The 65,379-nt window shown below is 47.6% G+C and overlaps 4 protein-coding genes across 4 annotated transcripts; 1 reads left to right on the plus strand and 3 right to left on the minus strand.

The window, feature by feature from the left end:
• Window positions 1-7,847: 7,847 nt before the first annotated feature.
• On the minus strand, window positions 7,848-9,686 carry LOC118508416. The gene is made up of 2 exons (XM_036048186.1): window positions 8,568-9,686; window positions 7,848-8,357 (listed from the first exon to the last, which is right to left on the minus strand). Exons 1-2 carry the CDS (start codon window positions 9,623-9,625, stop codon window positions 7,886-7,888), a joined length of 1,530 nt encoding a protein of 509 aa, XP_035904079.1. The 5' UTR covers window positions 9,626-9,686; the 3' UTR covers window positions 7,848-7,885.
• Window positions 9,687-28,389: 18,703 nt separating this feature from the next.
• Window positions 28,390-34,886, plus strand: LOC118507924. Its single transcript, XM_036047227.1, has 4 exons — window positions 28,390-28,884; window positions 29,110-29,666; window positions 29,754-30,768; window positions 34,779-34,886. The coding sequence occupies exons 1-4, from the start codon at window positions 28,390-28,392 to the stop codon at window positions 34,884-34,886; spliced, it is 2,175 nt and encodes a 724-aa protein (XP_035903120.1).
• Window positions 34,887-38,809: 3,923 nt separating this feature from the next.
• LOC118508417 lies at window positions 38,810-40,959 on the minus strand. The gene is made up of 2 exons (XM_036048187.1): window positions 39,543-40,959; window positions 38,810-39,332 (listed from the first exon to the last, which is right to left on the minus strand). The coding sequence occupies exons 1-2, from the start codon at window positions 40,844-40,846 to the stop codon at window positions 39,233-39,235; spliced, it is 1,404 nt and encodes a 467-aa protein (XP_035904080.1). The 5' UTR covers window positions 40,847-40,959; the 3' UTR covers window positions 38,810-39,232.
• Window positions 40,960-54,302: 13,343 nt separating this feature from the next.
• LOC118508419 (myb-like protein K) lies at window positions 54,303-55,464 on the minus strand. The gene is made up of 2 exons (XM_036048190.1): window positions 54,673-55,464; window positions 54,303-54,462 (listed from the first exon to the last, which is right to left on the minus strand). Exons 1-2 carry the CDS (start codon window positions 55,302-55,304, stop codon window positions 54,363-54,365), a joined length of 732 nt encoding a protein of 243 aa, XP_035904083.1. The 5' UTR covers window positions 55,305-55,464; the 3' UTR covers window positions 54,303-54,362.
• Window positions 55,465-65,379: the final 9,915 nt, after the last annotated feature.

Genomic DNA, 65,379 nt, shown 5'->3' on the forward strand with positions numbered 1-65,379 from the left:
TCGGTGTTACCTTTCCTTGACGTGCCCGGTAGTTCAATGTGGTCTCGATTTCGCTGATAATTCACTCCGGAGTCGTACTAAAAAACCATCTGCACCGATAGTCAACTGACTTACTCCGTTAAGATACGCCTTACGAGAACTTTTTCCCACGTGCTTATTGCTGATAAGCACTGGTAATTTAATGTCCTCAATTTGTTTAAACTCGAGCACTTTAATGTGATCGCAACGTCATTCACTCGGTTAACTTATTGTTCCGCGGTTATCCACGTACTGATTGTTTAACACGATTTCTTTCGTAAGCATAGACGTCTTCACTAAAGAGTTTTTCTTTCTCAAACATTTAAAGTTACTTTCGAGTTTGTTTCGGATGTGAACTTTTTTCGTTCACTCCGGAGCCGTATTGTAACACTATTGTTCTCGGATAGTAAAATAACAAAATAACGTTTAGTTCTACCTTTTTGGAAGAACTTTATTACCCTTTGGTATGGGTTAGTTCGGAGCCGTGTTTATTGCTTGTATAAAGCTTATATCACGCACTGGCACTCACTGATGCTCCCCGATTTTGTTCTGTTCTGCACTTGTGCACATTGATATGATCGCAACGGCACTCGATCGGTTCACTTATAGCACTGTAGTTCTTACGTGTATTAATTGTAAATCGTTTCACTCGCTGCAATTCACTTTATTTTTCACGAGCGCAGAATTTGAATCTGAACCTTTTTGAAGCACTGCTTAGTGCGGGTTCAGTTAGAGGCTGTTCTTTTGGCGACAGCACACCACGAACGTAAGTTCGCTCGAATGAGTTGTTAACGCGCGCAGATATTAACAACTCCTCTCTGGAGCCACCATTTGTTAGTTCGATAACGAACCGTTGTTGAACCGACCACGCGAAGGAGTGATCGATTCGGAGATCGCCGCGCAGATTCCTGGCCTTGTCAGAGTTGCTTGAATCAGGCGGCTAACCTTTTTTCCTGGAAAACCAGGAGAAGTTTTTAACGGCGGACTCGCACTACACTAACTCGGCGTGGACAACGGGAATGCCGTAACTCGATCAGACGATTAGCCTTTTTTCCTGGATAACCAGGAGAAGTTTCTAACCGTGATTCTTGCTTGGCTTAATTTCACCTAATTCTTCCGACGGAGTGGGGAGGCACCGAAATGCGTAACCAATTTCCGGAGGGAAGGCAAAGGTGAAACTTTCCCGATTCTGTATGGATACCCAAACAATGAAACACAAGCTTCTTCGTTGAGGTTTGGATTACAAGTCAATTTTTATTCTCAAAAATCCTGTCTTATATACTAAAATTCCGTGGGAAAAAGAACATGAAACAGCATTACATCGATCTCCTTTTTCCTAATTCGGTATGCTGATGCGTTGACCCCTGCCAGGCGTCGGCTAGTGTAGGAGGTCTGTAATGTTACAATATCTGGCAATTGTTACCCTATCGTTTTATGACCATGGGTAATGCATCGTGCATCTGTGGTTCAAATGCGTATGCCTATTTTCGTATTGCCTATTGCCTGCGCGTCGTTTATTCTATTCGTCAAGTTGGTCTTTCCTTCATTGCCCTACGACCGTGCCTTGATCTTCGAGATGGTCGTTTTTTCATGAAACTAATCGCGCAAAGACAATGTATGCATTGTGTTCTAGTGTTAACCCTTTTCGGGCCATGTTCTTCACTTTCGTTTTTATTACATGGCTTGAGTTTATTTATAATTTTCATATGTCTGGATATTGTCCCCTTTCTGATATTTCCAATAACGCACCATATTTTAGTTTTCCTCACGGTATGAGGCCTCTCTGTGACTTAAGGTTTTTTTCCTAAGATAATATTTTCCGGTGAGAATTTATCCTAAACGAAAGATATTTAGTTATTTAAAATTGTTCTTCTAACTCTTTCATGCCAGTCAGTTTAGCTCAATTTTATTTTGTCGCGTTCGCAACAGAAAGGGTGGTTTGTATTAAAAAAAAATAGAAAGGAAGTGAGAGCAAAAGAGAGAGAGAGAGAGTAGAGTTCCCTCAAGTAAAAAAGAAAAATTCGGGAAGGCGAGGGATGCGTCGTTATGATTGAGTAATATCGGAAAGGGCTTGTGTTCGGAGTATTTTAACCGTGATCAATTAAGTAATAGTAATGATAATGAAGGGGGGATCTATGGTGTGGAAAGCCTGCTATAGATAGGGGGGATAATTTAAGTGATATTTTGATTGGCACAATTATAAAGTCTTATGCTGGGAACACTTATATGTTTGTTAGGTGGAAAACGGGCTTGTTGAGAGGGTTAGGTGGACTTTAGCGGGTTTTGTTTGCTCTTTATCAAACAACTATTTTTATTTTGCTAATTTGTTAAGTAAGGGTTTTGGATATGGATTTATGGGGAAAAGCAATGTTGAGAGAATTGGCGCTAGTTTGAGGATTTAATAGATTTTGTTAAATTTGTTCAGATTTGAATTCAACGGGACAGTTATTTTAACAGAAAGTGGACTTTCCAAGACGAGAGTGGGAAGGAAGATGGTATTACGGGTGATCTACGGAGCTTGAGATAATATTTCGCTAAGGATGGTGGGGGAGGTAGAAAGCGAAAATATATGTGGTCTACGTTGTCCGGTACGGGGGAAATTTGTAACGCTAACGGGTTTTTTCCAGACAGGTACACGGGTAGAAATTTGCGCATGCGTAGATGGTGCACGGGAAAAAATCCACCTGCTGGTGTGCTGGTGGTGTGCACGGAAGAAAAAGTTGTGCCTGTTGGTGTGCAGATGGTGTGTTGTGAATGAACACAGGTACAGGGGTAGCAAAAATAAGTTTAACGGACACAGAAAAATATTGTTTACGCAGGGTGGGACAGGAATTGGGAAAAGTGGGTTTAACTCCTGTACGGACGTTGGAAATTAAATTGTCAGGTTTAAAAAACGGGGTTTAACCCTGGTTGGGACATGGAAAATATTTTAAAGGTAAGAAGGGGTTTTAACGCTACTGGGTACGTTGGGTTTTTTTAAAATGTGATTTCTGAATGCGTATACGGTACGAGAAAAAAAAAAGGCAACGAACTTTACGGGAAAGGGTCTGATAATTCTACACAGGTGAACTATTATATGCGTTCGGCTACTTTTGGTGATACAAATAAATCTCTACTCTTATATGCCTAGACTTGCCGGTTTGATGAAATGCTATCGCTGGAGGAGTGCTTCGCTTTTCATCCAGCACGTTGTCCGATGAAACCGCAAATCCCAGCAAACACACAAGAAACACGACACTATTTAACACTCTGGCAGGACTGGATTGGCAGAAGGCCGCTCCAAATTGGGCTTCTACGCAAGACTGTCGAAATACCGGAAGTTTAATTGTAGAAGACAATTAATCAAGATTCCCTCTGGTAATCGACAGACACGGAGGCCTCCCACTTCACTACACAAATGACACTGCACCGTAACGCCACTGATTCAATTAACGCAAGCCGTGGTTCGCAGAAGGCGATTAAAAGAAAGAATTTAATTAATAATCAAATAAGAGAAAGCACTTCCGACGGGAATTTAAAAAGATAAGTCTGGCTCAAAAGCCGTCGGAAGAATGTCGCAGAAGGCAACTTAATAAAAATCACAATTAAAAAACCTGTTCCGACGGGCGAATTAAGAAACTATCGAAAACTAATCAAATGCAAAAAGCCGTCGGAACTTTGTCGCAGTAGGCAACTCAATAAAAAACCACCGCATAAAATTTTGCCGTCGGGGGATTTTAATAGACACTTCAAAATTATTTTAACACAAAACCCGACGGCAATTGTCGCAGAAGACAACTTAAATAAAAGCACGGCAATCAAATCACTATCAAAATTATCACGGCGGCAAAACACACGGCACTGAATCAACACTAGCGGGACTGGATTGGTAGAAGGCCGTTCCAAATTTGGCCTCTACGCAAGACTGTCGTAAAACCGGAAGTTTAATTGTAGAAGACAATTAATCAAAATTCCCTGAGGTAATCAACAGACACGGAGGCCTCCCACTTCACTACACTAATGACACTGCACTGTAAAGCCACTGATTCAATAAACGCAAGCCGTGGTTCGCAGAAGGCGATTAAAAGAAAAGTATAATTTATTTATCAAACAGGAGAAAGCACTTCCGGTGGGAATGAATAAAAGAAAAATCTAACTCAAAAGCCGTCGGAAGAATGTCGCAGAAGGCAACTTAATAAAAATCACAATTAAAAAACCTATTCCAACGGGTGAATAAAGAAAACAATCGAAAACTAATCAAATGCAAAAGCCGTCGGAACTTTGTCGCAGAAGGCAACTTAATAAAAACCACCACATAAAATTTTGCCGTCGGGGGAATTTAATAGACACTTCGGCATTTGGCTACATTTTTTTTTTTTTTTGTTTACGGGGAGGGAACCTTCAAAAGGTACACCGTCACGGGGGCATGTCACGGCATGACAGTGCTCCCCGATCTGGGTTATGTGGGATTCACCGTGACACCAGGCCCGAGAAGCGGACTTGGCAACCGGTGGGACCTCACTAAACCACTCCTCGACCTGATCCGACCCCTGCCGATGCGCTGAAGTGCGAAGTACTCCATGTAGGGACGTGTGTGCTGTGCACCCTTGCTGTTGTTGTCGTCCTAGTTGTCTGTGCTGCTGCTGCTGCTTCGCGTCTTCCTTCTGCCAGTGCTGCTCCAATCCGCTCGTCCGTTGCCGTAACTACCGGGTGGGTTTTTGCTCAAGCAAAGGCCCTGGTTACTCGTCGCTGCCGCTGCTGCATCCAAATTTGGTGTCCTATGTTGTGGAAAAGAGGAAGTTATTAGTGCCCAGCTTGCTCTCTCGTCCGCTGTCGATGTTGTCGCCGTCGTCTTGCCGTTGGCGGACTCTCCTCATTCCACCTCAGTTGAAGTGTTTTGAAGATCGTCCGAGCGGCAGTTCGAACCGCCTCCCATGTACTGCTGCTTGCACACATTTCCGCCGCTAGATTGTTCATCGTGAGGCGGGTGTGGCACTGCTGTTGCATCTCCTGCTGTGCCCGAGCGAACCGTGGACAGTGAAACATGACATGCTCGACATCCTCCACGGTGTTTTCACACACCGGGCAGTTTGGCGAGCCGTCCAGGATGCCTTTGTCGACGAAGTAGCTCCGGAGAAATCCATGACCTGTAAATAGTTGGGAAACGTAAAAGTCAACTTCTCCGTGCTTGCGATTCACCCAGGACATAATGTCTGGGATCATTCTCCTCGTCTTCAAACCCGGCGCTCTCTGTTGTTCTGCTCCAGCTGTCCACTGTTGCTGCCAGCGTCTCAGCGTCTCCTCACGCTGCCGTTCTCGTATTCCCGGTGCTGGACCGCCCCGCGCTGCCTTCTCGTCGTGGCAGCGTATGTCCTCCTCTAGGAGAAGAACTAACGGGATGGTACTAGCAACCACACAGGCGGCGTCGTATGAGGTCGTCTGAAAGGCGCTGGCAACTCGAAGCACCCCTGTCCGATGCGTTCTCTGGATCGTGGTGCGATGGATCTCCTTTTGAAGAAGTGATCGTCCCCACGCCGGTGCCGCATAGCGTACGATGCTGTTCCCCACGTTGACCAGCGGTCTCCTTCTGCTGCTCTTCGGTCCACATTTGTTCGGCATCAAGGCGGTCAGGGCATTCGTTATTCGAGATGCCTTGGTGCACACCTTCTCCAGATGCCGGCCGTGGTGCTGTTTGCGGCAGAGTTCGACCCCTAGGTACTTGAGCGATTCCTCCGAGTTAATCGTGTGCCCACCCGCAGTCAGTTGGCCTATCTGCGGGTTGTGATGGGTGCAGAAGATCATGTAGCCGGTCTTTTGGTGGGCCACCTGTAGACCAACTCCGCTCATCCAGCGCTCGATCGTCTCAAGTTTCCTCGTAGCATGGTCGCTGACTTCCTGCGTATCTCTACCGATGAGGGTGAAGGCCACGTCGTCAGCAAATCCGATGATGTCCGCCCGCTTCCCGGACAACTCCACACGGAGAAGATCGTCATACACGACGTTCCAGAGTGTTGGTCCTAAAACCGAACCCTGCGGAACACCAGCCGACACTGGTTGCGAAACCAGCCCTTCATCCGTCTCGTAGTGGAGTGTGCGATTGACGAAGTAGTTCCGCAGCATCGCCTGAAGGTACGGTGGCGTGTTTCTTCTCTGCAGAGCTTCTCCAATCGCTGTCCAGTTGGCCATGTTGAAGGCGTTCTTCACGTCGATTGTCACCATCGCACACAGTCGGTCGCCTTTGCGCTTCTTGTCCAGCGCAACTCTTCCGTTGGCGAGCACCCTGTTGATGGCGTCCATAGTGGAGCGTCCTTTCCGGAATCCATACTGAGCATCAGCCAGTCCTCCCGTGGCATCGAGATGATCCGTGAGCCTGCGCTGTATGAGTCGCTCAAGCACTTTACCAAGGACGCTCAGCAGACAGATTGGCCGGTACGACGACGACTCCCCGGGTGGTTTCCCTGCCTTGGAGAACAGCACCAATCGTTGCCTTTTCCATTCCTCCGGGAAGTGGCCGCAGTTAATGTAGTGCTGGAACGTTCTCCTGAAGACGCCGGGAAAAGCCTTCATCGCTGTTATCAGGGCCACGTTTGGGATGTTATCATCACCGGGGGCGCGCTGTGGGTTGAGCGATTTTGCAATGCTCACCAACTCGTCCTCAGTAACTGGATCCCGCTCCGAGTCCTGTTCCGTCCATTCTGCCAATGTTGGCCACTCCATAGGTGGCCGCTCTGGAAAGAGCTCCCCGACGATGTGGCGCAGTTTAGTGGGATCCCGTTCCATAGGCACGCGAGCTCCTTCCCATTGCTGCTTCTTGATTTTGTAGCCGGGCCCGAATCCGTGAGGCCCCAGCTGTTCGGGCAACTCGTCGCTGCTGGCCTTCTTGCTGGCCTTGACCGCTCGATCCAGTGCTGCCCTCGCTGCAGTATAGGCCGGCCGCCTTTCGTCTCGTTGTTCGTCCGTTCGGGCTCTCCGTAGTCTTCTGCGCATTCCGATGTAGGTCCGTCGTAACTGGGCAATCTCGTCATTCCACCAGTACACTGATCGTCTTCCCCCTCTGGCTGCCTGCAGTCGCGGCATTGTGGCGTCGCACGCTGTGGACATTGCTTGCGTCAGCTCATCTGCCATTAGAGTACGGTCATGGATGTCTAGCGACCCCATGATCTCGACGAACAGGTCCTCGTTGAAGAACCGAGTTGCCCATCTGCCCTCCGTTGCCTGTTGCTGTCCTCGACCAGTGCTTGTCTGTGCCGTCGTCCTCCCAACCGTAAACTTGATGGTGTTATGGTCGCTCGGATTTTCGTCGCAGACTCGCCAGTTGTTGTCGCCCACGAGAGACCTGCTACAAAAGGTTACGTCGACAATGGAGCTGCGGCCACTGTGGCTGACCCATGTTGGCCGGTTACCCCGGTTCAACAGGACCAGTTCGAGCGAAGCCGCTGCGTCCATCACGATTGCTCCCCTGTGCACCCGCTCTCCATCGTTGCTCCTACGCTCCATTCCCCACGTTCCTGACCAGGCGTTGACGTCTCCGCCGATCACGGTGTCCCGGTTGCGTGGAATCACAGACGCTATTTCAGTCCACTTACGTCTGTAGTCTTCTATCGTCGCATTGGGACCCACAGGAGGTAGATATACAGAGCAGAACACAATGCCGCGCATCTCCACCACGACGAAGCTGTCCCGCCGGTTCTCGATGATGCGCTGGATGGGGTATCTTCCTGTTGAAACCGCTGCGACTCTGCCCGTCGGGTCCACCACCCAGTTGCTATTGTTCTCTGGGATCCGGTATGGATCTGAGAGCAGCAAGAGGTCGTGGCCCTCCGTTCGGGCCGTCTGCAGCAGCATGTCCTGGGCCAGCTGGCTGTGGTTCAGGTTCTGTTGGAGGACCTTAGGCGCGCCGGTTGGGCCGTGAAGGTACTACGTCTCCTACTTGGCGGCACTGGCGCTGTCCAAACGAGTGCCCGATTGCTTCCGGGCCCTTGCAGACTAGGCACTTCCGCTCCTTAACACACTGTCCCGTGTGTTTTGGTTCTGCGCAGCGATGGCATTTGCTCGACCGGTCCTTTCCACGGCAGTGGGACGCAATGTGGCCGTACTCGTAGCAGCGGTAGCACTGGCGCTTCGCCTCCACCTTCTTCAGCCGACAGCACCGACTGAACCCGATGACGTGCTGATTTTGCAGAACCGCATCTGTAACCGCCGCTTCCGGACAGCCGAAGAACGCTACTAGCGTTCCGTAGCTGGACTTGGCGGTGCTGATCTGTTCCGCGTACAGCGTCACTCCCAGGGCGGCGCTCAGGTCCGTGGCGATCTCCTCGTTTGAGCAGCTTGGGGGGATGTTGGTGCAGATCAGCCTGGTGGTGGGGGTCCTTGGTCGGACTTTTGCCTTGTCCTCCAGCGCAGCTGATACCCTCTTCCACATTTCCAGGGTTTCCGCGTGGTCTGTGCAGGAGAGTTCCAGAAGAATATTCCCCTGGAAGTTCGTCCTCGTGCGCACGACCTTCTGGCGGTCATCCCCGAGCTTTTCCTTCAGAATACGCATGATGTCCTTCTGGGTGGTGGAGTTGATGGTTTCCACCTCCAGCGCGTCCGGCTGCCTACTGCTGCGTTTTGGTGACTGTTGCTCCCTCGGTGGCTGCTGCTGCTCCGGCTGCGGCTTTTGTAACTGTGCTGCTGCAATGACCGCGGCCTCCTGCTTGCGTTGCTGTTTCCGAGCCCGTCGCTTCGCCTGCTTGCTCATGACCTTTGTCCATTCGGCCTCGGGTTCGTGAGACTTGTCCTTGATCTGGGTTTGTCCGTTTGCGTTTTTGTTGTCCTTTTTCCTTTCCGTGTCGGTCCCGTTTTGCTGGGTGGAGGTCTTGGTGTTCTTTTTCTTATTTTTCTTGCTGCGTTTAGTTTCCAGTCCGGTTTTTGCAGATGTTGTGGCGTCGTCTGTCATCTGAGGGATGTCCGTTGTGGTTGGAGGGATGTCTGGTGTTTGTTCTTGTTCGCTAGCCAAGTCGGTCGTTGTGCCTATGTCATGTGGTTGTTGTCCTGTTGCTATTGCTTTTGCCAATTTTGTTAGGCTGTCCATTTTCCTCAAGAGTTCCGTGTTAGCCTCACTGATTATCTCCGCCATGTGCAGAGTGAGTGCAAGCTCGTTCATCGAGATTCCCGGGGGCAGCGGAACCGCTGGAGGTGGAATGGGCGGCATGGCCTCCATGTTTGGGGGCTCGGCCACCACCTCCTTATCTCCCTCGGCTCCCCGCTCCTCGGGTCCCCCGACAAGGTCTAGCTCGCTCTCCTCCACACATGTCAGAGGCTCGGCTGGGTCAGTCGATGTCGAAGTGTTTTTTGTCGTGGTCATTGTTTTGTTATCGTCGATTACCTCGGCCAGTACTACGAGGACGGACCTGATGGCGGCCTCCCAGTCCCTCGGCAGCGCAGAGAAGCCCCTAGTTTTCTGGCCGTCGCGTATAGTACGCACGAAACCAGTCAACATAGCACTTGCCCGCTCCACCGGATTGACCCGTCGGCCGCCAGTAGGGTATCGCTCGAGGAAAGTCTCTATCGTTTGTCCAGTCGGTGTTTTGTCGGTTGCGTCTGTGTCCACCTCGATAACCGGCTGCAATGTCGACCGGCGTACCATGCTCACCCCAACTAGGGTTCTTCTCGCAGATGCAGAAGTTCCAGCTGTCGTGGGGGCAGTCCCGGTCGGCATTGGGCCTCGCGTCATCCGTCGGGTGTACAGGGTTTCCTGTCTGGTGGTTATCGGGAGTGGTGATACACCTCCATTCGTCGATTGTCGTCGGGTGGCTATGCGGCGTGGTGCCGACAGCCGACCCGGGGATGCCGTTAGTCTTGTCTTGGAGGCGCTTCTGGTGATAGTCGGCATGATGGGAGAAAAAGAAAAAGGAGAGAGAGAGAGAGAAAGAAAAGAAAGAAAAGGAATTTCCTACCGGACGAGAAAGAGAGAGATCGCAGACTGGAAAGAAAGAAGGTCACAAAAAGAAAGAGAAAATTGCTAAAAAGAGGGAAAAAAGCAGAAGAAAAGAAAGAAAGAACGCTAAAAAGAAAGAAGACGCTAAAAGAAAGAAAATCAAAGGCAAGAAGGAAGCAAACGCTAAGAAGAAAGAAAACTGCTAAAGAGAAAGAAATCGCAGATGAGATGAATGCAGAGCACTGAAAGAAAGGAAAAAAAATCGCTAAACCGGAAGAAAATCGTATGCAAGAAGAAAAATCGCAGAAACAGAAAATTGCTAAAAGAAGGAAAATCGGTGTTTGATGCCAGTTGAAGCTGAATAAATGGCCCGAATTATTCGGAGAACGAGAGAGAGTGAGAAAAAAGAAGAGAGAGAAAGAGAGAGAGAGAATAATTCCCTACACGACACGAAATGGAGAAGATTGCAGAAAAGGAAAGGAAAATCGCTTGAATGAAATTTAAATGTAGACAAGAAGGGAGAAAATTGCCGAAGAGATAGAAAAGATCGCTGGAAATAAAAAAAAATCGCACGAAAGAAAGAACAAAAGTAAAAGGCTGAAAATGATGGAGAAATCTTTAACAGAAAGAAAATCGCAGGCAAGAAGGAATAAAATCGCTGAAAAGAAAAGAAATTCGCTAAGAGAGGGAAAATTGCTATTTATATGTCAGTTAATGCAGAAAAATTGCCTGTTTAACTGTATGAGAATAAGAAGAATTGATTTTCCCACCACAAGAAGGAGTAAAAATTCGAAAAAGGGGAAAGGAAAATCGCGAAAGAAAGTATATCGCTATTAGAAAGACGGTTGACGCATAATAAATTGCTTGAATAAATAGGAAAGAAAGAGGCAAGGAGTAAAAATATAATTCTCTACAAGACAAGAAAAGGAAATCACGTTGGAAGAGGGATAATCGCTATTTTATGTGTCAGTTGGAACTGAGTGGGTGACCTGGGTTAATGGGGGGGAGAGAGAGAGAGATAGAGAGAGAAGAATTCCCTAAAGTGGTGAAGGAAGATATTTGCTTTTTGGATGTCGGTGGATAACGAAAGTGTTAGTTCGATAACGAACCGTTGTTGAACCGACCACGCGAAGGAGTGATCGATTCGGAGATCTCCGCGCAGATTCCTGGCCTTGTCAGAGTTGCTTGAATCAGGCGGCTAACCTTTTTTCCTGGAAAACCAGGAGAAGTTTTTAACGGCGGACTCGCACTACACTAACTCGGCGTGGACAACGGGAATGCCGTAGCTCGATCAGACGATTAGCCTTTTTTCCTGGATAACCAGGAGAAGTTTCTAACCGTGATTCTTGCTTGGCTTAATTTCACCTAATTCTTCCGACGGAGTGGGGAGGCACCGAAATGCGTAACCAATTTCCGGAGGGAAGGCAAAGGTGAAACTTTCCCGATTCTGTATGGATACCCAAACAATGAAACACAAGCTTCTACGTTGAGGTTTGGATTACAAGTCAATTTTTATTCTCAAAAATCCTGTCTTATATACTAAAATTCCGTGGGAAAAAGAACATGAAACAGCATTACATCGATCTCCTTTTTCCTAATTCGGTATGCTGATGCGTTGACCCCTGCCAGGCGTCGGCTAGTGTAGGAGGTCTGTAATGTTACAATATCTGGCAATTGTTACCCTATCGTTTTATGACCATGGGTAATGCATCGTGCATCTGTGGTTCAAATGTGTATGCCTATTTTCGTATTGCCTATTGCCTGCGCGTCGTTTATTCTATTCGTCAAGTTGGTCTTTCCTTCATTGCCCTACGACCGTGCCTTGATCTTCGAGATGGTCGTTTTTTCATGAAACTAATCGCGCAAAGACAATGTATGCATTGTGTTCTAGTGTTAACCCTTTTCGGGCCATGTTCTTCACTTTCGTTTTTATTACATGGCTTGAGTTTATTTATAATTTTCATATGTCTGGATATTGTCCCCTTTCTGATATTTCCAATAACGCACCATATTTTAGTTTTCCTCACGGTATGAGGCCTCTCTGTGACTTAAGGTTTTTTTCCTAAGATAATATTTTCCGGTGAGAATTTATCCTAAACGAAAGATATTTAGTTATTTAAAATTGTTCTTCTAACTCTTGCATGCCAGTCAGTTTAGCTCAATTTTATTTTGTCGCGTTCGCAACATTCCGGCCCTCGTAAAACTATAAGTTTTACCAAATAAACGCGACGTATTACTGCCGAGATAAAATTTAACTTCTCCTGTTGAGTTAATTTTCCTAATATTTTAATCAATTGAATTGTCTCGCGCTCTCATTATACGACACCTGATTGTAATTGCACGCATTCTGCCGTTGACGGTTCATCGATGCTTGCAGTCGGTTGAAGAAACCATTTACAGATGTCTAGCCGGTGAGGATGCGTTGGTGCTTGTAGGTTGTCGAGGCGATGACGAAGCACGAAGGAGATGATAGTAGTGAGGCATAATTCACTGTTGGTTGCACATTGGACTACTCGTAGGGCTGCGCGTTGGGCGTTGAAGCTCAGATACGATTTTGATTGACACGATTTTAAAAAATCTCTACAGGATAAGAGATGTTGTAATTTCTCGTTGATTTCACACGTCGTCGTCTTAAACACGATGGCTTCAGTTGGGCGATTTCTCAAGTGGCTACGATTTGAAGAATAGTCGTCATTTTGGTGCTGGATTTTAAGATTTAGATATCGATAGTTGAAGATGCATTGTAATCAGCTGGTCGACCAAGATTATAGTTTAGACCGCAGTAAGGCGTTATGCGGAAACTATTGTAGACTTGGGTGTTGTTCAGCTCTGATTTAGTTGCACAGAAGAAGTGATTCTCTCATCACTTTGTATAACAGGTTTTTCATCTTCTGGAGATCTCAGCATCTTGACCTTGCTTTCCATCAGACTCGGCCCATATGACCAAACAGTAGTCTCTCGATGGTGTTAGCAAGACATACAGCATTTGTTCGACCTTGAACGTTTGATAGTTGAACATTAGCTAGCTTTCTTCGTAGATTTTAGTTGTGACTTTGCACACCCTTTGAAGTTCCACTTTTTTGTTGAGATAGCCAATTTCGTATCTAAGCACTAGCCAACCGCATATTACCGCTTCGTAGTTCCCTTCGACGTTGACCGTTGTCATCTAATTGTTGATAGCAGACCAACTGTTTCTGCCGGATGAAGAATGACGCTCTGAAGACTTCTCTGATTCTGGTTGAACTCAGATGTTACTGATGAAATGCGTTGCTCTTGCGCGGGTGCGTTGCAATTACAAGACTTTTGATATAGAGAGTCATAGTTGATTTTTCTTACGTTTGAGCTAATCTCTTCACTTCTAATCTTTTAGAAAACTATTGTGTATTTTTTCTCGCAATGTCCATTTGACGATCGTTTTTTACTTTGAATTTTTGAAAGTTAAAATATTTGAACGTTTCGTTTGTGTCGATTTGATTTGATAGATTTTCTTGTCTTCTTATATCATTTGTGGCATGCAAGAGGCTATTTTCTTTTGCGAATAGTTTGTTGGTTGCAATCAAATATGTAATCAATCCCGCTGGTGTATTACCCAAAACTTCAGCTGAAAAGAGAAATAACATGATTAATATAAAGGTCGATAAATTGTGGGACAATACCCTGAGGCCTTTGATTAAACCAATAAACCCTTTTACTATAGGCTTAATCGTTTGTGTGATTGCAGTAGCTTTCCTTGAGCTGGTTGTCAAATCCTCGTAGTTCCATGCATCAGAAATTATTTTCTTACTTTTCATCTTTATTGTTGGTAATTCTTTATCAATTATCTCTTCAATCATATTTTCTTCATGAATTCCTATGAAACTACTTTCAATTGGTCCTTTATTGGGTAGCCTGTGTTTCTTGTTTGACGGTGATTCAAACTTTTGTTTGCCGTAAACATTCAAATCCGCCAGTTCATTGACGGGACGGCGGTATTTCCCGTGTAAAGTGTTTACAGGTGTAGATCCTTTTCGATCTTTTTTCATCTGTACTTCCATAAAAAAGTTGGACTTTGCGTTGCAGGTAGAAATCCTATTTCTTTTCTTTTTTGTAGTTGATATTTGAACAACTGAATTTTCATTTATTAATTTGTAGCACTTTTGACGAATCTCTCCGGATTTGTCTCTCTTTGACTGATGGTCATTGATATCTCTGAGAGCTGTTTTTTCAGATTTTATTTTCCGTCGTTTTGCTGGTTGTTTTAAGCTTGACTTTGCAATATGCGTAGAAAGAGAAATTTGAACACCTGGTTTTAATCCACATTTTCTACTGAAAATTTGTTGGATATTGGTTTACGAAAACTTTCTTTCTCTTGTACTATCATGGAATATTCCTCTTCTTGACTTTCGGTTGTTTTTCCGTAAATTAGCCAACCAAATCTTGTCCTCATTGCTATTGGTTCTGTGGGTTTACCATATTTATGTTTAAACCCCATCAATAAATGATTGTTATTCAAGCCGATCATTATAGTGGGTCGAATATTTTGAAATCCTGAAACAGGAAGATTAGCAAGGTGAGGATATTTTTTGCTTAGATCATTATAATCTAAAGATTGAACAGGTAATTTCAAATCTTTAACCGTTCTCACATTCTTCAGTTGAAAACCTTTTTTAGTTGGACCCTTGATTCTTAATTCCACGTTTTGACTTTTAACGTGTTCAGTTTGTTTGCCTTGTGTCCATAGTAATTGGAGCGGTTTTACTTCCCCATTAAGGTTAAGTTGTCGCGCAACCTTTTCTTCTAATAGGGTTGAGGATGAACCTGGGTCTAATAGCGCATAGGTTTTTATTTTGTGATTGCCGTTTATTAATTTAACTGGCAATACTTGGAAGTGCGTTGATGATGTTGCTTCTAGTTCTTGATGATTGTTTACTCCTGCGATTTCAAAATTTTGAGGTACATGAAGCATTTTATGATGCCTATCGGTGCATCCATTTATCCCGCATATTTGCGCGGATCTACAATCATGTATTGTATGATTGTTAGATTTCAAGCAACCTAAACATAAACCTTTATTTCGAGCAATTTTTATTCGCTCAGATGGCACCTCATTGACCAATGCATAACATTTGATCGTTTTATGTAGCTTATTGCATATTAAGCATTTGCTTGCTTCTATCGAATTCTGTTCGAAATCCTTACCCTTTTTGATTGGTTCTTGAAAACCTTTGTATGGGATTTTTTGTTCGTGGAGATGAACGCCTCCACGTTGGGTATGTGCGGATATCGTTTTTAGCATGTTTGCCGTTTTAGCGAAAGGTCTCAACCAATCGCATAGGTTATCTAGAGTTTGAACCCTTAACGGTGATTCCGCTTCAGCCATGTACCGGGCTCTTTTTTCCTGAATTTGGTGCGGTAGCCTAGCAGTCAACTCCAACACCATAGTGTGATCTTTCAGGTAGTCCGGTTCCCTCATCAAGTTTACTGTTTGAATGAGGTTTTCTAAAGCGTTTACCATTTCCACGACAATGCTTTTGGAATCTCCTCGGATTTTATACAGATTATTACGTAGTTCAAGATACACTAAATCTGTTCTTCCGAAGGAGTTCTTCAAGCGTGTCATTATTTCTGGCACGTTTGAAGAATCCAGCATTAATTGTTGAACGCTTTTGAGGGCTGCTCCATATAAGCCCTGTTTAAGGCGGTTTAAATTCTCTAAATTAGAGAATCTTCCCTCCTCATTAGTATCATCAAATGTTTGCTTAAAATTCGGCCATTCTACTGGATCCCCTCCAAATCTCGGCAACTGCATAAGCGATTGTCTTTTCAATAGCGTTTCTATGTGCGGCGATCCTTGTTTGTCGCTCGCAATAGTTGTTACTGCTTTTAAAAATTCTTGTAATTGCTCTTTTGATTGTTCTTGTTGACCAAGCAATAGTCGTGTGAACATAGCCTCTGTATCCTTACTAGCAGATTCTTTGGGCAATCTATTAAGTTCGTACGCTATTTTTTGACATTTTACGCAAAGCCAACATTCTTCCGGCTTTGGTTTACGTGATAGTTTGGCACATGTTAAATGAAACCATCTATCACATTCATAGCATGAGATCATGCTTTCTTCGGAAGTGTCTTCCGCCACGCACAATCGGCAACTGCCGGAAGTGTTCGTGGTAAATTTGTAAGGCATCTCGGCGGATCTTTAAACTTCCTACTCTGAGCTATAGATAAGAAAGTTCGACTTACCGTTTTCGGTGTTACCTTTCCTTGACGTGCCCGGTAGTTCAATGTGGTCTCGATTTCGCTGATAATTCACTCCGGAGTCGTACTAAAAAACCATCTGCACCGATAGTCAACTGACTTACTCCGTTAAGATACGCCTTACGAGAACTTTTTCCCACGTGCTTATTGCTGATAAGCACTGGTAATTTAATGTCCTCAATTTGTTTAAACTCGAGCACTTTAATGTGATCGCAACGTCATTCACTCGGTTAACTTATTGTTCCGCGGTTATCCACGTACTGATTGTTTAACACGATTTCTTTCGTAAGCATAGACGTCTTCACTAAAGAGTTTTTCTTTCTCAAACATTTAAAGTTACTTTCGAGTTTGTTTCGGATGTGAACTTTTTTCGTTCACTCCGGAGCCGTATTGTAACACTATTGTTCTCGGATAGTAAAATAACAAAATAACGTTTAGTTCTACCTTTTTGGAAGAACTTTATTACCCTTTGGTATGGGTTAGTTCGGAGCCGTGTTTATTGCTTGTATAAAGCTTATATCACGCACTGGCACTCACTGATGCTCCCCGATTTTGTTCTGTTCTGCACTTGTGCACATTGATATGATCGCAACGGCACTCGATCGGTTCACTTATAGCACTGTAGTTCTTACGTGTATTAATTGTAAATCGTTTCACTCGCTGCAATTCACTTTATTTTTCACGAGCGCAGAATTTGAATCTGAACCTTTTTGAAGCACTGCTTAGTGCGGGTTCAGTTAGAGGCTGTTCTTTTGGCGACAGCACACCACGAACGTAAGTTCGCTCGAATGAGTTGTTAACGCGCGCAGATATTAACAACTCCTCTCTGGAGCCACCATTTGTTAGTTCGATAACGAACCGTTGTTGAACCGACCACGCGAAGGAGTGATCGATTCGGAGATCGCCGCGCAGATTCCTGGCCTTGTCAGAGTTGCTTGAATCAGGCGGCTAACCTTTTTTCCTGGAAAACCAGGAGAAGTTTTTAACGGCGGACTCGCACTACACTAACTCGGCGTGGACAACGGGAATGCCGTAACTCGATCAGACGATTAGCCTTTTTTCCTGGATAACCAGGAGAAGTTTCTAACCGTGATTCTTGCTTGGCTTAATTTCACCTAATTCTTCCGACGGAGTGGGGAGGCACCGAAATGCGTAACCAATTTCCGGAGGGAAGGCAAAGGTGAAACTTTCCCGATTCTGTATGGATACCCAAACAATGAAACACAAGCTTCTTCGTTGAGGTTTGGATTACAAGTCAATTTTTATTCTCAAAAATCCTGTCTTATATACTAAAATTCCGTGGGAAAAAGAACATGAAACAGCATTACATCGATCTCCTTTTTCCTAATTCGGTATGCTGATGCGTTGACCCCTGCCAGGCGTCGGCTAGTGTAGGAGGTCTGTAATGTTACAATATCTGGCAATTGTTACCCTATCGTTTTATGACCATGGGTAATGCATCGTGCATCTGTGGTTCAAATGCGTATGCCTATTTTCGTATTGCCTATTGCCTGCGCGTCGTTTATTCTATTCGTCAAGTTGGTCTTTCCTTCATTGCCCTACGACCGTGCCTTGATCTTCGAGATGGTCGTTTTTTCATGAAACTAATCGCGCAAAGACAATGTATGCATTGTGTTCTAGTGTTAACCCTTTTCGGGCCATGTTCTTCACTTTCGTTTTTATTACATGGCTTGAGTTTATTTATAATTTTCATATGTCTGGATATTGTCCCCTTTCTGATATTTCCAATAACGCACCATATTTTAGTTTTCCTCACGGTATGAGGCCTCTCTGTGACTTAAGGTTTTTTTCCTAAGATAATATTTTCCGGTGAGAATTTATCCTAAACGAAAGATATTTAGTTATTTAAAATTGTTCTTCTAACTCTTTCATGCCAGTCAGTTTAGCTCAATTTTATTTTGTCGCGTTCGCAACAGAAAGGGTGGTTTGTATTAAAAAAAATAGAAAGGAAGTGAGAGCAAAAGAGAGAGAGAGAGAGTAGAGTTCCCTCAAGTAAAAAAGAAAAATTCGGGAAGGCGAGGGATGCGTCGTTATGATTGAGTAATATCGGAAAGGGCTTGTGTTCGGAGTATTTTAACCGTGATCAATTAAGTAATAGTAATGATAATGAAGGGGGGATCTATGGTGTGGAAAGCCTGCTATAGATAGGGGGGATAATTTAAGTGATATTTTGATTGGCACAATTATAAAGTCTTATGCTGGGAACACTTATATGTTTGTTAGGTGGAAAACGGGCTTGTTGAGAGGGTTAGGTGGACTTTAGCGGGTTTTGTTTGCTCTTTATCAAACAACTATTTTTATTTTGCTAATTTGTTAAGTAAGGGTTTTGGATATGGATTTATGGGGAAAAGCAATGTTGAGAGAATTGGCGCTAGTTTGAGGATTTAATAGATTTTGTTAAATTTGTTCAGATTTGAATTCAACGGGACAGTTATTTTAACAGAAAGTGGACTTTCCAAGACGAGAGTGGGAAGGAAGATGGTATTACGGGTGATCTACGGAGCTTGAGATAATATTTCGCTAAGGATGGTGGGGGAGGTAGAAAGCGAAAATATATGTGGTCTACGTTGTCCGGTACGGGGGAAATTTGTAACGCTAACGGGTTTTTTCCAGACAGGTACACGGGTAGAAATTTGCGCATGCGTAGATGGTGCACGGGAAAAAATCCACCTGCTGGTGTGCTGGTGGTGTGCACGGAAGAAAAAGTTGTGCCTGTTGGTGTGCAGATGGTGTGTTGTGAATGAACACAGGTACAGGGGTAGCAAAAATAAGTTTAACGGACACAGAAAAATATTGTTTACGCAGGGTGGGACAGGAATTGGGAAAAGTGGGTTTAACTCCTGTACGGACGTTGGAAATTAAATTGTCAGGTTTAAAAAACGGGGTTTAACCCTGGTTGGGACATGGAAAATATTTTAAAGGTAAGAAGGGGTTTTAACGCTACTGGGTACGTTGGGTTTTTTTAAAATGTGATTTCTGAATGCGTATACGGTACGAGAAAAAAAAAAAGGCAACGAACTTTACGGGAAAGGGTCTGATAATTCTACACAGGTGAACTATTATATGCGTTCGGCTACTTTTGGTGATACAAATAAATCTCTACTCTTATATGCCTAGACTTGCCGGTTTGATGAAATGCTATCGCTGGAGGAGTGCTTCGCTTTTCATCCAGCACGTTGTCCGATGAAACCGCAAATCCCAGCAAACACACAAGAAACACGACACTATTTAACACTCTGGCAGGACTGGATTGGCAGAAGGCCGCTCCAAATTGGGCTTCTACGCAAGACTGTCGAAATACCGGAAGTTTAATTGTAGAAGACAATTAATCAAGATTCCCTCTGGTAATCGACAGACACGGAGGCCTCCCACTTCACTACACAAATGACACTGCACCGTAACGCCACTGATTCAATTAACGCAAGCCGTGGTTCGCAGAAGGCGATTAAAAGAAAGAATTTAATTAATAATCAAATACGAGAAAGCACTTCCGACGGGAATTTAAAAAGATAAGTCTGGCTCCAAAGCCGTCGGAAGAATGTCGCAGAAGGCAACTTAATAAAAAAACCTGTTCCGACGGGCGAATTAAGAAACTATCGAAAACTAATCAAATGCAAAAAGCCGTCGGAACTTTGTCGCAGTAGGCAACTCAATAAAAAACCACCGCATAAAATTTTGCCGTCGGGGGATTTTAATAGACACTTCAAAACTATTTTAACACAAAACCCGACGGCAATTGTCGCAGAAGGCAACTTAAATAAAAGCACGGCAATCAAATCACTATCAAAATTATCACGGCGGCAAAACACACGGCACTGAATCAACACTAGCGGGACTGGATTGGCAGAAGGCCGTTCCAAATTTGGCCTCTACGCAAGACTATCGTAAAACCGGAAGTTTAATTGTAGAAGACAATTAATCAAAATTCCCTGAGGTAATCAACAGACACGGAGGCCTCCCACTTCACTACAAAACGTGGATAACGGGCTTGTTGAGAGGGTTAGGTGGACTTTAGCGGGTTTTGTTTGCTCTTTATCAAACAACTATTTTTATTTTGCTAATTTGTTAAGTAAGGGGTTTGGATATGGATTTATGGGGAAAAACAATGTTGAAAGAATTGGCGGTAGTTTGAGGATTTAATAGATTTTTGGTTAAATTTGTTCAGATTGGCATTTGGCTACCTTTTTTTTTTTTTTTTTTTTTTTTGTTTACGGGGAGGGAACCTTCAAAAGGTACACCGTCACGGGGGCATGTCACGGCATGACAGTGCTCCCCGATCTGGGTTATGTGGGATTCACCGTGACACCAGGCCCGAGAAGCGGACTTGGCAACCGGTGGGACCTCACTAAACCACTCCTCGACCTGATCCGACCCCTGCCGATGCGCTGAAGTGCGAAGTACTCCATGTAGGGACGTGTGTGCTGTGCACCCTTGCTGTTGTTGTCGTCCTAGTTGTCTGTGCTGCTGCTGCTGCTTCGCGTCTTCCTTCTGCCAGTGCTGCTCCAATCCGCTCGTCCGTTGCCGTAACTACCGGGTGGGTTTTTGCTCAAGCAAAGGCCCTGGTTACTCGTCGCTGCCGCTGCTGCATCCAAATTTGGTGTCCTATGTTGTGGAAAAGAGGAAGTTATTAGTGCCCAGCTTGCTCTCTCGTCCGCTGTCGATGTTGTCGCCGTCGTCTTGCCGTTGGCGGACTCTCCTCATTCCACCTCAGTTGAAGTGTTTTGAAGATCGTCCGAGCGGCAGTTCGAACCGCCTCCCATGTACTGCTGCTTGCACACATTTCCGCCGCTAGATTGTTCATCGTGAGGCGGGTGTGGCACTGCTGTTGCATCTCCTGCTGTGCCCGAGCGAACCGTGGACAGTGAAACATGACATGCTCGACATCCTCCACGGTGTTTTCACACACCGGGCAGTTTGGCGAGCCGTCCAGGATGCCTTTGTCGACGAAGTAGCTCCGGAGAAATCCATGACCTGTAAATAGTTGGGAAACGTAAAAGTCAACTTCTCCGTGCTTGCGATTCACCCAGGACATAATGTCTGGGATCATTCTCCTCGTCTTCAAACCCGGCGCTCTCTGTTGTTCTGCTCCAGCTGTCCACTGTTGCTGCCAGCGTCTCAGCGTCTCCTCACGCTGCCGTTCTCGTATTCCCGGTGCTGGACCGCCCCGCGCTGCCTTCTCGTCGTGGCAGCGTATGTCCTCCTCTAGGAGAAGAACTAACGGGATGGTACTAGCAACCACACAGGCGGCGTCGTATGAGGTCGTCTGAAAGGCGCTGGCAACTCGAAGCACCCCTGTCCGATGCGTTCTCTGGATCGTGGTGCGATGGATCTCCTTTTGAAGAAGTGACCGTCCCCACGCCGGTGCCGCATAGCGTACGATGCTGTTCCCCACGTTGACCAGCGGTCTCCTTCTGCTGCTCTTCGGTCCACATTTGTTCGGCATCAAGGCGGTCAGGGCATTTGTTATTCGAGATGCCTTGGTGCACACCTTCTCCAGATGCCGGCCGTGGTGCTGTTTGCGGCAGAGTTCGACCCCTAGGTACTTGAGCGATTCCTCCGAGTTAATCGTGTGCCCACCCGCAGTCAGTTGGCCTATCTGCGGGTTGTGATGGGTGCAGAAGATCATGTAGCCGGTCTTTTGGTGGGCCAGCTGTAGACCAACTCCGCTCATCCAGCGCTCGATCGTCTCAAGGTTCCTCGTAGCATGGTCGCTGACTTCCTGCGTATCTCTACCGATGAGGGTGAAGGCCACGTCGTCAGCAAATCCGATGATGTCCGCCCGCTTCCCGGACAACTCCACACGGAGAAGATCGTCGTACATGACGTTCCAGAGTGTTGGTCCTAAAACCGAACCCTGCGGAACACCAGCCGACACTGGTTGGACCGGACCGGACGAGAAAGAGAGAGATCGCAGACTGGAAAGAAAGAAGGTCACAAAAAGAAAGAGAAAATTGCTAAAAAGAGGGAAAAAAGCAGAAGAAAAGGAAGAAAGAACGCTAAAAAGAAAGAAGACGCTAAAAGAAAGAAAATCAAAGGCAAGAAGGAAGCAAACGCTAAGAAGAAAGAAAACTGCTAAAGAGAAAGAAATCGCAGATGAGATGAATGCAGAGCACTGAAAGAAAGGAAAAAATCGCTAAACCGGAAGAAAATCGTATGCAAGAAGAAAAATCACAGAAACAGAAAATTGCTGAAAAGAAGGAAAATCGGTGTTTGATGCCAGTTGAAGCTGAATAAATGGCCCGAATTATTCGGAGAACGAGAGAGAGTGAGAAAAAAGAAGAGAGAGAAAGAGAGAGAGAATAATTCCCTACACGACACGAAATGGAGAAGATTGCAGAAAAGGAAAGGAAAATCGCTTGAATGAAATTTAAATGTAGACAAGAAGGGAGAAAATTGCCGAAGAGATAGAAAAGATCGCTGGAAATCAAAAAAAATCGCACGAAAGAAAGAACAAAAGTAAAAGGCTGAAAATGATGGAGAAATCTTTAACAGAAAGAAAATCGCAGGCAAGAAGGAATAAAATCGCTGAAAAGAAAAGAAATTCGCTAAGAGAGGGAAAATTGCTATTTATATGTCAGTTAATGCAGAAAAATTGCCTGTTTAACTGTATGAGAATAAGAAGAATTGATTTTCCCACCACAAGAAGGAGTAAAAATTCGAAAAAGGGGAAAGGAAAATCGCGAAAGAAAGTATATCGCTATTAGAAAGACGGTTGACGCATAATAAATTGCTTGAATAAATAGGAAAGAAAGAGGCAAGGAGTAAAAATATAATTCTCTACAAGACAAGAAAAGGAAATCACGTTGGAAGAGGGATAATCGCTATTTTATGTGTCAGTTGGAACAGAGTGGGTGACCTGGGTTAATGGGGGGGAGAGAGAGAGAGATAGAGAGAGAAGAATTCTCTAAAGTGGTGAAGGAAGATATTTGCTTTTTGGATGTTGGTGGATAACGAAAGGGTGGTTTGTATTAAAAAAAATAGAAAGGAAGTGAGAGCAAAAGAGAGAGAGAGAGTAGAGTTCCCTCAAGTAAAAAAGAAAAATTCGGGAAGGCGAGGGATGCGTCGTTATGATTGAGTAATATCGGAAAGGGCTTGTGTTCGGAGTATTTTAACCGTGATCAATTAAGTAATAGTAATGATAATGAAGGGGGGATCTATGGTGTGGAAAGCCTGCTATAGATAGGGGGGATAATTTAAGTGATATTTTGATTGGCACAATTATAAAGTCTTATGCTGGGAACACTTATATGTTTGTTAGGTGGAAAACGGGCTTGTTGAGAGGGTTAGGTGGACTTTAGCGGGTTTTGTTTGCTCTTTATCAAACAACTATTTTTATTTTGCTAATTTGTTAAGTAAGGGTTTTGGATATGGATTTATGGGGAAAAACAATGTTGAGAGAATTGGCGCTAGTTTGAGGATTTAATAGATTTTGGTTAAATTTGTTCAGATTTGAATTCAACGGGACAGTTATTTTAACAGAAAGTGAACTTTCCAAGACGAGAGTGGGAAGGAAGATGGTATTACGGGTGATCTACGGAGCTTGAGATAATACTTCGCTAAGGATGGTGGGGGAGGTAGAAGACGAAAAAATATGTGGTCTACGTTGACGGGTACGGGGGAAATTTGTAACGTAAGGCCACTGATTCAATTAACGCAAGCCGTGGTTCGCAGAAGGCGATTAAAAGAAAAATTAAATTAATTAATCAAATAAGAGAAAGCACTTCCGACGGGAATAAATAAACGAAAATCTAACTCAAAAGCCGTCGGAAGAATGTCGCAGAAGGCAACTTAATAAAATCACAATTAAAAAACCTGTTCCAACGGGCGAATTAAGAAAACAATCGAAAACTAATCAAATGCAAAAAGCCGTCGGAACTTTGTCGCAGAAGGCAACTTAATTAAACCACCACAGACAATTTTGACGTCGGGGGATTTTAAGAGATACTTCAAAACTAATTTAACACAAAACCCGACGGCAATTGTCGCAGAAGGCAACTTAATTAAAAGCACGGCAATCAGAATCACTATCACAATTATCACGGCGGCAAAACCCACGGCACTGAATCAACTCTAGCGAGACTGGGGCTTCTATGCAAGACTGTCGAAATACCGGAAGTTTAATTGTAGAAGACAATTAATCAAGATTCCCTCTGGTAATCGACAGACACGGAGGCCTCCCACTTCACTACACAAATGACACTGCACCGTAACGCCACTGATTCAATTAACGCAAGCCGTGGTTCGCAGAAGGCGATTAAAAGAAAGAATTTAATTAATATTCAAATAAGAAAAAGCACTTCCGACGGGAATTTAAAAAGATAAGTCTGGCTCAAAAGCCGTCGGAAGAATGTCGCAGAAGGCAACTTAATAAAATCACAATTAAAAAACCTGTTCCGACGGGCGAATTAAGAAACTATCGAAAACTAATCAAATGCAAAAAGCCGTCGGAACATTGTCGCAGAAGGCAACTTAATAAAAACCACCACATAAAATTTTTGCCGTCGGGGGATTTTAATAGACACTTCAAAATTATTTTAACACAAAACCCGACGGCAATTGTCGCAGAAGGCAACTTAAATAAAAGCACGGCAATCAAATCACTATCAAAATTATCACGGCGGCAAAACACACGGCACTGAATCAACACTAGCGGGACTGGATTGGCAGAAGGCCGTTCCAAATTTGGCCTCTACGCAAGACTATCGTAAAACCGGAAGTTTAATTGTAGAAGACAATTAATCAAAATTCCCTGAGGTAATCAACAGACACGGAGGCCTCCCACTTCACTACACTAATGACACTGCACTGTAAAGCCACTGATTCAATTAACGCAAGCCGTGGTTCGCAGAAGGCGATTAAAAGAAAAGTATAATTTATTTATCAAACAGGAGAAAGCACTTCCGGTGGGAATGAATAAAAGAAAAATCTAACTCAAAAGCCGTCGGAAGAATGTCGCAGAAGGCAACTTAATAAAAATCACAATTAAAAAACCTGTTCCAACGGGCGAATAAAGAAAACAATCGAAAACTAATCAAATGCAAAAGCCGTCGGAACTTTGTCGCAGAAGGCAACTTAATAAAAACCACCACATAAAATTTTGCCGTCGGGGGATTTTAATAGACACTTCGGCATTTGGCTACCTTTTTTTTTTTTTTTTTTTTTGTTTACGGGGAGGGAACCTTCAAAAGGTACACCGTCACGGGGGCATGTCACGGCATGACAGTGCTCCCCGATCTGGGTTATGTGGGATTCACCGTGACACCAGGCCCGAGAAGCGGACTTGGCAACCGGTGGGACCTCACTAAACCACTCCTCGACCTGATCCGACCCCTGCCGATGCGCTGAAGTGCGAAGTACTCCATGTAGGGACGTGTGTGCTGTGCACCCTTGCTGTTGTTGTCGTCCTAGTTGTCTGTGCTGCTGCTGCTGCTTCGCGTCTTCCTTCTGCCAGTGCTGCTCCAATCCGCTCGTCCGTTGCCGTAACTACCGGGTGGGTTTTTGCTCAAGCAAAGGCCCTGGTTACTCGTCGCTGCCGCTGCTGCATCCAAATTTGGTGTCCTATGTTGTGGAAAAGAGGAAGTTATTAGTGCCCAGCTTGCTCTCTCGTCCGCTGTCGATGTTGTCGCCGTCGTCTTGCCGTTGGCGGACTCTCCTCATTCCACCTCAGTTGAAGTGTTTTGAAGATCGTCCGAGCGGCAGTTCGAACCGCCTCCCATGTACTGCTGCTTGCACACATTTCCGCCGCTAGATTGTTCATCGTGAGGCGGGTGTGGCACTGCTGTTGCATCTCCTGCTGTGCCCGAGCGAACCGTGGACAGTGAAACATGACATGCTCGACATCCTCCACGGTGTTTTCACACACCGGGCAGTTTGGCGAGCCGTCCAGGATGCCTTTGTCGACGAAGTAGCTCCGGAGAAATCCATGACCTGTAAATAGTTGGGAAACGTAAAAGTCAACTTCTCCGTGCTTGCGATTCACCCAGGACATAATGTCTGGGATCATTCTCCTCGTCTTCAAACCCGGCGCTCTCTGTTGTTCTGCTCCAGCTGTCCACTGTTGCTGCCAGCGTCTCAGCGTCTCCTCACGCTGCCGTTCTCGTATTCCCGGTGCTGGACCGCCCCGCGCTGCCTTCTCGTCGTGGCAGCGTATGTCCTCCTCTAGGAGAAGAACTAACGGGATGGTACTAGCAACCACACAGGCGGCGTCGTATGAGGTCGTCTGAAAGGCGCTGGCAACTCGAAGCACCCCTGTCCGATGCGTTCTCTGGATCGTGGTGCGATGGATCTCCTTTTGAAGAAGTGACCGTCCCCACGTCGGTGCCGCATAGCGTACGATGCTGTTCCCTACGTTGACCAGCGGTCTCCTTCTGCTGCTCTTCGGTCCACATTTGTTCGGCATCAAGGCGGTCAGGGCATTCGTTATTCGAGATGCCTTGGTGCACACCTTCTCCAGATGCCGGCCGTGGTGCTGTTTGCGGCAGAGTTCGACCCCTAGGTACTTGAGCGATTCCTCCGAGTTAATCGTGTGCCCACCCGCAGTCAGTTGGCCTATCTGCGGGTTGTGATGGGTGCAGAAGATCATGTAGCCGGTCTTTTGGTGGGCCAGCTGTAGACCAACTCCGCTCATCCAGCGCTCGATCGTCTCAAGGTTCCTCGTAGCATGGTCGCTGACTTCCTGCGTATCTCTACCGATGAGGGTGAAGGCCACGTCGTCAGCAAATCCGATGATGTCCGCCCGCTTCCCGGACAACTCCACACGGAGAAGATCGTCGTACATGACGTTCCAGAGTGTTGGTCCTAAAACCGAACCCTGCGGAACACCAGCCGACACTGGTTGGACCGGACCGGACGAGAAAGAGAGAGATCGCAGACTGGAAAGAAAGAAGGTCACAAAAAGAAAGAGAAAATTGCTAAAAAGGGGGAAAAAGCAGAAGAAAAGGAAGAAAGAACGCTAAAAAGAAAGAAGTCTGTAGAAAATGCATGAAATATTAATTATTACACGAAATATGGTAAAGGAACAACACTATAAGCAGATAGTATAAATTGACGCACACGAACGAACTTAGAAGTGAATTAAGGGGAAAGTGACTTGACCAATGGATGAACTATGTAATCGAATAGGATGAACTTGTAACCGGACCAGTGAATAAGAGTATGAAATTGTAAGTCGAGCGCGCAACACTACAACTCTTTAACGTCCGTCTGATATCACAAAAATCACTCCCAACCAGTGATAATATTCTACATTTTTGGTCCTTCGAACCGGATCTGGTGAAGTCGGTTTAGTGATTTCGGAAAAAATTCACTACGTTAATTACCGTACACAGTGACGTGAATCATCTCTGTGTTTGTGAGGAAACGAACAGTTCGCTGTCTTGCTCCGCATATTGGCGCGAATTGCTGTGAAAGGTCATTACGTGCACGTGAACCCTTGTATGTTCGTTTGTTTTCTCGTGAGTTGTGTTGCGATTTATTCAAATCGACTTACTGGAGTGAAAGTTGTTGTTACGCATCAACTTAAGGCAACAGGCAAAGCTTAGCGTCCCGCGTAGCTTAGCTTCATCGGAAATCTACGCCATTGCGAAGCGTGGTTCCATTTTAACGGCCATCACTCCTATCGTATTCTAACGAAACTTGCATGCAACGCAGCAGGTTGTGAACAATTTCGAATCAAATTCAAAGTGAACGTTACATCGTCTGTATTAAGTGTTAGTGAAGTGCAGAACATTGAACTTTGTTCATTTTACGTGTGTGTTAGTGAAGCAACGTAGAAAATGGAGAAGAAAATCAAAGCCGCGCAATTAAAAAAGCGCCAAGCGCAAATGCTTGTGAAGAACATTGAACAATTTAAAAACGATTATAGTGAAAGTGATGTGGGTGAAATACCAGTGTGCTTGGATCAGCTAGAACGGCATGTTCAAGATTATTTGAACGCGGTAGCAAAACTGGAGGAATTGGAAGAATCTCCCGAAGCGTTAGAAGCTTTGCTGCAAGAGCGATGTGAAATGGACAGTGTGTACCGAAAGGTGAAAGGATTTTTGTTGCAAAAGCAACCGTGTGAAGCCAATCCTCTCAACGCGTCGATTTTGCAAGCCAATTCTAGCCTGAACTCAACGGGTAATTTCGGATCAATTAATGTGCGGTTACCGAAAATCGATCTCCCCACGTTCGACGGTGATACGACGAAGTGGCTCACGTTTCGTGATCGCTTCGTGGCAATGATCGATTCGTCAGCAGATATACCTTCGATACTGAAACTTCAGTATCTGTTGTCATCATTGAAGAGTGAGGCGGCGCTGCTGTTCGAGCATACCACATTGACCGCGGACAACTATGCGACCACCTGGGCCGCGCTGCTGAAACGGTATGATAACCCGCGCATGTTAGTCCGTGATTATTATCGAACATTGCATCACCTTCCCGCGATGCATGAAGGATCTGTGGATGAATTGGCGCAGCTTGTGGACGAGTTCACGCGGCACGTGAACGGTTTAAGAAAGCTGAAGGAACCGGTTGACAACTGGGACACTCCCCTCACCACATTGCTGTTCTTCAAATTGGATTCATCAACCATCCTAGCTTGGGAAAAGCATTCATCGGCCAGCCCCAAGGATAAGTATTCAGATCTAATCGATTTCCTGCAGGATAGAATCCGAATCCTTCGTTCGTCCCAAACGTTAGCGAAGATATCTGAATCGAAACAAACGCCGGTGGCCTGTGGAGAAAGAAGAATGGGAGGAAAGGTTAGATACGTGAGCAATTCAGTGTCAACGCGGAAGCCAGCTAGCAGCACATCCTACGCATCCTGTCCATTAGAGTGTGCAGAGCCACACCATCTACGAAGCTGCCCGAAGTTCTGCAAAGGAGACGTAAAGTTCCGGCGTGAAGTGATTGCGAAGCATAAACTATGCTTCAACTGTTTGAACCCGAATCATCAGGTACGGTCGTGCAATTCCGTCTTCCGTTGCAACAAGTGCAACGCACGTCATCACAGCATGTTGCACGACGATTCACCGCCACAGGTAACCATGAACGTAGGTTCGAGCAATGAAATTGTGGTTCTCGAAACGGTGGTTCTCTGGTTAGTCGATGACCATGGCATTCGGCATGAAGCACGAGCGTTGTTGGATTCAGGATCCATGTGCAATATCGTGTCCGAATCCCTAGCGCGGAAGCTGCTGACACGTCGTACAAAGATCAACGTTGCATTGACAGGTATCGGTGAGGGTGTTCAGCAAGCCAAGGGTTCGATCATCGCAACGGTGCAGTCAAAGTCAGCGCCATTTTCGTCGCCACTTGAGTTCCTGATAGTGAACTCCCCTTGTGCTGAGATACCGACTGCCCCAATCGATGTTGCTGGTTGGAAATTCCCTGACGTTCCGTTGGCTGATCCTGCCTTTAACCTTCCTTCAAGAGTTGATGTGATCATTGGGAGTGACGCATATTGGGAATGGCATACCGGAAAGAAGCAGTTACTGGTCAAAGGCGGTCCTTGGTTGGTTGAGACTCCGTTTGGGTGGACAGTTGCTGGGAATACTTCCCACATTTCAGTCGCTAGTCCTGTTTCGTGCCACTCAATTAGGAGCCATGAGTCTCTCGATACATTGCTGCAACGGTTTTGGGAGAACGAGACCAATCTAGAGGGACCCGCTCTCTCGCTTGAGGAAGATGCTTGTGAGAAGCATTATGCTGCCACTACAACGCGTGATCACCATGGTCGTTACATCGTTTGTCTGCCTCGTAATCCCAGAGCAGATATAGTATTGGGTTCATCAAAGGAGATTGCGGATCGACGACTGATGGCTGTGGAGCGGCGATTGAAGATCAACCCTGAAATGGAGATGGAATATAAGCGTTTCATGCAAGAGTACGAGGAACTTGGTCACATGCGAAAACTTACCGAACCAGTGGATGATAGTGTTCCGCATTGTTATATTCCTCACCATGCGGTGGTGAAGGAATCGAGTACATCCACAAAAGTACGGGTCGTGTTTGACGCGTCCTGTAAAACGAGCTCGGGATACTCCTTAAACGATACGTTACTAGTTGGCCCAATTGTCCAGGAAGATCTACTAACGATTATATTGCGATTCAGGTCCTACGCAATCGCATTAGTGGCCGATGTGGAAAAAATGTACCGGCAAATTCTCCACAACATCATCGATCGGAATCTGCTACGTATCAGGTACCGAAAGAGCCCCCTGGATCCGATATCGACCTACGAGCTGAATACCGTTACTTACGGCACGGCGTCAGCTCCATTCCTCGCCACTAGAACGCTCCAGCAGGTTGCGCATGACCACAAAGATCAATTCCCGAAGGCAGTTGATCCCGTGTTACGTGATTTTTACGTCGACGATCTACTAACAGGAGCGACTGACCTTAACGAAGCAGTAGAAGTGCGAAAGCAAATCACCGCAATGCTCGATTCAGCTGGTTTCGCATTGAAAAAGTGGGCATCTAACGTTCCAGAATCGCTTCTAGATGTCCCACGTGAAGATCTTGCGATTCAATCAATGCACGAGTGGAAGGATGGTCAAGCTGTTTCGACGCTGGGGCTGGTTTGGGAACCCGCCAACGATTCGTTTTCCTTCAAGGTTGGCCTTCCACAACCAGCTGAAGTATTAACGAGAAGCTTGATCTTGTCGTACACGGCAAGCATATTCGACCCACTTGGTTTGTTGGGTCCGACAATCATCATCGCGAAAGTCTTTCTACAACGTTTGTGGAGTTTGAAGGAGAATGGAAAGGCTTGGGATTGGGAACGTGCACTGCCCGGTGAGCTTCAACAAGAGTGGAGAAGCTTTCATTCAACGTTATATTCGCTACGCGAATTAAGAGTGCCACGTTTTATCTCCCAACCTACAACGGTCAGCTTGCAATTGCACGTCTTCGCTGATGCGTCACAAAGTGCATATGGTGCGTGCTGTTATGTACGCGCAGAATCGACGGACAACATTGTGACGGTGCAATTGTTAGCAGCGAAGTCGAAAGTGGTTTCATTGGCGAATACGCACTCGATCGCCAGGTTGGAATTGTGCGCCGCACGATTAGCAACCCAACTGTTCCAGAAGGTGAGTCGAACGTTACCGGCATCTACGATGGCCTTTTGTTGGACCGATTCAATGACGGTAATGTATTGGCTGGATTCTCCACCACGTCGATGGAAACCATTTGTCGCCAACCGAGTGGCGCAGATACAGGAAGAAACGCGGATAGCTGAGTGGCGTCACGTTCCTGGTTGTGATAATCCAGCAGACGACATATCACGGGGTCTGAAGCCGGAGGAGCTGCTTAATTGTGAACGTTGGTGGCATGGGCCTCGTTGGTTGGCTTACAGTCATGATGCATGGCCAAATCATCCACCAGCAGTGAAGGAGAATGACGGTGTCATCGAAGAACGGGCGACGGCGTCACGGATTGTCACAGTTTCTACGAGGTGTGAGTTCCGTGACAAACTGTTCGAGCGATACTCATCATACTACAGGCTGAGACGAGTTGTAGCTTATTGTTTACGCTTCATGGAGTGCATCAAGGGAGCCAACAAATCATCGAGAGTAAGCTGCAAGGATGCGCCACACATCGAGGAGAAGAGTGTTCCACCGCTTACAGCCACGGAACTACGTCGGGCCGAACTGAAGTTATGCCAGTTAGCCCAAAGGGATTCGTTCGCGGAGGAGCTAAAGGTTTTAGCTCAAGAGAAGCATGTTTCCGACAAATCGAAGCTGAAGTGGTTGTCACCGTACATCGACCATACTGGTGTGTTACGCGTCGGTGGCCGGCTCGGAAATGCTGATCTTCCAGAAGAAGGACGACATCCAGCGATTCTCTCGGCGAAGCACCCACTATCGGTGTTATTGGCAGTGGCGTATCATCTTCAACTGTTGCATGCTGGACCGCAACTGTTATTAGCAACACTTCGTCAAAGATTCTGGTTGATTGGTGGGAGGAATCTCGTTAAGGCTGTTTACCACCGGTGTCACGTTTGTTTCAAAAACAAGCCGACTCTCGTGAAACAAAGTGTTGCTGACCTACCAACGTCGAGAGTATCACCGACCAGACCTTTCTCGATCAGTGGAGTGGACTACTGCGGGCCGTTTATGCTGAAATCACCCGTCCGCAATCGGAGTCCGACGAAGGCGTACATCGCAATCTTTGTTTGCTTCGCGACTAGAGCCGTACACATCGAGCTAGTGAGTGATTTAACTACTACGGCATTTCTGGCAGCACTACGTCGTTTTGTGGCACGCCGAGGCAAGGTGTGCGAGTTACACTCCGACAACGCGACAACGTTTAAGGGAGCTGCCCACGAGCTGCATCGCGTGTACGAAATGCTGAAGAAGAACGATGACGATCGCCGGTCTATCATCAATTGGTGTTCGTCCAACGAAATGGAATGGAAGTTCATTCCCCCAAGGGCCCCTCACTTCGGCGGATTATGGGAAGCGGCAGTCAAGTCGGCTAAAAAACACATTTTACGCACGATAAGTATAACAAGTATCGCCCAAGAAAGTATGCTTACACTTATTGCTCAGGTGGAGCAATGTTTAAATTCCCGTCCTTTGACCCCTTTATCCGATGATCCTTGCGATTTAGAACCATTAACCCCAAGTCATTTTCTAATCGGCAGCAACATGCAAGCAATCCCGGATGTTGACATACGACACCTTCCGACCAACCGACTCAAGGAGTACCAACTCGTGCAGAGGCACGTGCAAACGATCTGGTCCCGATGGTATCCGGAATACATCCAACAACTCCAAGCCCGAGCCAAACACATTAACAACGCACCGGTTAAGCTGGAGATCCATCAGCTGGTTATAATCAAGGAAGATAATCTTCACCCGACTGTTTGGCCAATGGGGCGCATTACGGCGCTGCACCCGGGCAAGGATGGTGTCGTGCGTGTAGTTACGCTACGTACGGCAGGGGGGAAACAAATTGTTAGAACAGCTAATCGTTTAGCTTTGTTACCACGACCAATCGATACAAACGAGGGATTTGTGTAACCACATGGTGCACTAATAATGTAAACAAACACTGATACCGACCCAAGCGAAACGTCAATTACGTATATATTAGCGAATAGGATACTGGTTAGCATGTTACATGAAGAAAAACAACGAATTTGCAGAAATTGAAAAGAATTCTCTTTTGGTGGCCGGAATGTAGAAAATGCATGAAATATTAATTATTACACGAAATATGGTAAAGGAACAACACTATAAGCAGATAGTATAAATTGACGCACACGAACGAACTTAGAAGTGAATTAAGGGGAAAGTGACTTGACCAATGGATGAACTATGTAATCGAATAGGATGAACTTGTAACCGGACCAGTGAATAAGAGTATGAAATTGTAAGTCGAGCGCGCAACACTACAACTCTTTAACGTCCGTCTGATATCACAAAAATCACTCCCAACCAGTGATAATATTCTACAAAGTCGCTAAAAGAAAGAAAATCAAAGGCAAGAAGGAAGCAAACGCTAAGAAGAAAGAAAACTGCTAAAGAGAAAGAAATCGCAGATGAGATGAATGCAGAGCACTGAAAATAAAGGAAAAAAATCGCTAAACCGGAAGAAAATCGTATGCAAGAAGAAAAATCGCAGAAACAGAAAATTGCTGAAAGAAGGAAAATCGCTGTTTGATGCCAGTTGAAGCTGAATAAATGGCCCGAATTATTCGGAGAACGAGTGAGAGTGAGAAAAAAGAAGAGAGAGAAAGAGAGAGAGAATAATTCCCTACACGACACGAAATGGAGAAGATTGCCGAAAAGGAAAGGAAATCGCTTGAATGAAATTTAAATGTAGACAAGAAGGGAGAAAATTGCCGAAGAGATAGAAAAGATCGCTGGAAATCAAAAAAATCGCACGAAAGAAAGAACAAAAGTAAAAGGCTGAAAATGATGGAGAAATCTTTAACAGAAGGAAAATCGCAGGCAAGAAGGAATAAAATCGCTGAAAAGAAAATAAATTCGCTAAGAGAGGGAAAATTGCTATTTATATGTCGGTTAATGCAGAAAAATTGCCTGTTTAACTGTATGAGAATAAGAAAGCATTGATTTTCCCACCACAAGAAGGAGTAAAAATTCGAAAAAGGGGAAAGGAAAATCGCGAAAGAAAGTATATCGCTATTAGAAAGACGGTTGACGCATAATAAATTGCTTGAATAAATAGGAAAGAAAGAGGCAAGGAGTAAAAATATAATTCTCTACAAGACAAGAAAAGGAAATCACGTTGGAAGAGGGATAATCGCTATTTTATGTGTCAGTTGGAACTGAGTGGGTGACCTGGGTTAATGGGGGGGAAAGAGAGAGAGATAGAGAGAGAAGAATTCCCTAAAGTGGTGAAGGAAGATATTTGCTTTTTGGATGTCGGTTTATAACGAAAGGGTGGTTTGTATTAAAAAAAATAGAAAGGAAGTGAGAGCAAAAGAGAGAGAGAGAGAGAGTAGAGTAGAGAAAGAGAGGAAGAAGAGGAGGTGGCCTCTTCTTTGCCCGAACTGTTCCGTAGCAACGAGCTCAGAGGTGATGAGTCTCGGCGACAGGCTATGTCGTCGGATGAAGATGCCGCCGTCACCTCTGCTACAACATCCGGCCGCTAGCTGCGCAACAACATTCTCCATCAGAGTGGTGAGCCAGTCACCGTACAGCGCCAACATCAGCGACGTCCACTGGATGGCAAAGAGCGGAACAAAGGGTCCGAGCGTTAATGCCCGTTATAAGGGCCAAACCCCACCCTCCACTATGCCTCGCGGCGCTTTGTGGAGGGGATGCGGGCTGCGCACGTCGTGGGGTTTAGTCGGTAAAAATCCGGCATGCGGCTTCGATGGAGAAGCCGTATCTAAGAAGATTCCCCACGACGTAAAAGAAAAAAAAAGCCAGTTATCCCTGTGGTAACTTTTCTGACACCTCTTGCTAAAAACTCGTTATAACCAAAAGGATCGTAAGGCCAAGCTTTCGCTGTCCCGGAGTGTACTGAACGCCGAGATCAAGCCAGCTTTTGTCCTTATGCTCAGCGTGTGGTTTCTGTCCACACTGAGCTGACCTTTGGACACCTCCGTTATCGTTTTGGAGATGTACCGCCCCAGTCAAACTCCGCACCTGGCACTGTCCATGACGTGGACCGATAGGTTTGCCCAGATGTCTTCGAGCCGGGCGGTGGCCGGACCCGGGCGCGAGAGTGCGGGCGGCGCAAACGAGCGTGCGCAGCGCCGGCCACGCGCCCACCGACGTACGCGTGCTTGACCCTTGCGGGCCACGGCTCACGGTCGGCGGGGCGCGATGGCACGGCGCGCGTCGCTGCTACGACACCACGGCACGGCTCCCGGGAGGCGCCTCCCAGCGACATGGCTGGACGCTGAGCGAGAAACACGGCGCATTGGGCAGCTGCAGGCTGGCCGCCCGTCACGCTCCCGGCGGGGGAGTGAGTGACTGCAACGGCCCGGACCTGAGGCCCGCGCTTGTTCCACCGATCATGTAAGTAAGGCAACAGTAAGAGTGGTGGTATCTCAGAGGCGGGTCTTCACGAGACGGGCCCTCCCACGTATGCTGCACCTCCTATATCGCCTTACAATGCCAGACTAGAGTCAAGCTCAACAGGGTCTTCTTTCCCCGCTAGTGCTTCCAAGCCCGTTCCCTTGACTGTGGTTTCGCTAGAAAGTAGATAGGGACAGAGGGAATCTCGTTAATCCATTCATGCGCGTCACTAATTAGATGACGAGGCATTTGGCTACCTTTTTTTTTTTTTTTTTTTTTTTTTGTTTACGGGGAGGGAACCTTCAAAAGGTACACCGTCACGGGGGCATGTCACGGCATGACAGTGCTCCCCGATCTGGGTTATGTGGGATTCACCGTGACACCAGGCCCGAGAAGCGGACTTGGCAACCGGTGGGACCTCACTAAACCACTCCTCGACCTGATCCGACCCCTGCCGATGCGCTGAAGTGCGAAGTCAACTCGTACGTAAAAGTCAACTTCTCCGTGCTTGCGATTCACCCAGGACATAATGTCTGGGATCATTCTCCTCGTCTTCAAACCCGGCGCTCTCTGTTGTTCTGCTCCAGCTGTCCACTGTTGCTGCCAGCGTCTCAGCGTCTCCTCACGCTGCCGTTCTCGTATTCCCGGTGCTGGACCGCCCCGCGCTGCCTTCTCGTCGTGGCAGCGTATGTCCTCCTCTAGGAGAAGAACTAACGGGATGGTACTAGCAACCACACAGGCGGCGTCGTATGAGGTCGTCTGAAAGGCGCTGGCAACTCGAAGCACCCCTGTCCGATGCGTTCTCTGGATCGTGGTGCGATGGATCTCCTTTTGAAGAAGTGACCGTCCCCACGCCGGTGCCGTATAGCGTACGATGCTGTTCCCCACGTTGACCAGCGGTCTCCTTCTGCTGCTCTTCGGTCCACATTTGTTCGGCATCAAGGCGGTCAGGGCATTCGTTATTCGAGATGCCTTGGTGCACACCTTCTCCAGATGCCGGCCGTGGTGCTGTTTGCGGCAGAGTTCGACCCCTAGGTACTTGAGCGATTCCTCCGAGTTAATCGTGTGCCCACCCGCAGTCAGTTGGCCTATCTGCGGGTTGTGATGGGTGCAGAAGATCATGTAGCCGGTCTTTTGGTGGGCCAGCTGTAGACCAACTCCGCTCATCCAGCGCTCGATCGTCTCAAGGTTCCTCGTAGCATGGTCGCTGACTTCCTGCGTATCTCTACCGATGAGGGTGAAGGCCACGTCGTCAGCAAATCCGATGATGTCCGCCCGCTTCCCGGACAACTCCACACGGAGAAGATCGTCGTACATGACGTTCCAGAGTGTTGGTCCTAAAACCGAACCCTGCGGAACACCAGCCGACACTGGTTGCGAAACCAGCCCTTCATCCGTCTCGTAGTGGAGTGTGCGATTGACGAAGTAGTTCCGCAGCATCGCCTGAAGGTACGGTGGCGTGTTTCTTCTCTGCAGAGCTTCTCCAATCGCTGTCCAGTTGACCATGTTGAAGGCGTTCTTCACGTCGATTGTCACCATCGCACACAGTCGGTCGCCTTTGCGCTTCTTGTCCAGCGCAACTCTTCCGTTGGCGAGCACCCTGTTGATGGCGTCCATAGTGGAGCGTCCTTTCCGGAATCCATACTGAGCATCAGCCAGTCCTCCCGTGGCATCGAGATGATCCGTGAGCCTGCGCTGTATGAGTCGCTCAAGCACTTTACCAAGGACGCTCAGCAGACAGATTGGCCGGTACGACGACGACTCCCCGGGTGGTTTCCCTGCCTTGGAGAACAGCACCAATCGTTGCCTTTTCCATTCCTCCGGGAAGTGGCCGCAGTTAATGTAGTGCTGGAACGTTCTCCTGAAGACGCCGGGAAAAGCCTTCATCGCTGTTATCAGGGCCACGTTTGGGATGTTATCATCACCGGGGGCGCGCTGTGGGTTGAGCGATTTTGCAATGCTCACCAACTCGTCCTCAGTAACTGGATCCCGCTCCGAGTCCTGATCCGTCCATTCTGCCAATGTTGGCCACTCCATAGGTGGCCGCTCTGGAAAGAGCTCCCCGACGATGTGGCGCAGTTTAGTGGGATCCCGTTCCATAGGCACGCGAGCTCCTTCCCATTGCTGCTTCTTGATTTTGTAGCCGGGCCCGAATCCGTGAGGTCCCAGCTGTTCGGGCAACTCGTCGCTGCTGGCCTTCTTGCTGGCCTTGACCGCTCGATCCAGTGCTGCCCTCGCTGCAGTATAGGCCGGCCGCCTTTCGTCTCGTTGTTCGTCCGTTCGGGCTCTCCGTAGTCTTCTGCGCATTCCGATGTAGGTCCGTCGTAACTGGGCAATCTCGTCATTCCACCAGTACACTGATCGTCTTCCCCCTCTGGCTGCCGGCAGTCGCGGCATTGTGGCGTCGCACGCTGTGGACATTGCTTGCGTCAGCTCATCTGCCATTAGAGTACGGTCATGGATGTCTAACGACCCCATGATCTCGACGAACAGGTCCTCGTTGAAGAACCGAGTTGCCCATCTGCCCTCCGTTGCCTGTTGCTGTCCTCGACCAGTGCTTGTCTGTGCCGTCGTCCTCCCAACCGTAAACTTGATGGTGTTATGGTCGCTCGGATTTTCGTCGCAGACTCGCCAGTTGTTGTCGCCCACGAGAGACCTGCTACAAAAGGTTACGTCGACAATGGAGCTGCGGCCACTGTGGCTGACCCATGTTGGCCGGTTACCCCGGTTCAACAGGACCAGTTCGAGCGAAGCCGCTGCGTCCATCACGATTGCTCCCCTGTGCACCCGCTCTCCATCGTTGCTCCTACGCTCCATTCCCCACGCTCCTGACCAGGCGTTGACGTCTCCGCCGATCACGGTGTCCCGGTTGCGTGGAATCACAGACGCTATTTCAGTCCACTTACGTCTGTAGTCTTCTATCGTCGCATTGGGACCCACAGGAGGTAGATATACAGAGCAGAACACAATGCCGCGCATCTCCACCACGACGAAGCTGTCCCGCCGGTTCTCGATGATGCGCTGGATGGGGTATCTTCCTGTTGAAACCGCTGCGACTCTGCCCGTCGGGTCCACCACCCAGTTGCTATTGTTCTCTGGGATCCGGTATGGATCTGAGAGCAGCAAGAGGTCGTGGCCCTCCGTTCGCGCCGTCTGCAGCAGCATGTCCTGGGCCAGCTGGCTGTGGTTCAGGTTCTGTTGGAGGACCTTAGGCGCGCCGGTTGGGCCGTGAAGGTACTACGTCTCCTACTTGGCGGCACTGGCGCTGTCCAAACGAGTGCCCGATTGCTTCCGGGCCCTTGCAGACTAGGCACTTCCGCTCCTTAACACACTGTCCCGTGTGTTTTGGTTCTGCGCAGCGATGGCATTTGCTCGACCGGTCCTTTCCACGGCAGTGGGACGCAATGTGGCCGTACTCGTAGCAGCGGTAGCACTGGCGCTTCGCCTCCACCTTCTTCAGCCGACAGCACCGACTGAACCCGATGACGTGCTGATTTTGCAGAACCGCATCTGTAACCGCCGCTTCCGGACAGCCGAAGAACGCTACTAGCGTTCCGTAGCTGGAATTGGCGGTGCTGATCTATTCCGCGTACAGCGTCACTCCCAGGGCGGCGCTCAGGTCCGTGGCGATCTCCTCGTTTGAGCAGCTTGGGGGGATGTTGGTGCAGATCAGCCTGGTGGTGGGGGTCCTTGGTCGGACTTTTGCCTTGTCCTCCAGCGCAGCCGATACCCTCTTCCACATTTCCAGGGTTTCCGCGTGGTCTGTGCAGGAGAGTTCCAGAAGAATATTCCCCTGGAAGTTCGTCCTCGTGCGCACGACCTTCTGCCGGTCATCCCCGAGCTTTTCCTGCAGAATACGCATGATGTCCTTCTGGGTGGTGGAGTTGATGGTTTCCACCTCCAGCGCGTCCGGCTGCCTACTGCTGCGTTTTGGTGACTGTTGCTCCCTCGGTGGCTGCTGCTGCTCCGGCTGCGGCTTTTGTAACTGAGCTGCTGCAATGACCGCGGCCTCCTGCTTGCGTTGCTGCTTCCGAGCCCGTCGCTTCGCCTGCTTGCTCATGACCTTTGTCCATTCGGCCTCGGGTTCGTGAGACTTGTCCTTGATCTGGGTTTGTCCGTTTGCGTTTTTGTTGTCCTTTTTCCTTTCCGTGTCGGTCCCGTTTTTCTGGGGTGAGGTCTTGGTGTTCTTTTTCTTATTTTTCTTGCTGCGTTTAGTTTCCAGTCCGGTTTTTGCAGATGTTGTGGCGTCGTCTGTCGTCTGAGGGATGTCCGTTGTGGTTGGAGGGATGTCTGGTGTTTGTTCTTGTTCGCTAGCCAAGTCGGTCGTTGTGCCTATGTCATGTGGTTGTTGTCCTGTTGCTATTGCTTTTGCCAATTTTGTTAGGCTGTCCATTTTCCTCAAGAGTTCCGTATTAGCCTCACTGATTATCTCCGCCATGTGCAGAGTGAGTGCAAGCTCGTTCATCGAGATTCCCGGGGGCAGCGGAACCGCTGGAGGTGGAATGGGCGGCATGGCCTCCATGTTTGGGGGCTCGGCCACCACCTCCTTATCTCCCTCGGCTCCCCGCTCCTCGGGTCCCCCGACAAGGTCTAGCTCGCTCTCCTCCACACATGTCAGAGGCTCGGCTGGGTCAGTCGATGTCGAAGTGTTTTTTGTCGTGGTCATTGTTTTGTTATCGTCGATTACCTCGGCCAGTACTACGAGGACGGACCTGATGGCGGCCTCCCAGTCCCTCGGCAGCGCAGAGAAGCCCCTAGTTTTCTGGCCGTCGCGTATAGTACGCACGAAACCAGTCAACATAGCACTTGCCCGCTCCACCGGATTGACCCGTCGGCCGCCAGCAGGGTATCGCTCGAGGAAAGTCTCTATCGTTTGTCCAGTCGGTGTTTTGTCGGTTGCGTCTGTGTCCACCTCGATAACCGGCTGCAATGTCGACCGGCGTACCATGCTCACCCCAACTAGGGTTCTTCTCGCAGATGCAGAAGTTCCAGCTGTCGTGGGGGCAGTCCCGGTCGGCATTGGGCCTCGCGTCATCCGTCGGGTGTACAGGGTTTCCTGTCTGGTGGTTATCGGGAGTGGTGATACACCTCCATTCGTCGAGTGTCGTCGGGTGGCTATGCGGCGTGGTGCCGACAGCCGACCCAGGGATGCCGTTAGTCTTGTCTTGGAGGCGCTTCTGGTGATAGTCGGCATGATGGGAGAAAAAGAAAAAGGAGAGAGAGAGAGAGAGAACGAAAAGAAAGAAAAGGAATTTCCTACCGGACGAGAAAGAGAGAGATCGCAGACTGGAAAGAAAGAAGGTCACAAAAAGAAAGAGAAAATTGCTAAAAAGAGGGAAAAAAGCAGAAGAAAAGGAAGAAAGAACGCTAAAAAGAAAGAAGTCGCTAAAAAAAAGAAAATCAAAGGCAAGAATGAAGCAAACGCTAAGAAGAAAGAAAACTGCTAAAGAGAAAGAAATCGCAGATGAGATGAATGCAGAGCACTGAAAAGAAAGGAAAAAAAAATCGCTAAACCGGAAGAAAATCGTATGCAAGAAGAAAAATCGCAGAAACAGAAAATTGCTGAAAGAAGGAAAATCGCTGTTTGATGCCAGTTGAAGCTGAATAAATGGCCCGAATTATTCGGAGAACGAGTGAGAGTGAGAAAAAAGAAGAGAGAGAAAGAGAGAGAGAATAATTCCCTACACGACACGAAATGGAGAAGATTGCCGAAAAGGAAAGGAAATCGCTTGAATGAAATTTAAATGTAGACAAGAAGGGAGAAAATTGCCGAAGAGATAGAAAAGATCGCTGGAAATCAAAAAAATCGCACGAAAGAAAGAACAAAAGTAAAAGGCTGAAAATGATGGAGAAATCTTTAACAGAAGGAAAATCGCAGGCAAGAAGGAATAAAATCGCTGAAAAGAAAATAAATTCGCTAAGAGAGGGAAAATTGCTATTTATATGTCGGTTAATGCAGAAAAATTGCCTGTTTAACTGTATGAGAATAAGAAAGCATTGATTTTCCCACCACAAGAAGGAGTAAAAATTCGAAAAAGGGGAAAGGAAAATCGCGAAAGAAAGAGTTAAGACGACAGCGCAGTAAGGAGTTAAGACGACAGCGTAACACGAGAAACGCCACGCAGCAGAACGCGCCACCGATAAACAAACAAACCACAAAGCAGCGCGCACAACATAATTTGCAACGCAGCATTATTCAGCACGCAGCATAATTCAACACGGACCAGCGCACCAGCATCCATCCAAACAGTTCAGTTGATACTCAGACGCTAATCCGAACGGTTATTAACTCCGCCGGTCGATGGAAATAAAGTTAAGTTTTTTTTAAAAACACTTCTCCCGGACACCGTGCGTTAACTGGCGCCCGAATAGGGACCGCGCTATGTGAAAAATAAAGTTAAGGTGCAAGTGAAAAGTAACCACGTTAGAGTGAAAGTTACCACCAAATCCTAAACTAAAAAAGACTTCCTGATCGCCGAGTGCAGCCGTGTGAAAAGGATCCCGAGTCACCTGTGCAGTTAGCAGCTCACGCAGGACAAAAAGGAACCATCCATCACACTGAGAAGGAAGAATATCATAGCCGGTTTCCCAGAAAAAAACAACACATCGCCCGTTAGAGGAGCGAAAAACAACATAAGGCCCGTTAGAGGAGCGAAAAACAACATAAGGCCCGCTAGAGGAGCTGATAAAGACAACATAAGACGTACATCCAACGCCCGAAACAGGATGCGTATGGTACCGTAAGTACAGTGATTTATAAAAAATCGTAAGTGAAAATTTCAAACAGTGAAAAAAAATCAAAAACGAGTATTAAAAACGATTGCAAATTAATATTACATATTACTAACTCAATCAAGTGAAGTTAAAAACGTGTTTAAACTAACGAAAAAATCCTGGAGGATCTAATTAATTCATTACAATCTCTAACATTGAAAATGTCGAGACCCGAACTTGATCAAATTATCAACCGCATTGCCGCACTCGAAGCGTGCAATATTGCCCCCACTTTTATCGATTATTCTGATCCACCGCTTTATTTCACAAAGCCAGATGGAACAAGTGTAAATCCTGAAACTTTTGAAAAAATTCCCGATTTGGTAAAAGATCTACCAACATTCACTGGGGATCCCAGCGAACTGAATAGCTGGTTAAATGATGTAGACAGTTTAGTGAAACTCTATCAAACTAAAGGTACAGATACCATCGAACGTCAAAATAAATACCACATGATCTGCAAATTCATTCGTAGAAAAATACGCGGTGAAGCGAATGACTCACTCGTCGCTTCAAACGTAGGCATAAATTGGAACCTGATCAAAAAAACATTGATCACCTATTACGGCGAAAAACGTGACTTGGAAACATTGGACTTCCAACTCATGAGCGTGCAACAGAAGAACCGCTCACTTGAAGTATATTACGACGAGGTGAACAGATTACTGTCCCTCATCGCAAATCAAATAAATACCGATGAAAGGTTTACACACCCTGAAGCTTCCAGAGCTTTAATTGAAATGTACAACAAAAAAGCAATTGATGCTTTTACGAGAGGACTCGATGGAGACGTTTACAAGTTCATAAGGAATTATGAGCCAACATCGCTTGCAGGAGCATACAGCTATTGTATCTCTTTCCAAAATATTGAATGCAGAAAAATGTTAACAAAACCGAGAACATACACTCCACCAACGGCACCAAGGAATATGATTCCCTTACCGCCACCAACACCAATAAGGTACACACATGCCCAGCCACCACCTAGGCCTCATTACCCAAAACCTCCAATGTATGGAAATCGAAATTTTAACAATTTCATTCCAAGGCACCAACAGCCCTTTCAAAAAATGCAATCTAATCAATTTCAACGTCAACCTCCACCAGAACCGATGGACGTTGATCAATCTATCAGAACTCGCCAAGTAAATTACGGAAATCGTCCAAATTCAAACAATGTGAGACCACCAAAACGACCTAGAGTCAATAATATCCAAACAAACGCAAGAAACATAAACAACATTAATCATATAGCAGATGCCAATCTTGCACAAACATTCGAAAACGTAAACAACAACGTGAATAACACAACGGTTGACAATGTGCAACAGTCATTCGAACGATATTTCAGAACAATTGAAAAACAAGAAGGTAATAACTTCAGAGAAACTTTTGAAGAAGCAGAGCTGAATTTTTTAGAATAAACTCAGCGTTGCCTTACTTCTTATTCTATGGTAACGCTTCAGAACCACTCAAAATGTTAATTGATACTGGATCTAATAAAAATTACATACATCCAAAATATGCAAAAATTTCACACAAGGTTGATAAACCATTTTTCGTATCATCCGTAGCAGGAGATATTAAAATCGACGCTTATTCTCAAGCACGATTATTCAAACCATATTCAGATAAAATGCTAAAATTTTATCATTTAGAAAATTTAAAATCGTTTGATGCTATAATTGGACACGATTCACTAAAGGAAATTAAAGCAGTAATTGACACAGCCAATGAAATATTAATCATTGATGGCACACATGTCATTCCATTACAACAATACCAACTACAGGAAGTAAATAAAATAAACATTCGTGATAATCATCTGAACCAAAACGAAAAAAGAAAGCTACATGACCTATTACAGGAATATCAAGATCTTTTCCAACCACCAGATTTGAAACTACCTTGTACATCGCGAGTAAAAGCGACAATAAGAACAAAAGATGAATCACCATTTTATAGTAAAACGTATCCCTATCCCCAAGCACTTAAAGGTGAAGTTAACAAGCAAATTGAAAAACTCCTAAATGATGGAATCATCAGACCTTCGAAATCCCCATACAATGCACCAGTGTGGATTGTTCCAAAAAAACTGGATGCTGCCAATGAAAAAAAATATAGACTTGTCGTAGACTACAGAAAATTGAACACTCAAACAATAAGCGATAAATATCCTATTCCGGATCCATCTACTGTTTTAGCCAATCTAGGTTCAAATAAATATTTCACAACTCTTGACTTAGCGTCAGGATTTCATCAAGTACCTATGTCGGAAAATGATATCGAAAAAACTGCATTTTCAGTAAACAACGGAAAATATGAATTCGTACGCATGCCATTTGGTTTAAAAAATGCCCCTTCAATATTCCAACGCGTCATGGACGACACTTTAAGGGAACACATCGGAAAAATTTGTCACATTTACATCGATGACATAATCATTTTTAGCAAAACAGTTGAAGAACATCTGCAAAATTTAAGAATTGTTCTAGAAACTCTGAGAGCCGCTAATTTCAAAATACAACCGGATAAATCTGAATTTCTAAAGACAGAAGTTGAATTCCTCGGATTCATAGTCTCAAGTGAAGGACTTAAACCAAATATAAAAAAGATTGAAGCCATAAAAAAATTCCCAGAACCACAAAACCTTAAAGAACTAAGAAGATTCTTAGGAATGTCAGGTTACTACCGCAGGTTTATTAAAAACTATGCACAACTGGCAAAACCCATCACAAAACTCCTAAGAGGGGAGGATGGCCATCGCCAAATTTCCAAACACGAATCAAAAAATTTCCCTATTAAATTTGATCAAACCGCAAAAAACGCATTTCAAACCCTTAAAGACATAATATCTTCTAATGATGTTTTAGCTTTTCCAGATTTCCAGAAGCCATTCGAACTAACAACAGACGCATCGGAAAAAGCACTAGGAGCTGTGCTTTCACAAAAATGTCACGACGGTGATAGACCGATAACCTTCATTTCTCGTACTCTTTCCAAAACAGAGGAAAATTATGCAACCAACGAAAAGGAAATGCTTGCCATCGTTTGGGCACTACAAACATTGAGAAATTTCATATACGGAGCTAAAATTAATATTCATACAGATCATCAACCATTAACATTTGCTTTATCTCCGCAGAACAACAACGCAAAACTGAAAAGATGGAAATCTTTCATGGAGGAACACGATTACCAATTATTCTACAAACCCGGAAGATCAAACGTTGTAGCAGATGCACTTTCCCGTATACAACTAAACTCATTAACGCCAACTCAGCACTCAGCTGACGAAGACGATCATTCTTATATACCTTCAACAGAAGCACCAATTAATGTATTCCACAACCAACTAGTATTTAAAATTGGAACTAATTCTTCATACCAATTAATTACCCCTTTCCCAAAATTCAGAAGACATATTTTTATTGAACCAACATTTACTTCTGATTTTATCAAGGATAAATTCAAAAAATTAATCAATCCAAATGTAATTAATGGAATTCACACAGATGAACAAACAATGGGAATTATCCAAGAAGTTTATAAAACTCTCTACAATCCAAAAACAATCAAAGCTAGATTTTCCCAAAGACAAGTACAAGACCTATGCGATGAAGAAACACAAATTGAAGAAATCAAGAATATTCATAATTTTGCTCACAGAAATACTAAGGAAAACTCATTGCAATTTATAAAAAAATTCTACTTTCCCGGAATGAGAAAAAGTATTCAAAACATTGTAAAAAATTGTGAGATATGTAAAACAGAAAAATACGAGAGAAAACCCCAAGAATTTATACCAGTAAAAACACCAATACCGACATATCCTGGAGAAATTATCCATATTGACATATTTGCTTATAACGCAAACTTTTTATTTATCTCATCTATAGATAAATTTTCAAAATACGTTAAAATACGACCGATAAAATCGAAATCAATTGCTGATATAAAGGAAGTTTTACTACAACTCCTATATGACTGGGACTTACCAGCTCAAATTGTAATAGACAACGAATGTACGTTTGTCTCAAACGTTATCGAACAATCAATACTAAACCTAGGAACAAAAATATTTAAAACTCCAGTTAATCGTTCAGAAACGAATGGACAAATAGAACGTTGCCATTCAACAATTAGAGAAATCGCTAGATGCACAAAAAAACTCAATCCAGAGATGAGCATTATAACATTAGTACAACAAGCTGTTTATAAGTATAATCACAGCATTCATTCATTCATAAAGGATACACCACGAAATGTGTATGTAGGAGAAATATCAAACGATCCGCTAGAGAGATCAAGAATAAGAGAAAAAACAAATGAAAGAATACTACAGATATTCAAAAAGAATGAAGAAAAAATCAAAGATGAAAAATATAAGGATTACGTAGAAAACGAATATGCATTCGAAAAGAAAAAGACGAATAACAAACGCGAAAGTCGTTTTAATGCAGTAAAAGTAAAGGAGAATCATCCAACATATATTATCGATTCAAACAATCGAAAAATACATAAAGTAAACTTAAGAAAGTAATGAAAAAATATTAATACTTTTTCAAAATTGTTTTAACTATCGTTACAGAATACTTACGATCCTGTTGATCAAACTAATTTTCGCAGACATAAACATATATGATTTAAATAACAATCCATTAGCCATAATACCGATAGGTAAAGCTAAGATTCAAATTGGATACGTAAGAACAATACATCCAATAGATTTAACTGATATAAACGAAACAATAGAGAAAACATTACAAGATAGTCCAAATGGAAATTCTACTGAATCTATCGAAAATTTGATCAGCATAAAAGCTAGCATGCTAAAGGACACTTTTGCGAAAATCAAACCATTTGTGAAAAGACAAAAACGATGGGACACGATAGGCAAAATTTGGAAATGGATCGCTGGAACTCCAGACGCAGACGACCTACATGTCATAAACTCCACAATGAACTCCCTGATAGCAGAAAGCAACAAACAAATAATAATCAACCAAGGCTTCAACGACAGGTTGAAACAAATAACTGATGTCGCTAACCAAGTCGTAAATATCGAAAACGAACGCTATGAGTCACACCAAGTGGAAATTCGGAAACTTATTCTACTTTCCAACATAAATATGCTACAAGAAAAATTGGATGTCATAGAAGACGCTATACTGTTAGCTAAAAACGGTATTCCGAGCAGTAAGCTACTATCCCTTGAGGATCTGACATCAATAGAACAGTTTCTTGAGAAGAATAACATTAAATACAACACACCGGAAGAATTGCTAAGGCAATCAACTGCCCAAGTAGCAGTAAATGAATCTCATATACTATACATGCTAAAGTTCCCCAAACTATCTTCAAAAATCTACGAGCACGAATACATTGACTCGATAATACAACACGATGCACGTATAATCGTCACACAAAACTTTATATTACAAAATCAAACCCACGTATATTCCATGACAGAGAAGTGCCAACAACAAGAAGATGTTTATATATGTCCGCAAATCGGCATACAACAACCCACAACATGCATTCAACAAATTGTGAGAAGAGAAGATTCACAATGTGACTACGAAAAGATTTATAGTCGAGGCTTCATAAAAAGAATCAAAGACGACACAATACTAATCAACGACGCAATAGCAGAAATCGCATCAAACTGCAGCAAAATGAACCAAGTACTGAACGGTTCCTACGTCATACAATTCGAAAATTGTAACATTATCATTAATGGAGAAATTTATTCAAACGACGAAGTCACCATTCCTGGTAAACCATTCAAATCAACAGCAGGAATCAACATCGATAAGGGTGAAATCGAACATAAACCGCCTCTCCAACTCGTACAAAAACTCACCATAGAACATAGAGAAAAACTAAAAAGTATTAACTTGCAGAATGATTCTCTAAGATGGAAAATTAATGTATTCGGAGGAACTTTTGCATTCATATGCCTATGCGCATTTATAATCTGTTTATTCTTCCACTTCAAGAGAACGACGATAACAGTAAACATGACTCAAGCGAAACGACCAGAAACGTTCGTTAGCAGACCAACTTCATTCCACGCAGCAACGAGACTTTGAGGGCAAAGTCATTTAAGAGGGGAGGAGTTAAGACGACAGCGCAGTAAGGAGTTAAGACGACAGCGTAACACGAGAAACGCCACGCAGCAGAACGCGCCACCGATAAACAAACAAACCACAAAGCAGCGCGCACAACATAATTTGCAACGCAGCATTATTCAGCACGCAGCATAATTCAACACGGACCAGCGCACCAGCATCCATCCAAACAGTTCAGTTGATACTCAGACGCTAATCCGAACGGTTATTAACTCCGCCGGTCGATGGAAATAAAGTTAAGTTTTTTTTAAAAACACTTCTCCCGGACACCGTGCGTTAACTAAAGTATATCGCTATTAGAAAGACGGTTGACGCATAATAAATTGCTTGAATAAATAGGAAAGAAAGAGGCAAGGAGTAAAAATATAATTCTCTACAAGACAAGAAAAGGAAATCACGTTGGAAGAGGGATAATCGCTATTTTATGTGTCAGTTGGAACTGAGTGGGTGACCTGGGTTAATGGGGGGGAAAGAGAGAGAGATAGATAGAGAAGAATTCCCTAAAGTGGTGAAGGAAGATATTTGCTTTTTGGATGTCGGTGGATAACGAAAGGGTGGTTTGTATTAAAAAAAATAGAAAGGAAGTGAGAGCAAAAGAGAGAGAGAGAGAGAGTAGAGTAGAGAAAGAGAGGAAGAAGAGGAGGTGGCCTCTTCTTTGCCCGAACTGTTCCGTAGCAACGAGCTCAGAGGTGATGAGTCTCGGCGACAGGCTATGTCGTCGGATGAAGATGCCGCCGTCACCTCTGCTACAACATCCGGCCGCTAGCTGCGCAACAACATTCTCCATCAGAGTGGTGAGCCAGTCACCGTACAGCGCCAACATCAGCGACGTCCACTGGATGGCAAAGAGCGGAACAAAGGGTCCGAGCGTTAATGCCCGTTATAAGGGCCAAACCCCACCCTCCACTATGCCTCGCGGCGCTTTGTGGAGGGGATGCGGGCTGCGCACGTCGTGGGGTTTAGTCGGTAAAAATCCGGCATGCGGCTTCGATGGAGAAGCCGTATCTAAGAAGATTCCCCACGACGTAAAAGAAAAAAAAGCCAGTTATCCCTGTGGTAACTTTTCTGACACCTCTTGCTAAAAACTCGTTATAACCAAAAGGATCGTAAGGCCAAGCTTTCGCTGTCCCGGAGTGTACTGAACGCCGAGATCAAGTCAGCTTTTGTCCTTATGCTCAGCGTGTGGTTTCTGTCCACACTGAGCTGACCTTTGGACACCTCCGTTATCGTTTTGGAGATGTACCGCCCCAGTCAAACTCCGCACCTGGCACTGTCCATGACGTGGACCGATAGGTTTGCCCAGATGTCTTCGAGCCGGGCGGTGGCCGGACCCGGGCGCGAGAGTGCGGGCGGCGCAAACGAGCGTGCGCAGCGCCGGCCACGCGCCCACCGACGTACGCGTGCTTGACCCTTGCGGGCCACGGCTCACGGTCGGCGGGGCGCGATGGCACGGCGCGCGTCGCTGCTACGACACCACGGCACGGCTCCCGGGAGGCGCCTCCCAGCGACATGGCTGGACGCTGAGCGAGAAACACGGCGCATTGGGCAGCTGCAGGCTGACCGCCCGTCACGCTCCCGGCGGGGGAGTGAGTGACTGCAACGGCCCGGACCTGAGGCCCGCGCTTGTTCCACCGATCATGTAAGTAAGGCAACAGTAAGAGTGGTGGTATCTCAGAGGCGGGTCCGCACGAGACGGGCCCTCCCACGTATGCTGCACCTCCTATATCGCCTTACAATGCCAGACTAGAGTCAAGCTCAACAGGGTCTTCTTTCCCCGCTAGTGCTTCCAAGCCCGTTCCCTTGACTGTGGTTTCGCTAGATAGTAGATAGGGACAGAGGGAATCTCGTTAATCCATTCATGCGCGTCACTAATTAGATGACGAGGCATTTGGTTACCCTTTTTTTTTTTTTTTTTTTTTTTTTTGTTTACGGGGAGGGAACCTTCAAAAGGTACACCGTCACGGGGGCATGTCACGGCATGACAGTGCTCCCCGATCTGGGTTATGTGGGATTCACCGTGACACCAGGCCCGAGAAGCGGACTTGGCAACCGGTGGGACCTCACTATACCACTCCTCGACCTGATCCGACCCCTGCCGATGCGCTGAAGTGCGAAGTACTCCATGTAGGGACGTGTGTGCTGTGCACCCTTGCTGTTGTTGTTGTCCTAGTTGTCTGTGCTGCTGCTGCTGCTTCGCGTCTTCCTTCTGCCAGTGCTGCTCCAATCCGCTCGTCCGTTGCCGTAACTACCGGGCGGGTTTTTGCTCAAGCAAAGGCCCTGGTTACTCGTCGCTGCCGCTGCTGCATCCAAATTTGGTGTCCTATGTTGTGGAAAAGAGGAAGTTATTAGTGCCCAGCTTGCTCTCTCGTCCGCTGTCGATGTTGTCGCCGTCGTCTTGCCGTTGGCGGACTCTCCTCATTCCACCTCAGTTGAAGTGTTTTGAAGATCGTCCGAGCGGCAGTTCGAACCGCCTCCCATGTACTGCTGCTTGCACACATTTCCGCCGCTAGATTGTTCATCGTGAGGCGGGTGTGGCACTGCTGTTGCATCTCCTGCTGTGCCCGAGCGAACCGTGGACAGTGAAACATGACATGCTCGACATCCTCCACGGTGTTTTCACACACCGGGCAGTTTGGCGAGCCGTCCAGGATGCCTTTGTCGACGAAGTAGCTCCGGAGAAATCCATGACCTGTAAATAGTTGGGAAACGTAAAAGTCAACTTCTCCGTGCTTGCGATTCACCCAGGACATAATGTCTGGGATCATTCTCCTCGTCTTCAAACCCGGCGCTCTCTGTTGTTCTGCTCCAGCTGTCCACTGTTGCTGCCAGCGTCTCAGCGTCTCCTCACGCTGCCGTTCTCGTATTCCCGGTGCTGGACCGCCCCGCGCTGCCTTCTCGTCGTGGCAGCGTATGTCCTCCTCTAGGAGAAGAACTAACGGGATGGTACTAGCAACCACACAGGCGGCGTCGTATGAGGTCGTCTGAAAGGCGCTGGCAACTCGAAGCACCCCTGTCCGATGCGTTCTCTGGATCGTGGTGCGATGGATCTCCTTTTGAAGAAGTGACCGTCCCCACGCCGGTGCCGTATAGCGTACGATGCTGTTCCCCACGTTGACCAGCGGTCTCCTTCTGCTGCTCTTCGGTCCACATTTGTTCGGCATCAAGGCGGTCAGGGCATTCGTTATTCGAGATGCCTTGGTGCACACCTTCTCCAGATGCCGGCCGTGGTGCTGTTTGCGGCAGAGTTCGACCCCTAGGTACTTGAGCGATTCCTCCGAGTTAATCGTGTGCCCACCCGCAGTCAGTTGGCCTATCTGCGGGTTGTGATGGGTGCAGAAGATCATGTAGCCGGTCTTTTGGTGGGCCAGCTGCAGACCAACTCCGCTCATCCAGCGCTCGATCGTCTCAAGGTTCCTCGTAGCATGGTCGCTGACTTCCTGCGTATCTCTACCGATGAGGGTGAAGGCCACGTCGTCAGCAAATCCGATGATGTCCGCCCGCTTCCCGGACAACTCCACACGGAGAAGATCGTCGTACATGACGTTCCAGAGTGTTGGTCCTAAAACCGAACCCTGCGGAACACCAGCCGACACTGGTTGCGAAACCAGCCCTTCATCCGTCTCGTAGTGGAGTGTGCGATTGACGAAGTAGTTCCGCAGCATCGCCTGAAGGTACGGTGGCGTGTTTCTTCTCTGCAGAGCTTCTCCAATCGCTGTCCAGTTGGCCATGTTGAAGGCGTTCTTCACGTCGATTGTCACCATCGCACACAGTCGGTCGCCTTTGCGCTTCTTGTCCAGCGCAACTCTTCCGTTGGCGAGCACCCTGTTGATGGCGTCCATAGTGGAGCGTCCTTTCCGGAATCCATACTGAGCATCAGCCAGTCCTCCCGTGGCATCGAGATGATCCGTGAGCCTGCGCTGTATGAGTCGCTCAAGCACTTTACCAAGGACGCTCAGCAGACAGATTGGCCGGTACGACGACGACTCCCCGGGTGGTTTCCCTGCCTTGGAGAACAGCACCAATCGTTGCCTTTTCCATTCCTCCGGGAAGTGGCCGCAGTTAATGTAGTGCTGGAACGTTCTCCTGAAGACGCCGGGAAAAGCCTTCATCGCTGTTATCAGGGCCACGTTTGGGATGTTATCATCACCGGGGGCGCGCTGTGGGTTGAGCGATTTTGGAATGCTCACCAACTCGTCCTCAGTAACTGGATCCCGCTCCGAGTCCTGATCCGTCCATTCTGCCAATGTTGGCCACTCCATAGGTGGCCGCTCTGGAAAGAGCTCCCCGACGATGTGGCGCAGTTTAGTGGGATCCCGTTCCATAGGCACGCGAGCTCCTTCCCATTGCTGCTTCTTGATTTTGTAGCCGGGCCCGAATCCGTGAGGCCCCAGCTGTTCGGGCAACTCGTCGCTGCTGGCCTTCTTGCTGGCCTTGACCGCTCGATCCAGTGCTGCCCTCGCTGCAGTATAAGCCGGCCGCCTTTCGTCTCGTTGTTCGTCCGTTCGGGCTCTCCGTAGTCTTCTGCGCATTCCGATGTAGGTCCGTCGTAACTGGGCAATCTCGTCATTCCACCAGTACACTGATCGTCTTCCCCCTCTGGCTGCCGGCAGTCGCGGCATTGTGGCGTCGCACGCTGTGGACATTGCTTGCGTCAGCTCATCTGCCATTAGAGTACGGTCATGGATGTCTAACGACCCCATGATCTCGACGAACAGGTCCTCGTTGAAGAACCGAGTTGCCCATCTGCCCTCCGTTGCCTGTTGCTGTCCTCGACCAGTGCTTGTCTGTGCCGTCGTCCTCCCAACCGTAAACTTGATGGTGTTATGGTCGCTCGGATTTTCGTCGCAGACTCGCCAGTTGTTGTCGCCCACGAGAGACCTGCTACAAAAGGTTACGTCGACAATGGAGCTGCGGCCACTGTGGCTGACCCATGTTGGCCGGTTACCCCGGTTCAACAGGACCAGTTCGAGCGAAGCCGCTGCGTCCATCACGATTGCTCCCCTGTGCACCCGCTCTCCATCGTTGCTCCTACGCTCCATTCCCCACGCTCCTGACCAGGCGTTGACGTCTCCGCCGATCACGGTGTCCCGGTTGCGTGGAATCACAGACGCTATTTCAGTCCACTTACGTCTGTAGTCTTCTATCGTCGCATTGGGACCCACAGGAGGTAGATATACAGAGCAGAACACAATGCCGCGCATCTCCACCACGACGAAGCTGTCCCGCCGGTTCTCGATGATGCGCTGGATGGGGTATCTTCCTGTTGAAACCGCTGCGACTCTGCCCGTCGGGTCCACCACCCAGTTGCTATTGTTCTCTGGGATCCGGTATGGATCTGAGAGCAGCAAGAGGTCGTGGCCCTCCGTTCGGGCCGTCTGCAGCAGCATGTCCTGGGCCAGCTGGCTGTGGTTCAGGTTCTGTTGGAGGACCTTAGGCGCGCCGGTTGGGCCGTGAAGGTACTACGTCTCCTACTTGGCGGCACTGGCGCTGTCCAAACGAGTGCCCGATTGCTTCCGGGCCCTTGCAGACTAGGCACTTCCGCTCCTTAACACACTGTCCCGTGTGTTTTGGTTCTGCGCAGCGATGGCATTTGCTCGACCGGTCCTTTCCACGGCAGTGGGACGCAATGTGGCCGTACTCGTAGCAGCGGTAGCACTGGCGCTTCGCCTCCACCTTCTTCAGCCGACAGCACCGACTGAACCCGATGACGTGCTGATTTTGCAGAACCGCATCTGTAACCGCCGCTTCCGGACAGCCGAAGAACGCTACTAGCGTTCCGTAGCTGGAATTGGCGGTGCTGATCTATTCCGCGTACAGCGTCACTCCCAGGGCGGCGCTCAGGTCCGTGGCGATCTCCTCGTTTGAGCAGCTTGGGGGGATGTTGGTGCAGATCAGCCTGGTGGTGGGGGTCCTTGGTCGGACTTTTGCCTTGTCCTCCAGCGCAGCCGATACCCTCTTCCACATTTCCAGGGTTTCCGCGTGGTCTGTGCAGGAGAGTTCCAGAAGAATATTCCCCTGGAAGTTCGTCCTCGTGCGCACGACCTTCTGCCGGTCATCCCCGAGCTTTTCCTGCAGAATACGCATGATGTCCTTCTGGGTGGTGGAGTTGATGGTTTCCACCTCCAGCGCGTCCGGCTGCCTACTGCTGCGTTTTGGTGACTGTTGCTCCCTCGGTGGCTGCTGCTGCTCCGGCTGCGGCTTTTGTAACTGAGCTGCTGCAATGACCGCGGCCTCCTGCTTGCGTTGCTGCTTCCGAGCCCGTCGCTTCGCCTGCTTGCTCATGACCTTTGTCCATTCGGCCTCGGGTTCGTGAGACTTGTCCTTGATCTGGGTTTGTCCGTTTGCGTTTTTGTTGTCCTTTTTCCTTTCCGTGTCGGTCCCGTTTTTCTGGGGTGAGGTCTTGGTGTTCTTTTTCTTATTTTTCTTGCTGCGTTTAGTTTCCAGTCCGGTTTTTGCAGATGTTGTGGCGTCGTCTGTCGTCTGAGGGATGTCCGTTGTGGTTGGAGGGATGTCTGGTGTTTGTTCTTGTTCGCTAGCCAAGTCGGTCGTTGTGCCTATGTCATGTGGTTGTTGTCCTGTTGCTATTGCTTTTGCCAATTTTGTTAGGCTGTCCATTTTCCTCAAGAGTTCCGTATTAGCCTCACTGATTATCTCCGCCATGTGCAGAGTGAGTGCAAGCTCGTTCATCGAGATTCCCGGGGGCAGCGGAACCGCTGGAGGTGGAATGGGCGGCATGGCCTCCATGTTTGGGGGCTCGGCCACCACCTCCTTATCTCACTCGGCTCCCCGCTCCTCGGGTCCCCCGACAAGGTCTAGCTCGCTCTCCTCCACACATGTCAGAGGCTCGGCTGGGTCAGTCGATGTCGAAGTGTTTTTTGTCGTGGTCATTGTTTTGTTATCGTCGATTACCTCGGCCAGTACTACGAGGACGGACCTGATGGCGGCCTCCCAGTCCCTCGGCAGCGCAGAGAAGCCCCTAGTTTTCTGGCCGTCGCGTATAGTACGCACGAAACCAGTCAACATAGCACTTGCCCGCTCCACCGGATTGACCCGTCGGCCGCCAGCAGGGTATCGCTCGAGGAAAGTCTCTATCGTTTGTCCAGTCGGTGTTTTGTCGGTTGCGTCTGTGTCCACCTCGATAACCGGCTGCAATGTCGACCGGCGTACCATGCTCACCCCAACTAGGGTTCTTCTCGCAGATGCAGAAGTTCCAGCTGTCGTGGGGGCAGTCCCGGTCGGCATTGAGCCTCGCGTCATCCGTCGGGTGTACAGGGTTTCCTGTCTGGTGGTTATCGGGAGTGGTGATACACCTCCATTCGTCGAGTGTCGTCGGGTGGCTATGCGGCGTGGTGCCGACAGCCGACCCGGGGATGCCGTTAGTCTTGTCTTGGAGGCGCTTCTGGTGATAGTCGGCATGATGGGAGAAAAAGAAAAAGGAGAGAGAGAGAGAGAGAACGAAAAGAAAGAAAAGGAATTTCCTACCGGACGAGAAAGAGAGAGATCGCAGACTGGAAAGAAAGAAGGTCACAAAAAGAAAGAGAAAATTGCTAAAAAGAGGGAAAAAAGCAGAAGAAAAGGAAGAAAGAACGCTAAAAAGAAAGAAGTCGCTAAAAGAAAGAAAATCAAAGACAAGAAGGAAGCAAACGCTAAGAAGAAAGAAAACTGCTAAAGAGAAAGAAATCGCAGATGAGATGAATGCAGAGCACTGAAAAGAAAGGAAAAAAATCGCTAAACCGGAAGAAAATCGTATGCAAGAAAAAAAATCGCAGAAACAGAAAATTGCTGAAAGAAGGAAAATCGCTGTTTGATGCCAGTTGAAGCTGAATAAATGGCCCGAATTATTCGGAGAACAAGTGAGAGTAAGAAAAAAGAAGAGAGAGAAAGAGAGAGAATAATTCCCTACACGACACGAAATGGAGAAGATTGCCGAAAAGGAAAGGAAATCGCTTGAATGAAATTTAAATGTAGACAAGAAGGGAGAAAATTGCCGAAGAGATAGAAAAGATCGCTGGAAATCAAAAAAATCGCACGAAAGAAAGAACAAAAGTAAAAGGCTGAAAATGATGGAGAAATCTTTAACAGAAGGAAAATCGCAGGCAAGAAGGAATAAAATCGCTGAAAAGAAAAGAAATTCGCTAAGAGAGGGAAAATTGCTATTTATATGTCGGTTAATGCAGAAAAATTGCCTGTTTAACTGAATGAGAATAAGAAAGCATTGATTTTCCCACCACAAGAAGGAGTAAAAATTCGAAAAAGGGGAAAGGAAAATCGCGAAAGAAAGTATATCGCTATTAGAAAGACGGTTGACGCATAATAAATTGCTTGAATAAATAGGAAAGAAAGAGGCAAGGAGTAAAAATATAATTCTTTACAAGACAAGAAAAGGAAATCACGTTGGAAGAGGGATAATCGCTATTTTATGTGTCAGTTGGAACTGAGTGGGTGACCTGGGTTAATGGGGGGGAAAGAGAGAGAGATAGAGAGAGAAGAATTCCCTAAAGTGGTGAAGGAAGATATTTGCTTTTTGGATGTCGGTGGATAACGAAAGGGTGGTTTGTATTAAAAAAAATAGAAAGGAAGTGAGAGCAAAAGAGAGAGAGAGAGAGAGTAGAGTAGAGAAAGAGAGGAAGAAGAGGAGGTGGCCTCTTCTTTGCCCGAACTGTTCCGTAGCAACGAGCTCAGAGGTGATGAGTCTCGGCGACAGGCTATGTCGTCGGATGAAGATGCCGCCGTCACCTCTGCTACAACATCCGGCCGCTAGCTGCGCAACAACATTCTCCATCAGAGTGGTGAGCCAGTCACCGTACAGCGCCAACATCAGCGACGTCCACTGGATGGCAAAGAGCGGAACAAAGGGTCCGAGCGTTAATGCCCGTTATAAGGGCCAAACCCCACCCTCCACTATGCCTCGCGGCGCTTTGTGGAGGGGATGCGGGCTGCGCACGTCGTGGGGTTTAGTCGGTAAAAATCCGGCATGCGGCTTCGATGGAGAAGCCGTATCTAAGAAGATTCCCCACGACGTAAAAGAAAAAAAAGCCAGTTATCCCTGTGGTAACTTTTCTGACACCTCTTGCTAAAAACTCGTTATAACCAAAAGGATCGTAAGGCCAAGCTTTCGCTGTCCCGGAGTGTACTGAACGCCGAGATCAAGTCAGCTTTTGTCCTTATGCTCAGCGTGTGGTTTCTGTCCACACTGAGCTGACCTTTGGACACCTCCGTTATCGTTTTGGAGATGTACCGCCCCAGTCAAACTCCGCACCTGGCACTGTCCATGACGTGGACCGATAGGTTTGCCCAGATGTCTTCGAGCCGGGCGGTGGCCGGACCCGGGCGCGAGAGTGCGGGCGGCGCAAACGAGCGTGCGCAGCGCCGGCCACGCGCCCACCGACGTACGCGTGCTTGACCCTTGCGGGCCACGGTTCACGGTCGGCGGGGCGCGATGGCACGGCGCGCGTCGCTGCTACGACACCACGGCACGGCTCCCGGGAGGCGCCTCCCAGCGACATGGCTGGACGCTGAGCGAGAAACACGGCGCATTGGGCAGCTGCAGGCTGGCCGCCCGTCACGCTCCCGGCGGGGGAGTGAGTGACTGCAACGGCCCGGACCTGAGGCCCGCGCTTGTTCCACCGATCATGTAAGTAAGGCAACAGTAAGAGTGGTGGTATCTCAGAGGCGGGTCCGCACGAGACGGGCCCTCCCACGTATGCTGCACCTCCTATATCGCCTTACAATGCCAGACTAGAGTCAAGCTCAACAGGGTCTTCTTTCCCCGCTAGTGCTTCCAAGCCCGTTCCCTTGACTGTGGTTTCGCTAGATAGTAGATAGGGACAGAGGGAATCTCGTTAATCCATTCATGCGCGTCACTAATTAGATGACGAGGCATTTGGTTACCCTTTTTTTTTTTTTTTTTTTTTTTTTGTTTACGGGGAGGGAACCTTCAAAAGGTACACCGTCACGGGGGCATGTCACGGCATGACAGTGCTCCCCGATCTGGGTTATGTGGGATTCACCGTGACACCAGGCCCGAGAAGCGGACTTGGCAACCGGTGGGACCTCACTAAACCACTCCTCGACCTGATCCGACCCCTGCCGATGCGCTGAAGTGCGAAGTACTCCATGTAGGGACGTGTGTGCTGTGCACCCTTGCTGTTGTTGTTGTCCTAGTTGTCTGTGCTGCTGCTGCTGCTTCGCGTCTTCCTTCTGCTAGTGCTGCTCCAATCCGCTCGTCCGTTGCCGTAACTACCGGGCGGGTTTTTGCTCAAGCAAAGGCCCTGGTTACTCGTCGCTGCCGCTGCTGCATCCAAATTTGGTGTCCTATGTTGTGGAAAAGAGGAAGTTATTAGTGCCCAGCTTGCTCTCTCGTCCGCTGTCGATGTTGTCGCCGTCGTCTTGCCGTTGGCGGACTCTCCTCATTCCACCTCAGTTGAAGTGTTTTGAAGATCGTCCGAGCGGCAGTTCGAACCGCCTCCCATGTACTGCTGCTTGCACACATTTCCGCCGCTAGATTGTTCATCGTGAGGCGGGTGTGGCACTGCTGTTGCATCTCCTGCTGTGCCCGAGCGAACCGTGGACAGTGAAACATGACATGCTCGACATCCTCCACGGTGTTTTCACACACCGGGCAGTTTGGCGAGCCGTCCAGGATGCCTTTGTCGACGAAGTAGCTCCGGAGAAATCCATGACCTGTAAATAGTTGGGAAACGTAAAAGTCAACTTCTCCGTGCTTGCGATTCACCCAGGACATAATGTCTGGGATCATTCTCCTCGTCTTCAAACCCGGCGCTCTCTGTTGTTCTGCTCCAGCTGTCCACTGTTGCTGCCAGCGTCTCAGCGTCTCCTCACGCTGCCGTTCTCGTATTCCCGGTGCTGGACCGCCCCGCGCTGCCTTCTCGTCGTGGCAGCGTATGTCCTCCTCTAGGAGAAGAACTAACGGGATGGTACTAGCAACCACACAGGCGGCGTCGTATGAGGTCGTCTGAAAGGCGCTGGCAACTCGAAGCACCCCTGTCCGATGCGTTCTCTGGATCGTGGTGCGATGGATCTCCTTTTGAAGAAGTGACCGTCCCCACGCCGGTGCCGTATAGCGTACGATGCTGTTCCCCACGTTGACCAGCGGTCTCCTTCTGCTGCTCTTCGGTCCACATTTGTTCGGCATCAAGGCGGTCAGGGCATTCGTTATTCGAGATGCCTTGGTGCACACCTTCTCCAGATGCCGGCCGTGGTGCTGTTTGCGGCAGAGTTCGACCCCTAGGTACTTGAGCGATTCCTCCGAGTTAATCGTGTGCCCACCCGCAGTCAGTTGGCCTATCTGCGGGTTGTGATGGGTGCAGAAGATCATGTAGCCAGTCTTTTGGTGGGCCAGCTGTAGACCAACTCCGCTCATCCAGCGCTCGATCGTCTCAAGGTTCCTCGTAGCATGGTCGCTGACTTCCTGCGTATCTCTACCGATGAGGGTGAAGGCCACGTCGTCAGCAAATCCGATGATGTCCGCCCGCTTCCCGGACAACTCCACACGGAGAAGATCGTCGTACATGACGTTCCAGAGTGTTGGTCCTAAAACCGAACCCTGCGGAACACCAGCCGACACTGGTTGCGAAACCAGCCCTTCATCCGTCTCGTAGTGGAGTGTGCGATTGACGAAGTAGTTCCGCAGCATCGCCTGAAGGTACGGTGGCGTGTTTCTTCTCTGCAGAGCTTCTCCAATCGCTGTCCAGTTGGCCATGTTGAAGGCGTTCTTCACGTCGATTGTCACCATCGCACACAGTCGGTCGCCTTTGCGCTTCTTGTCCAGCGCAACTCTTCCGTTGGCGAGCACCCTGTTGATGGCGTCCATAGTGGAGCGTCCTTTCCGGAATCCATACTGAGCATCAGCCAGTCCTCCCGTGGCATCGAGATGATCCGTGAGCCTGCGCTGTATGAGTCGCTCAAGCACTTTACCAAGGACGCTCAGCAGACAGATTGGCCGGTACGACGACGACTCCCCGGGTGGTTTCCCTGCCTTGGAGAACAGCACCAATCGTTGCCTTTTCCATTCCTCCGGGAAGTGGCCGCAGTTAATGTAGTGCTGGAACGTTCTCCTGAAGACGCCGGGAAAAGCCTTCATCGCTGTTATCAGGGCCACGTTTGGGATGTTATCATCACCGGGGGCGCGCTGTGGGTTGAGCGATTTTGCAATGCTCACCAACTCGTCCTCAGTAACTGGATCCCGCTCCGAGTCCTGATCCGTCCATTCTGCCAATGTTGGCCACTCCATAGGTGGCCGCTCTGGAAAGAGCTCCCCGACGATGTGGCGCAGTTTAGTGGGATCCCGTTCCATAGGCACGCGAGCTCCTTCCCATTGCTGCTTCTTGATTTTGTAGCCGGGCCCGAATCCGTGAGGTCCCAGCTGTTCGGGCAACTCGTCGCTGCTGGCCTTCTTGCTGGCCTTGACCGCTCGATCCAGTGCTGCCCTCGCTGCAGTATAGGCCGGCCGCCTTTCGTCTCGTTGTTCGTCCGTTCGGGCTCTCCGTAGTCTTCTGCGCATTCCGATGTAGGTCCGTCGTAACTGGGCAATCTCGTCATTCCACCAGTACACTGATCGTCTTCCCCCTCTGGCTGCCGGCAGTCGCGGCATTGTGGCGTCGCACGCTGTGGACATTGCTTGCGTCAGCTCATCTGCCATTAGAGTACGGTCATGGATGTCTAACGACCCCATGATCTCGACGAACAGGTCCTCGTTGAAGAACCGAGTTGCCCATCTGCCCTCCGTTGCCTGTTGCTGTCCTCGACCAGTGCTTGTCTGTGCCGTCGTCCTCCCAACCGTAAACTTGATGGTGTTATGGTCGCTCGGATTTTCGTCGCAGACTCGCCAGTTGTTGTCGCCCACGAGAGACCTGCTACAAAAGGTTACGTCGACAATGGAGCTGCGGCCACTGTGGCTGACCCATGTTGGCCGGTTACCCCGGTTCAACAGGACCAGTTCGAGCGAAGCCGCTGCGTCCATCACGATTGCTCCCCTGTGCACCCGCTCTCCATCGTTGCTCCTACGCTCCATTCCCCACGCTCCTGACCAGGCGTTGACGTCTCCGCCGATCACGGTGTCCCGGTTGCGTGGAATCACAGACGCTATTTCAGTCCACTTACGTCTGTAGTCTTCTATCGTCGCATTGGGACCCACAGGAGGTAGATATACAGAGCAGAACACAATGCCGCGCATCTCCACCACGACGAAGCTGTCCCGCCGGTTCTCGATGATGCGCTGGATGGGGTATCTTCCTGTTGAAACCGCTGCGACTCTGCCCGTCGGGTCCACCACCCAGTTGCTATTGTTCTCTGGGATCCGGTATGGATCTGAGAGCAGCAAGAGGTCGTGGCCCTCCGTTCGGGCCGTCTGCAGCAGCATGTCCTGGGCCAGCTGGCTGTGGTTCAGGTTCTGTTGGAGGACCTTAGGCGCGCCGGTTGGGCCGTGAAGGTACTACGTCTCCTACTTGGCGGCACTGGCGCTGTCCAAACGAGTGCCCGATTGCTTCCGGGCCCTTGCAGACTAGGCACTTCCGCTCCTTAACACACTGTCCCGTGTGTTTTGGTTCTGCGCAGCGATGGCATTTGCTCGACCGGTCCTTTCCACGGCAGTGGGACGCAATGTGGCCGTACTCGTAGCAGCGGTAGCACTGGCGCTTCGCCTCCACCTTCTTCAGCCGACAGCACCGACTGAACCCGATGACGTGCTGATTTTGCAGAACCGCATCTGTAACCGCCGCTTCCGGACAGCCGAAGAACGCTACTAGCGTTCCGTAGCTGGAATTGGCGGTGCTGATCTATTCCGCGTACAGCGTCACTCCCAGGGCGGCGCTCAGGTCCGTGGCGATCTCCTCGTTTGAGCAGCTTGGGGGGATGTTGGTGCAGATCAGCCTGGTGGTGGGGGTCCTTGGTCGGACTTTTGCCTTGTCCTCCAGCGCAGCCGATACCCTCTTCCACATTTCCAGGGTTTCCGCGTGGTCTGTGCAGGAGAGTTCCAGAAGAATATTCCCCTGGAAGTTCGTCCTCGTGCGCACGACCTTCTGCCGGTCATCCCCGAGCTTTTCCTGCAGAATACGCATGATGTCCTTCTGGGTGGTGGAGTTGATGGTTTCCACCTCCAGCGCGTCCGGCTGCCTACTGCTGCGTTTTGGTGACTGTTGCTCCCTCGGTGGCTGCTGCTGCTCCGGCTGCGGCTTTTGTAACTGAGCTGCTGCAATGACCGCGGCCTCCTGCTTGCGTTGCTGCTTCCGAGCCCGTCGCTTCGCCTGCTTGCTCATGACCTTTGTCCATTCGGCCTCGGGTTCGTGAGACTTGTCCTTGATCTGGGTTTGTCCGTTTGCGTTTTTGTTGTCCTTTTTCCTTTCCGTGTCGGTCCCGTTTTTCTGGGGTGAGGTCTTGGTGTTCTTTTTCTTATTTTTCTTGCTGCGTTTAGTTTCCAGTCCGGTTTTTGCAGATGTTGTGGCGTCGTCTGTCGTCTGAGGGATGTCCGTTGTGGTTGGAGGGATGTCTGGTGTTTGTTCTTGTTCGCTAGCCAAGTCGGTGTTGTGCCTATGTCATGTGGTTGTTGTCCTGTTGCTATTGCTTTTGCCAATTTTGTTAGGCTGTCCATTTCCTCAAGAGTTCCGTATTAGCCTCACTGATTATCTCCGCATGTGCAGAGTGAGTGCAAGCTCGTTCATCGAGATTCCCGGGGGCAGCGGAACCGCTGGAGGTGGAATGGGCGGCATGGCCTCCATGTTTGGGGGCTCGGCCACCACCTCCTTATCTCCCTCGGCTCCCCGCTCCTCGGGTCCCCCGACAAGGTCTAGCTCGCTCTCCTCCACACATGTCAGAGGCTCGGCTGGGTCAGTCGATGTCGAAGTGTTTTTTGTCGTGGTCATTGTTTTGTTATCGTCGATTACCTCGGCCAGTACTACGAGGACGGACCTGATGGCGGCCTCCCAGTCCCTCGGCAGCGCAGAGAAGCCCCTAGTTTTCTGGCCGTCGCGTATAGTACGCACGAAACCAGTCAACATAGCACTTGCCCGCTCCACCGGATTGACCCGTCGGCCGCCAGCAGGGTATCGCTCGAGGGAAAGTCTCTATCGTTTGTCCAGTCGGTGTTTTGTCGGTTGCGTCTGTGTCCACCTCGATAACCGGCTGCAATGTCGACCGGCGTACCATGCTCACCCCAACTAGGGTTCTTCTCGCAGATGCAGAAGTTCCAGCTGTCGTGGGGGCGTCCCGGTCGGCATTGAGCTCGCGTCATCCGTCGGGTGTACAGGGTTTCCTGTCTGGTGGTTATCGGGAGTGGTGATACACCTCCATTCGTCGAGTGTCGTCGGGTGGCTATGCGGCGTGGTGCCGACAGCCGACCCGGGGATGCCGTTAGTCTTGTCTTGGAGGCGCTTCTGGTGATAGTCGGCATGAGGGAGAGAGAAAAAGAAAGGAGAGAGAGAGAGAGAGAGAGAGAACGAAAAGAAAGAAAAGGAATTTCCTACCGACGAGAAAGAGAGAGATCGCAGATGGAAAGAAAGAAGGTCACAAAAAGAAAAGAGAAATTGCTAAAAAGAGGGAAAAAAAGCAGAAGAAAAGGAAGAAAGAACGCTAAAAGAAAGAAGACGCTAAAAGAATGAAAATCAAAGGCAAGAAGGAAGCAAACGCTAAGAAGAAAGAAAACTGCTAAAGAGAAAGAAATCGCAGATGAGATGAATGCAGAGCACTGAAAGAAAGGAAAAAAAATCGCTAAACCGGAAGAAAATCGTATGCAAGAAAAATCGAAATCGCAGAAACAGAAAATTGCTGAAAAGAAGGAAAATCGGTGTTTGATGCCAGTTGAAGCTGAATAAATGGCCCGAATTATTCGGAGAACGAGAGAGAGTGAGAAAAGAAGAGAGAGAAAGAGAGAGAGAATAATTCCCTACACGACACGAATGGAGAAGATTGCAGAAAAGGAAAGGAAAATCGCTTGAATGAAATTTAAATGTAGACAAGAAGGGAGAAAATTGCCGAAGAGATAGAAAAGATCGCTGGAAATCAAAAAAAAATCGCACGAAAGAAAGAACAAAAGTAAAAGGCTGAAAATGATGGAGAAATCTTTAACAGAAGGAAAATCGCAGGCAAGAAGGATAAAATCGCTGAAAAGAAAGAAATTCGCTAAGAGAGGGAAAATTGCTATTTATATGTCAGTTAATGCAGAAAAATTGCCTGTTTAACTGAATGAGAATAAGAAAGCATTGATTTCCCACCACAAGAAGGAGTAAAAATTCGAAAAAGGGGAAAGGAAAATCGCGAAAGAAAGTATATCGCTATTAGAAAGACGGTTGACGCATAATAAATTGCTTGAATAAATAGGAAAGAAAGAGGCAAGGAGTAAAAATATAATTCTCTACAAGACAAGAAAAGGAAATCACGTTGGAAGAGGATAATCGCTATTTATGTGTCAGTTGGAACTGAGTGAGTGACCTGGGTTAATGGGGGGAAAGAGAGAGAGATAGAGAGAGAAGAATTCCCTAAAGTGGTGAAGGAAGATATTTGCTTTTGGATGTCGGTGGATAACGAAAGGGTGGTTTGTATTAAAAAAAATAGAAAGGAAGTGAGAGCAAAAGAGAGAGAGAGAGAGTAGAGTCCCTCCAGTAAAAAAATAAAAATTGGGAAGGCGGAGAGATGCGTAGTTATGATTGAGTAATATCGGAAAGGGCTTGTGTTCGGAGTATTTTAACCGTGATCAATTAAGTAATAGTAATGATAATGAAGGGGGATCTATGGTGTGGAAAGCCTGCTATAGATAGGGGGATAATTTAAGTGATATTTGATTGACACAATTATAAAGTCTTATGCT

This window comes from Anopheles stephensi, chromosome 2, assembly GCF_013141755.1.
Source record: "Anopheles stephensi strain Indian chromosome 2, UCI_ANSTEP_V1.0, whole genome shotgun sequence".
NCBI lineage: Eukaryota > Metazoa > Arthropoda > Insecta > Diptera > Culicidae > Anopheles > Anopheles stephensi.

Coding starts and splice junctions, on each gene's coding strand:
- LOC118508416 (XM_036048186.1), bottom strand. CDS start 9,625: ATGGTACGCCGGTCGACATTGCAGCCGGTTATCGAGGTGGACACAGAC. Junction 8,358..8,567: donor GACGCGCTGGAGGTGGAAAC/CATCAACTCCAC, acceptor AAGGACCCCCAC/CACCAGGCTGATCTGCACCA.
- LOC118507924 (XM_036047227.1), top strand. CDS start 28,390: ATGATCGATTCGTCAGCAGATATACCTTCGATACTGAAACTTCAGTAT. Junction 28,885..29,109: donor AATCGAAACAAACGCCGGTG/GCCTGTGGAGAA, acceptor CCGAATCATCAG/GTACGGTCGTGCAATTCCGT. Junction 30,769..34,778: donor ACGATTCGTTTTCCTTCAAG/GTTGGCCTTCCA, acceptor TCCGGCCGCTAG/CTGCGCAACAACATTCTCCA.
- LOC118508417 (XM_036048187.1), bottom strand. CDS start 40,846: ATGCCGACTATCACCAGAAGCGCCTCCAAGACAAGACTAACGGCATCC. Junction 39,333..39,542: donor GACGCGCTGGAGGTGGAAAC/CATCAACTCCAC, acceptor AAGGACCCCCAC/CACCAGGCTGATCTGCACCA.
- LOC118508419 (XM_036048190.1), bottom strand. CDS start 55,304: ATGGAGGCCATGCCGCCCATTCCACCTCCAGCGGTTCCGCTGCCCCCG. Junction 54,463..54,672: donor GACGCGCTGGAGGTGGAAAC/CATCAACTCCAC, acceptor AAGGACCCCCAC/CACCAGGCTGATCTGCACCA.